The sequence below is a fragment of the Jatropha curcas genome, chromosome 8 (genome assembly GCF_041381405.1).
Source record: "Jatropha curcas cultivar XTBG-Jc1 chromosome 8, XTBG_Jcur_1.0, whole genome shotgun sequence".
Classification (NCBI taxonomy): Eukaryota; Viridiplantae; Streptophyta; class Magnoliopsida; order Malpighiales; family Euphorbiaceae; genus Jatropha; species Jatropha curcas.
This window is the reverse complement of record NC_143158.1, coordinates 6,850,055-6,909,573: the sequence shown is the minus strand read 5'-3', so window position 1 is coordinate 6,909,573 and position 59,519 is coordinate 6,850,055. Positions and strand designations below refer to the sequence as shown.

The window sequence follows — 59,519 nt, the reverse complement described above, 5'->3', positions numbered from 1 at the left end:
ATAACTTATACGCCCTTTATATTTTTCATTTTCAACTAACATGGAATAACGTTTAAAACTCTTGTATGTAACGAGTGCATCCTTATAGAACATACACTTGAAATAAAATCCAATAGCTTATTAATAAATTGAATTTCAAGTTTTTTTTTTTTTTTTTTTGCTTTCGATTTATAGTTTTTTAAAAGCTCTATTTTAGAATTTAAATACTTAAAAAAAAAAAAGAAGCAAAAGGATCAATTATAGACACTTGATTGACATATTAATTTTACTTATTTAGTTATAAATATATTCGGTAAAACATTGGAATAAAAGCATAAGAGACAACTACACAGCACAATAACTTCATATCATGCTTCGTTGAATATTAAAAATAAAACTTTTCAAACCATAGATGGTATCGAACTCACAACCTTTTAATCCCAGTGAATCAAACTAATCCACTGCACTATACAGTATTGAATGTGACGTTTACTTTTTTTTTATTAATTTTTGATAATGCAATCCACTTCATGTGCTATTTTGAAGTTGAAAAGGAGGGAAAAGAAGGGATACTATTATTTATATCATTATTATATTCACGTAGCTGTAGAAGGGATTTAAACAGTGTATTTTAACCTTTTTTTTTAACAAAATTTATATTATATTAACTAAAAATAGAATAGGCATGTAAAGTTAGGAAAAACCAAATCCCAATGCAAAAATATCTATGGCTCAATTCTTGTAAAATTAGGAAAAAATGTAATTTTTAAATGCCAATTAAATATAGTTTGATTGATCTTTTTACCTCTTATAGGGAGTGAAAAATAGCTCAAAATGTTATTTCCATTAATTTTGTCTCTGGTCTATCCAAAATATCAAAAATATAATTTCAGATATAAGTTTTTTTTTTTTTAATAGCACGTATTATAAAATTTTATGTAAGTAAAAGGTATTCACTGCGCGCATATGCGAACACAGGACTAAGGCCCATTATAATATATATTAATGAAAAACAATAAAAATGAGGCTAATTATTTGATTCATCAACACAAATATATCAAAGCTATCTGCAAAAGTAAAGAAAATTAATGGTAATCTCTTTTCTACGTAGAAGCCTATGATCAATTTTGAAAAATTGGCAAATTTATTAATAATAAATATAAATTGGATACATCATAATATTTTTGTAATAATAAAAAATATAAATATAGAAAATTGAAATTTTCTATTTAGAGATGATTTTGGCACAAAACATTAATTTTTTAAATAAAAATTGGTGAATTAAGAAAGAAACTTTCCGCAATATAATGCATCTACTTGTTTTGATAATATATATTGGATTTTAGTAATTTTATGAAATAGTGATTTCTTCAAAATAAATAAATAAATAAATAAATAAATATATATATATATATATATATATATATATATATATATATATATATATATATATATATATTCGCAAATACACTTAAATAAATTGACTAATTAACTAAAATATCATGAATATGTACATACAGGGATTTATTGTCTTTCCATTTTTTTAATTATGCAAAAATCTGAACTCTATAAAAATCTAAGCAAAACTCTTGAATAACCTTTTTTTTAAAGAAGAAAACTCTTAAATATTCTACTATTTTAAATAAGTAATTACTTATAAAATAAAAAAAAATCCATAAAATAAAAATTGATCTGTAAAGAATTCCATAAAATAAAATAAATATATATTGAATATTTTCCTAAAATTCCAAAACAACCCCTTAAAACTTCACTGAGTTATAGCCCTAGCCCCACTTTTATTCTTTCATTTTCCAATACGTCCTTGCATATATATACTCGTGTAATTCACTCCATTTCCGCAAATTCCACAAGGCCCCAAAATCTAGGGTTTCCATATCTCTGGTAAGCGCTTCGTCTCTTCTCCATCCCCTTTTATCAATTCCAGTTTCCCCTTCGAAAATTAATCAATATCATCTAGTCGATTAGCTTATTCTATTTTAAAAATTTGTTCTTGAATTGGTTTTTGGATTCGGGGATATCTGCATGGCTAGCTGTTTTCAGTTGACCAGCACTGAGAATCCTTTTCTGGTTGTATGGCTTCAATTCTGGTATGGCAACGGTGTGTAGTGATAGTGCATGTTATGTTTGTTGCTTAAAGTTGTAATTTTTGGGATTTTTTAGTTGTTTTGCTAGGAATTGGAAATGTAATGTTGTGATCCTCCGCCATTGGTAGCTCAATTTTATGTTCTGTTCTGTTTGATCATGTTTTTATAGTACCTTGTTGATTGTAGAAATGCTATGCAGTAAAATCTTGAACTGATGGACTACATTCTTCGTGCTGTATTATTTTTGTAGGTGTCAGCTGGTTGTAATTTTGAATATTATATTTATAGGAGTGCATAAGGCACTGTGACTTGATAATTAATATTCTACATTGCATTCCTTATTCTTTTAGTTGAGGTAGCTCATGTTTGGGTCTGCTCTGTCAAGATAGTTCTTGCCACTATATTCCGACATTGGTGGTGACTGCTTTGTGCTTGCAATATTTTGAAGCAAGAATGATTGCATTTCTAACCTTTTCTTTTCATGCCTGTACCTGAATTGATTGTCATTGTCATGGCAAATGGTGGAGCTAGGCATCTTTTTTTGTTGGTTGGTGGTGGATAACTAGTGTTTCCCAGAATCCGCATTCTGATTTCCCATAGCATAGTGAAAGTGCATTCAGTGATATGCTTATTAAAATCACAATTCGAGAGCTTTTACAGATGCTATTCACATCATAATACATTCCAAATATATTTATTTGTAAAGCTTCTTATGGTCCCATTAAAAAGAAGGAAAAAGAAGAAAATAGTTTCTAGTATATGAATTTGTAATAAATAAATATCTTCGACAGGGATGCTTTTGAAAATTGCTTTTCATTATCAGAGTCGAAGGTCTATTATTTTCTTAATCATGCGTAATTTTTCATCTGATTTGGCTTTTACTCTTGATCTTTGAAATAATTATAATGCATAAACTGACCTAAAACTTTATTAACCTGTTAACTTAAGTTGGAAATTTTATGTAGTCAATGTTCCTTATTCCTAAATTGTTATGCTTAATTATAGCCCAAATTTGTTGATGGCTTTCCTCTGTAATTGCTTTATCAAAACATGGGCTCTGACTGGAATTAGGTTTGCATACAGAAGTCTTACTTTGGAGCTTAAGGGTACCATATGACATATTTCTTTTGACTGGTCATGACACATCTTTTCATCATATATCTGAATTGCAGAAGTGATTCCAATGCCAAGGAGAAAGCTTATTCTGATTTGCCAGTCCGGTGGTGAATTTGTCACTGGTGATGATGGGTGTTTATCATATTCTGGCGGAGAGGCGCATGCTCTAGATATCAATCCTGAAACTATGTTTGATGATCTCAAGCTAAAATTGGCTGAAATGTGTAACATAGAATATAAATCATTGTCCGTCAAGTACTTTTTACCAGGAAATAGGAGAACTCTCATTACTTTAGCTAATGATAAAGATCTGAAAAGGATGTATGATTTTCATGGGGAGTCAATCACTGCAGATATTTTCATTGTCGGTAGAGCTGGTTTTAATCATGAAGACTTACATATGCATGCTAGCAGGTATAGTTTCCTTCCTTCAGGTGTATCATGTTTTTACGAGCGTAGTTAAAATAAAAAAAAAAAATGCATAATTTTCTTTTGTCTTCTTTTCTTTATTTAACTTGCATTGCCTTGTCTGAGTTATCCACAGACCATCCCATATAAAACTGGCTGAGACAGTGTCTGCAGCTGCAGCATCTCAAGATGATGCACATATCCCTTCAGCTGCTTCTGTTGGTGATGCAATTGCCCACAGCTCAGATATACTTGATATGAGTGCTACCCCTGCTGATACTGTTAAGAAGCGAAGGCGCACTGCATCCTGGAAAATTGGTGCCAATGGTCCTATCATCGTCTCTATTGCTGATAAAGTTGGGGAGACAAGAAAAAGTTCATCTCGAAAGAAGAGTTCTTGGAATCATGATAATGCTGGTCTCATAGATGTTGATATAGAAGAGGAACCAGGTATTGTACCTGGTGTTGTATCAGAGATAGATGTTTCTCATTATTCATCTCCTGGTGTCAACCATAAAGATGCATCACTGGAAAAAACGGTTGCCTCTTGGAAAGATGGAATTACTGGTATTGGCCAAGAATTCAAAAGTGTAGTTGAATTTCGTGATGTGCTGCAGAAGTACGCTATTGCAAATCGTTTTATGTACAGATTAAAAAAGAATGATACTAATCGAGCAAGTGGTGTATGTATTGCTGAAGGTTGTTCTTGGTTGATCCATGCCTCCTGGGTTCCATCTTCTCAAGTCTTTAGAATAAAAAAGATGAATAAAGCTCATACATGTGGAGGGGAATCATGGAAGGCTGCACATCCAGCAAAAAGTTGGCTGGTCAGCATTATAAAGGACAGGCTAAGAGATAGTCCACACCACAAACCTAAAGACATTGCTACTGGTATTTTTCAAGATTTTGGGCTTGAGCTGAACTACACACAAGTGTGGCGTGGGATTGAAGAAGCAAGGGAGCAACTTCAGGGTTCATATAAAGAGGCTTATACTCAGTTGCCTTGGTTCTGTGATAAGATGGCAGAGGCAAATCCTGGTAGTTTTGTGAAACTCTGCATTGGTGATGACAACAAATTTCAGCGACTTTTTGTATCATTTCACGCCTCAATACATGGTTTCAAGAATGGCTGTCGTCCACTTGTGTTTCTTGACTCTACAGCACTTAAATCAAAATTCCATGAGGTTTTGTTGATGGCTACTGCAATAGACGGGAATGATGGTGCTTTTCCAGTTTCATTTGCCATAGTAGATATTGAGAACGATGATAATTGGCATTGGTTTTTGGCACAGTTGAGATCAGCAATCTCAACTTCACAACCAATAACTTTTGTTTCTGATAAAGAGAAGGGGCTAATGAGATCTGTGCTTGAAGTATTTGAAAATGCGCACCATGGTTATTCTATTTATCACCTGCTAGAAAGCTTCAGGAAAAATTTGAGAGGCCCATTCCAAGGAGATGGGAGAGGGACATTGCCTGGAACTCTATTGGCTGCTGCGCGTGCAGTCCGACTTGATAGTTTCAGAATGTTGACTGAGCAAATTAAACAGGTGTCTTCAAATGCATATGATTGGGTTATGCAGGTTGAAACAGAATATTGGACAAATGCATTATTCAAGGGTGAGATTTATAATCAATATACCACAAATTTTGCCGAGTTATATTCTAACTGGATTGAAGAAGTGCGGGAATTACCCATCATACAGAAGGTAGAAGCACTCAGATGCAAAATGATGGAGTTGATACACGAACGCCAAATGGATTCAAAAGGGTGGACCACAAAACTTACTCCATCCAAAGAGCAAAAACTACAAGAGGATACTCTAAAAGCACGTAATTTCAAAGTACTATTCTCGTCTGATACCCTATTTGAGGTTCATGATGACTCTATTCACGTTGTGGATATTGTTAAAAGGGACTGCACTTGTCTAGAGTGGAAATTTACTGGGTTACCTTGCTGCCATGCAATTGCTGCCTTCAATCGCACAGGGAAGAGTGTATATGATTATTGTTCAAAATACTTCACAGTTGATAGCTTCTGCTTAACTTATTCCATGTCTATAAATCCGGTTTTAGACATTTATGAGCCTCCAAGGGAAGAAGATGGTTCAGACACAAGGGAAGTGATTCCTCCTACTACACCTCGACCACCGCCTCAGCCAAAGGAAAGACAAATTAGAAGAAAGGCTGAACTGAAAAGGATAATGACCTGCTCCAGGTGTAAGGGAGAAGGGCATAATAAGGCTACCTGCAAGGAACCCTTATAAGGAGTCATTTCTCAGTCTGAGCTCAGCTAATTTTCCAGATTTTTACTAATTGAGGGGAAAAATAGGAGTAAATTTAGGCCTGTACTATCCTTGTGTATGTCTGACAGTGTACAGTTTTCTTAGTTCTTTTATATGGAGCTTAACTAGTTCTTGCTAATATCAATTTTGATGCAGTGGTCTGCTTTGTGGATCATGACATTGATTGCATAGTAATGTGGATGAGTAAGAGCTCCTTCAGATACTGAAATTTACTCTTCTCAAGAACCAATTTTTTCTGTGTTTGGATGGTAGGATTGCTGAAATGTGGTCTAGCTATCTAATCTAATTACAAGAATCAAGGGATATGAAGGTTAATCCAATCCAATGTGAATAATAGGTTAATCGACGCTGCTGAAATTATGCTCAGGATACTGCAGGACAGCAAGTTGATACCTTGGGGATTTAAAGTATGGTTATTTGTGGGCACACTAATCATTGATTTCTCCGGGGTTTATAAGTATTATTTTCCTAGTTCTGGAAGGAAATGGCCTATATATAAGCTTCGTTTGCATTTAACCCCTTGATTGATATTTTAAATGAATTTAAAATGTTGAAGTCATTTGTCAATGATAGGATATGATTTAGTGATACATGACATTTCATATGAATTTAGGCCTAATGCATAAATTTGACCCTGAATTGTGATTAATTTTTATTGTGGCTCTTGAATTTTGTGATAGTTCACTCATGACTCCATACTTTTGTATGTCAATAATGACTATACTCCTTGCCAAAATCAAATATATTCACAAAAATTCAATCATAATTCTACATTTTTTTCATTTTATTTTAGTAAAGGACATAATTATTATTGAAATGTGAAATACATGATCATTATGGGTTCTATGTAAAACTCAGGAGGTCACAAGGATAATTGCCAAAAATATATGATTAAATTTATACATTAGGTCTTATATTATATTTCACAAGATTGAAAACATATGAATGATGAATATTTTCAAATTTCATACCAAACATGAGAATTTAAAATTCTAAACAAATTTTGTTAACCAAAACAAATTTATTTATAGCATGTCTTAAAATTAGCAGGTTGGATTCTTGTTGATCTTTGGTTGAATTTGTTTTGACATTTTCACCTGTGCGCAAGGGAGAAAGATATTGTGAAACGTGAACTCCACAACTAAAGATTGGATCATTACTAGTAATATTACAATAAAGGTGTTACGTAATTATTATAGCTATAGCATTCACTTGACAAAAACCATGATGCTTCCTACCAGAGCTAATACAGAAAGAAGCTACTAATGTAGAAAGAGCTCCTTTGATATTCTTGGCAGCAATTAGACTAGCAACATTATGCCACTCATGGTCTTCTCCGGCCGGTCTCCCTAGACTAAATCAACCACCTATGCTTCTGTCCAAGTTTACCATGTAATTATTTTTAGTTCTCCTGGATAGTCAGTATCATGTTAGTAAAGTCAATATGTATATTACTCCTGTCCTTTTGAAGCATCCTCCTGAGAGATCAAATCTGAGCACAATGGACAAGTCGGATCGCATCTATCTTCAAGGCTTGTTCTCTGCTCCAAACAGTCTGCATGATAAACATGACCACAGACTAGAACTGCCACAATGGAGCATTCGACAGAAGAGAGCGTGTCTCCAAGAAAATATGGCTTCCGCCTTAACAGCTTCTGACAGATCCCACATATCATCTTCACTGCATCAGATGTATCTGTTACCAAAGAACTAAGCTTAATTCTGTCTGGTCTGCCAAATGCTTTTTCCCTGTTCTCTAAGAAAGAGAGAAAGTTTTAAGTCAGTGTAAGCAAATGTAAAAAGCTAATACCATAAAAAGTTATTCAACCCATTGATGCACGATATGCATGATTAAGCATAATTAAATTAAAAATGTGACCAAAGGTAAACTTAATGGGAAAAAATGGCCTAGGTATGCAACATTGCCAAACATAGACATGTCACCTGTATGGTGTCCAAACTCTGAACCAGACTGGCTGGTCAACTTGAAAGGAATTCTCTCATCACGCAAGGGGGCAATCTTTCCATGAGAAGTTGATGTGTTGGCATGATTCCCTGAATTCCTCCGAGAGTAATGATGACCATAGTGATGGCGTGATCGTTTCAAGAATATCGAACGGCCAACATTGTAATGCTGATGTGCAAGAGAAGAGTGCACATTCAACAGCTTCACACTACTATCTGTGACATCCATCCCAGGTGAAAGAGGCTTTAATTCACTAGAGTTGAGTAAATGAGAAGATTTCTGCAATAAGAAAAAACACAAACGATTACATTCATTGATGAAGCACATGAAAGTGAGATTCCTATGTTAACAATTCGAATCCACATAGTTTTGAATTTTCAACTTTTCCTTCTCATTATCAACCAAAAGTTTTGTGTAGAGATCATTCTACACTACAAGAACTATGAAAAGATAACGAACAGTATATGCAAGAAATTCTCATTTTTTCAAATTTGATAAGCACAAAACTAACCTCACTGGATAATAATTCTGCTCTGGAAGAGCACGGCATATTATCTGCAGCATTCAAATATAAACACGGTGAGTATTTACATGCCAATTATTAATAAAGAATTGACATAACAAAGTTTATATTTTAATTCACAGTGACTTCAGATGCAAAATTGTAGAGTTCTTCTCAAGACCAGGAAAAACATCCAACCACATAGTAAGGAGCATAAACATCGGATTTACAAGCAGGCAAGACAAACTTAACCACTATAAAATTAAAGAAAGGAGGCAAATATCACTGAAGGATCAAACATTGCTCAAGCAGGTATGCAAAATTGAGGTTAGTGTACTTGATCAAAGAGGCCATAGAACCTGAAGGAGAGGAATGAAAAGCCTAGTCTATAAGAATGACCAAAAAGCATAATAACTTCAAAAGCTGTAAGCTTAATGATGAGTGCAAAAGATAATTCGCAATCCGTGATTCCTGGAAAACCTAAAAAAAAGGGTGAAATAGGGCAAAGATTCTTGTTAACTATTGCGAAATTCAGTTATGGTACACTATTAAATAGCTCACAGAAAGAATCCCTGTCCAAATCAATAAAGTAACACTAAGGTTGAAATCAAAAAAGCTTGCATAATCAAATTGCAACTCTGAGGAATTACATAATCCAAACTTCTATGGAAAAATTTTAGACCTACAAGGTGGTTCAACTAGACTAGAATGGGAATGGCAATAGTTTAGAGGATCCTTATATTATCAAGGAACATAGACAATGCAATCACTTTTAGAATGATATCAAAACATCTAAAACGCAAAATGATGATTGATGAACCACAAACAATATTAAAGCCAGGGCCAGACTCAACAAAGTGTTAAAAGTACAAACTCAAAGCATACATCACATTCATTATTTTATTACATTGCTTAAATAGTATTCATTTTCGTTGGCATTTCCCATTTCTTTCTTATTTTTTGGTACTTTTTCTTTCCCTTTTAACTTTGATCAATTCATTTGACCATTTTACTTCAATTCCACAATAAGCCACTTCAAGACCAAATTACTCGCATTACATCTCCAGAATTCAAATCAAAACTGAAATCATTATCTGCTACGATTTTCATATCATTATTTTTGCAAAAAACAAAAACAAGTTATCAAATCTTGTTAAAGAAAAAAGGGCTGAAGTAGCTATGATCATCAATCCGGGACAATTTAAACCAAAGCAAAAAACAAACTAAGCATTAAATATTGACCAGCTAACGATTAAGCAAAACCTAAAGCATCAAATCTTAATCAGCTAACAATTAAACAAAACCTAAAGCATCAAATCTTGATCAGCTGACAATTAAACGAGAAAAAAAAAAAAAAAAAAAAAAAAAAAAAAAAAAAAAGAAGCAAAACCTAACTCCTCATCTTGTCCGTCAAAAGAAGATTAAAGAGGTAAAAGAAAAACCAAGTCTTTCTGGCTCGTCTTATATTTTACCAAATTCCCACAAAATATAAAAGCTAACCCACCTCAACTAAAATCAAGAATCTTTCAAGAATTGCTTAACTTAAAGATTATTTAACTCTCCAATCAAATGCCACCATCAACGCAAAATCAAAAGCAAAAATTCACATTCCCTTTATTTCCATGCCACTTTCCACCATTATCTCAAAAACCAAACACATGAAAAGAGGATTGGTAATCAAGAAAATAAATAAATTAAAGAAACTGTACCCGAAGAAGAAGGGTTTTGGTTGGCGTTGTTGTCAGTAGAAGGAGAAGTTCGCTTTCTTTTCCCCATAATAAATAAGAACGTTGATATTTTTATGATGTTAAAAAAAGATTGGTGTAATGTTTAATGGCCAAGAATTGATTAAGAATCGTAGGGTTTTAGTTTCTTTATAGCTTTTTAGGTTTTGAGAGAGAGAGGAGCGAAGGTTAATAAGCTAGGAAGGAAAGGCTCTGTTGTGGATATGCTAGCGGTGTTTAAGCAGTTGAGGGAAACGGGCAAGGTGGTCTTTAGTGAACGTGTACGGTAATCACCCACACGCGCGCACGCACTCACAAACCGAAGAGTTTCGGTTTCTGGTGAAAAATGACAACATACGAAAAAGTCGGTCATAGACACAGAGATACAAACACTTTTGTTTTCTTTTGTTCTTTTTTTACTCGTAAATTTTTATTTGTACGTCGAATTAATTTAAAATTTATTTTAAAATTAATTTAAGAAATAAATTTAAAGTTATGATTACTTTATAATTGTTTTTATAAATTATTTTATATATTTAAATAACCATAATTATTAAAAAATTAAAAATATAATTATTTTATTCTATTTTACTTTTTTCTCATTTTTTTATAACAGGATTAAACATTATTTTATATTTTCATTTTATAAGTTTCAATTATTTAAAAAATAAAATTTAAAGTGAATTATTTCTGTCGAACATAAAAACTAAGCGTAAATCATTTATACTGCATTAAATGATAAACATAAACAAATTTGTAAATGAATTAAAACGTGAAATAATATTACATCATACGTATAAATTAACGACTCCAATAACTTATTATATTAGGAAAACTCAATAAATTTGGCAGTTATAATAAATATTATGCTAGCACGCTAAAGTGGTAATTGCATACATAGTCTGATAATAAATTTAGGTTTGAATCTCTCTTTTAATATTCAGTACTAAATTATGATTAGTGGTTTTGATTCCAAACTACAACCGAACCGTGCACTTATTGAAACTAAAACCGCAGTCTTAATTTAAAATTGGCGATTCCGATTTAAAACCAATGGTTCTAGTTTAAAACCGTAAAAAACATGTTCTTAAAAAAACTCTCAATTTTTTTATTTATTATAATTTACTAAAGTAACTTTTAAGAATTTTTATTAAATTTATTTAGTTTTTTCCATAGTAATATTTAATATTATTATTTATTAAAGCAACACATATAAAAACAGCATTGTAAAAAGTTTGAAATATATTATTTAATTTTAGTTCCAACCAGAATAAAATCAAACCGACGATTTCAAAATTGTCTAAAAACCGTTTAATTTTTTTTATAATTGGAATCGACGATTTTAAAATTGAAATCAACAATTCTTGAACTGTAGTTATGGAATAGCAAAATTCCCCTTCAATTCTTTTTTTTTTTTTTTTAATTTTGCCTTGTAAAAAGGTGAATTATTTTTATGATTTGGCTTCTCTAATTTTTGAAAAATCTTTTTACCCTTAATTTTAGAGTCTAGCCCCGAAATTATTTAATGTTAAATTATTTATCTCTATAATTAGAGTTTTTTTTATTTCATCTTTCATAAGGTTTTAATATTTGAATTTATTTGAGGTTTCACACTAGATAAGAGTTTAATATTTGAATTTATTTGGCTAGAAAATTCAAATCTTAATTTGTAAATATAAATTTTATATACAACAATGTGATTTATTTCTCTGTTAATGCTATTGACGTATAGTAAGTAACATTTATCTATATACATCATATACAATAAATTTTTAAAAATATAACATTTATCTATATACATCAGAAAAATTAATTTTATCATTCAAATTAAATATAGAATCAATATCACTACAAAGACTTTGTATCTTTTATTAATATAATCTTCAAACATAAAGATGTAATATCATATCTTTAATTTTGTTATTCGAAATAGTAAATTCTATGTTTGGTTTAATTATTTATAATATTTATAGATTTTAATGAAATTATATTTCTAAAACAAGATAAAGTTACTTTTACATATCTAATCATTGTATGATTTATTTCATTAAAATAAATTGATTTTCAATCACCTACTAATGCATCAAAATAAATCATTATTATTATTTTTTTTTTGAAAGGAATCATTAAATTCTATTCAACTGGCTACATTTTTGCAATTACTAACATTTTCCAATGATCAGTCGTATAATGACTAGTGATGATTTTTATTTTCTAAATATCACATAATAGACAAATTTAATTTTACATTAAAGCACATAACTTATTTCAAAAAAATTTTACAAATATCATATATACATCAAGCTAAATTTTATGGAATCGCCTTATCAAAAACATAAATACCAAATTATCTTATGTATATATGTGTACATTTTTAAGAAATCATGTAGTAATCTATTTGGTCTTTTTCACTTATGTGAGGAGTGAGATGTTTCAAGTTCGAGTTCACCACAGTTGTTTTTATCAATTTGGTGAGTCAAGGAGAGCACTACCCTTGTCGTGTAACCCGTAGTGTTATTTCAGTTCATAAAAACCTCCAATTGATTATATATATATATTATTGAATAAATACGGGCTAAATGCACAAATACATCTCTGTATTCTATAAAAAACATTTATTAGTAATATTAAAGTTTTAAACATGAAAAAACATCTAGAGATAGGATAGCTCAAAGGTAGAGGTAATATTTGATGTTGATTTATTTGGGTTTGGGTCGATCAATGCTAAAATGTTAATACTAACATGTTAGACAGCTAGCTTGCCACCCTTATATACTCTCTGTGGATTTAATTTTTAGTCGATACGGGATTATTACCAAAATCCATGGTATAACATTATAAAAAAAAATCACAGTAATTCAATTAAATTATTCAATTCATTTTTTTAGTAGGTTTTAACTCCATAGTGAAAGAAATACTTTTTATAATTTACATGGGCATGCCAAGCTAAATGGCATGAATCCAATTCAACATCTGTAATGCAATCTTATCCCAAAAAGCACCCCACTTTTATCACTTTAATTTGATACTTTTCACCTGCTTTGATTCTCATTCTTTTCTTCTTTTTTCACAAGAAAATGTTTGATTATCCAATTAAGTTACAACAAATTGGCTCCTAATTGCATTTAGGTACACCAAGTTCAATATGAGGAATCAAGTTACCCAATTTTGTATTCAACAATTAGTTGGTTTCAAAAAGATGTATTCTATGAGATGAAAAAAAGATCTATCATAGAAAATTAGGTAACTCATGTCCAATGAATGGAGGAGAGACATGGAATTAGGTAGTAGGAGGGTTCAATCAAAGAACCAGAATTTGCAATTCTAATAAGGGTATAATTGATATTTTGAATTGTTAAAAAATACAGCATACTAAGTACGAACTGTGGCTCAGTTGGCAACTCAGACTAGACATGTGGAAAGAGCTCTCGAGTTCACTAAACGCATCTGCAGAGAGAGATGAGGAGCATTAACTGCAACTAATTCTCGAACGCCGTCTTTGATAATGTGATAATAGATAATTTTTTTTTTTACCTTTATAATAAGTATATTGATAATGTTCATGAGTGAAAGCGAATAATACATTTGAATCAAAAGAAAACTATAATTGGTCATTGAATCTCTTATGTCTTTTATGTGTGTTGACCTTTAATTTCAAAAGCTCAATTTTAGATAAATTATACATTATTAATAAATTCATGATACAAATGAATTTTTTTTAAGAATTTTGTGAATATATTAATTACAATTAGTATTTTTATTTATTTTTTATTTATTTATAAAAAGTTAAATGACAGTGTTTTTTTAAAAAGAATTAATAGCCCTCCATATAAAAAAGAGACGAGCTCACATATTAATTTTACAATACTGCGAATGTGTAATACAAGAATAAAATTAATAATATTAGAAATCAACATTTTCTGCTAGACCATTTGATTTAATGTTGACTTTTTCTTTATTATTATTTTTATATATTTTTCTTAAATTGGCTGCTTTACAGTTAGAAAATTACTTAGTTTGATATTTAAATTCTGTTTATGAAAATCCAATTGTGGGTTATCACATATTATTGTCAACCTTTCACAAACATGTTCTACACAAATTGGAATTTATCGTGAAATCCATGCCACGTGATATTTTGTACAGATTAAATCTCAGTGGTTGAAACGATTTCAAATTAGATTGATACATATTCTCAATAAAATTCAATCATACTATTAATTTCAGAAATAATTACTATTTTACTCTTATATTTTATTATAATTTTATGAATAATTACTATTTTACTCTTATATTTTATTATAAGGAACTGTTTTATCATTGTATTTTCAAAAATAAATGATTTTGTCCATAATATTTGATTCTGTATAATAACTTTATCCTTTAATTTATTTTTGTACTTTTTCATTAAAATTTTAAAAATAATTATGATTTTTTCCTTATATTTTATTAAAGTTAACTAATTTGTCATTCTGATTTTAAAAATAAACTATTTTAGTCTGAAAAATACAAAAACAAAATAAATAATTTCAACAAAATAGTAATTACTCTAGAGTTATTTAAAGAAAAAGTGCAAAAAATAGATAGAAAGATATATAGTTAAACCGAATTAAATATTAAAATAAAGTAATTTATTTTTAAAAATACAGCAAAATAATAATTAACCTTTAACTTTAACCAAAGGTTTGGTCCCAGTTCCATTTTTATAACAACGGATATTGCAACCAATGGAACCCATTTGGACATGGAAGGAGTAAAATGTCGGTCTCCAAGAAAAACAACATTGTAGATTGGGTTGCAGGTCCATTATTATGGGAGCAACGCTCGTAGGCTGTTAGGCTATTGTCGATTTTGGGTGAATGGTCCAGATCTTCCCACTCGGATGATTTGTGGGTCCACCCTAACAACTCATGATTAGGTTCATCATGTGGCCAAAGAAAATGAAATTCCATCAATTAAATTAAATTTAAAAAAGAGTAAAAAATTAAAAGAGATAGAGAAGAAGAAATAAAGTAGTAAAAGAGAAAAAGTCAGATTCCGGCAACGAATGCGTCTAATTTACGCTCTCTACTTCCCTGTTTGAAAGTTATCCGAATATAATTGCCACCTCATCATCATCATCCTCAAAGTTCAATTCCCATTATATAATTTTACCCTATCCGAAAAAATAATTTCACAAAGTAAATGACGAAAATACCTTTCCATATCATAAAGAAAAAGCCAATATTACTATTATTATTATTAACTTGCATAAATTACGCGATTAAAATTAAAATAAAAGAATTTGAGGAAAATTCAAATTTATTTTTACTTTCCAAAACATAATAGATATTATCATCCGGCATCATAGTAATAGTGATGTTAATTCGGTAGTTAAATAGTGATGACGTCAGCTGCACGTGGCAAAATCCTAGAATATAATGGTGCCAACTCAGCAAACAATAGACATTTATTATTTGTAATTAATTCAAATTGGATGTTAATATTGTTAATTAATTTATAACATTAGAAAAAGGATGTAGATTTGGTTTTCACACCTTGTGTTGTATCCATAGCCCACGTGCTTTTTTTTTTTTTTATCATTCAATATATATTTTTTTAACCCTCCATCCTATTTTTTATTTAATATTGAAATATTCAAATAGGTGTAACCATACCATACCATATTATAAGACTCCCTGTGAATTTCCATTTTTTAATTAAACAATTTTAATTTTAATAAAACAATGTCACACTCATTAGTCATAGTTATGAATTTGAGTTCTCCCCCTAATTTTTTTATTTATATTAGTGATATTAGATATTATGCTTTACCTTTAAAATAAAGTATTTAAATTATAATTAAAAAATCATAATAAGAAACAATATCATGGTAATGGGTTAGGAGGACACACACAACCTTTATTAACCATTTTGAGGGCATGTCAATTTGTTGAGTTAGATTATTTCTTTAGCTTTATCTCATGAGGTGGTATACATATAAGGATAATAAAAATGTGGAGACACATGTTAGTACTTTAAAAATATTAATTATAAAGTATAATTTCACTCAACTAATTTAATTTGTCTTCATACCCATTATAGCTTAGATTTTCAATTTTTGAAAATAAAAATTCTATACAATATACATATATATATCCTTTTGACCACATCATAATATGATGGTAGGCAAATTGGGCTCGACTTGATCTCAATATGAGTTTGAAAAAGCAAACTCAGCCGCTTGAATTTAAATTATATGCTCAATTTATTAAAATTATATTCATGTGTTGACTCGTTTTTTTTTTATCTTAACTTGTTTAGACACTTTTTTTTTTTTTTTTTAATTTACTCACGTTAGTGACTCGTTTACACTTTTTTTTTTTTGGAAATTAAGAGTAATAGTAGAATATTAATTACTAAAATTAAACCTCATGGGTTGTTTTCTTAAGATTAGATGATTTTCGAAGGATAAGAAAATGAAATTACGGATATTAGACATTTTTCTACAAAAAAACAAAACACAACCATTTTAGATCTGGCACCATAAGATTGCTTTTCTTCTGTTTCTCTTTCTCTCACCTCACGCACGTTAAACAAACCACACCTTAAGCCCCACATACATACACATACATATACTGTTCTCTCTCTATATATTTAACCGTTCCTTCCGCTCTACCCAACCAACAATCCCTCACTCTTCGTTTCATTTCTTTTCAGAGCCCACGCTCTCTCTTTTCTGCTTCACTCTGTTTTGCTCTGTTTTTTTTTTTTTTTTTTTTTTTTTTTAAATCTTTTATTTTTGGGTTCTTGTTTCTCCATCAAGTTGTTTGATAGATAATTATGGGTGGGACAATTTTGCCAGATCTTGGAACGGAGATTCTGATTCCGATATGTGCAATTATCGGGATTGGGTTCTCACTGATTCAGTGGTTGCTAGTATCTAAAGTGAAGCTGGTTCCCGGTGGCGGCAGTGGCGGCAGAGATGCGGCTGCGGGGAATAAAAAGAATGGGTATTCTGATTATCTTATTGAAGAAGAAGAGGGTCTTAATGACCATAACACTGTTCTTAAATGCGCCGAAATTCAAAGCGCTATCTCTGAAGGTAAATGATACATTTCAATGCATCTATAGTTCTCTATGTTTGAATTTTCATTTTTTTTCTTCTAATAATTATATTGATATGCATGCACGCATTTATCAACGCATGGTTATGTTTACTTGCATACAAGTATATATATGGGTGTGCTTTTCTTTTTTTAAAGACTAGATCTTTGCTTGATGTGGGGTTTTGCTGCTTTGGTTTGGATGTTTAGTGTGTTCTATTGATAAAGGTTTGCGTGTTCTTTTTTTCTTTTTTGGTTGTGGGGTTGACGGGAAACCCATAAAGGCAACTGTAGCTCGTTTGTCTTTTTTTTTTTTTTTTTTTTTTTTGAAATCATGGAAATAGCGATGGCGTCTCCGTTTATATATGTTTTTCTTAGCTTGTGTCTATAAATAAGTGAATTTGTTGTCAAATTGGTTTTCAATTATGTGTATCTGTTGTTGTTGTCGTTCCGAGCTCTTCTTGTTAAAGTTACTACTACAATTGGAGTGTGTGCTTAAACAATTTCAGAAAGTAATTTTGGATCCTGCGTGTCCTGATTATTTTATTTTGTAATTTATTTATTTATTTATTTATTTTTTGAGATTTGTAATATAATTGAAATATGAGAAGTTCTTTTGTTGTTTTATGCTTATGTTTATTTTAGTGAAAGCACATGGATATGAGTAGTGAAGTAAAAAGCTTTGGACGTTTTGTCATAATTGGAATCGTTATTGTGATGTTCCCTGCCCTGGTAATCTATGCTCCAAGTTTTCATGTGCTGTCAACACTATATATCTACTAGCTGTTAAAGTTTATGTCTTTATAGCTTTGTTAAAATCGTGCTAGATCTGGTCACTGCTTCCCTCTCCTGGGATCTGATGAGTTCCCAAACAATATTACAGATGTCAGATTTCAGCTTTTGAAGCCAATTCTTTTGACCTTAAACAATCTAGAATAGGGATTGTTGATTGACTCAAATTCTGGCTGATAGAATCTACCTGAAAATGTTTTTGGTGGCTAAATTTCCTCTTTATGATGTTTGTAGTTTGCACTTTACAGTGTGAAGATTTATCACATATACCATTTTTTTTTCAGGTGAAAGAAAAAAAAGAAAGAGGAACTTTCAGTTTATAATTAAGATATGATATGAAATAAGATATTTAGATAATCCGTTTTCTTAATTTGTATTTAATAAATATCTTTTCTGGACCATACATGATTAGTTAAGGGTCCTTTTAATTTGCCTTCATATTTGTGTTTCAATGATAACTCATGTACAAATATATAATGAACAAAGATAATATTTTATAATTAGGAATATTTAGTTTAAAAGTTCACATTAGTAATTTTTTTGTTAAATATAAATTTTACAAATAAATTTTTTGCTCCATATAATACATAACGGGAATGTAATTTACATACTACCTTGTTTCTGAAAAGTGGAATGTAATTTGTATTGAATAATTGACTTGTTATTCTTTCCTTGTTGATACCTTTTTCCAATTAGATGGTATATATCATTTCATATGCTCATCTTGTGTTGTGTCAATAATGTTCAATAAATATTATTGATGAGGCACCTTTGTTATTTGGTAATATAGTTTTTTGATTTCACAGGAGCAACCTCCTTCCTTTTTACTGAATATCAGTATGTTGGAATTTTCATGGTTGCTTTTGCAATCCTTATTTTCCTATTTCTTGGCTCTGTTGAGGGATTCAGCACCAAGAGTCAGCCTTGCACCTATAACCCATTGAAGCTGTGCAAGCCTGCTCTTGCCACTGCTGCCTTTAGCACTGTATCCTTCTTGCTTGGTGCTGTCACTTCTGTGGTTTCTGGTTTCCTTGGGATGAAAATTGCTACTTATGCAAATGCTAGAACCACCCTTGAGGCAAGGAAAGGAGTTGGGAAGGCTTTTATCACTGCATTTCGATCTGGTGCTGTCATGGGCTTTCTCCTTGCTGCAAATGGTCTTTTGGTGCTTTTCATTGCCATCAACCTCTTTAAGCTGTACTATGGCGACGACTGGGCTGGCCTTTTCGAGGCTATAACTGGTTATGGTCTTGGAGGATCTTCCATGGCCCTCTTTGGCAGAGTTGGGGGAGGCATCTACACCAAAGCTGCTGATGTTGGTGCTGATCTTGTTGGCAAGGTGGAAAGGAACATCCCTGAGGATGACCCTCGGAATCCAGCTGTAAGGAACTTCCCCTGTTTGGAAATGATTTTGTATCTTGAGAAATGAATTTATTTCTGGTTGGAGGCTGTCTGTAATTGTTCTTTGTTTTCAGGTGATTGCTGACAATGTTGGTGATAATGTTGGGGATATAGCTGGTATGGGATCTGACCTTTTTGGCTCGTATGCAGAGTCTTCTTGTGCTGCCCTAGTTGTTGCTTCCATTTCCTCTTTTGGAATTAATCACGAGTTGACTCCAATGCTATATCCTCTTATCATCAGTTCTGTGGGTATCCTTGTCTGCTTGCTGACTACTTTATTTGCAACTGATTTCTTTGAGATCAAGGCTGTAAAGGAAATTGAGCCAGCTTTGAAGAAGCAGCTCATTATTTCGACTGTTCTAATGACTCTTGGAATTGCCGCTGTTAGTTGGATTGCTCTTCCATCTTCTTTCACCATCTTCAATTTTGGGACCCAGAAAGATGTAAAGAACTGGTAAGGTCTTTCATATTTTTTCTGTTTAATTAGGTTGCACTTTCTAGCATAATTTGCTAATATTGTCATTGAATTCTATTTGCAGGCAACTTTTCTTGTGTGTTGCTGTTGGTCTCTGGGCTGGGCTTATTATTGGTTTTGTAACTGAGTATTACACCAGCAATGCATACAGGTTAGCTTCGGAACTAATATTTCTTTTTATTTTTTTCTTCATTATATTTTTTTTGAAATATTGATATAAATTAATTTAACTATTAATTTAATTATCTCTTTTTGCAATATATTTGCAGTCCTGTGCAAGATGTTGCTGATTCCTGTCGAACTGGAGCTGCCACTAATGTTATTTTTGGCCTTGCATTGGGATATAAATCTGTCATCATTCCTATTTTTGCCATTGCAGTTAGCATTTTTGTCAGTTTCACCTTTGCTGCTATGTATGGTATTGCAGTAGCTGCCCTTGGAATGCTGAGCACCATTGCCACTGGATTGGCAATTGATGCTTATGGTCCCATTAGTGATAATGCTGGAGGGATTGCTGAGATGGCTGGAATGAGCCACAGAATCCGAGAGAGGACTGATGCCCTCGATGCTGCAGGAAACACCACTGCTGCTATTGGGAAGGTTTGCTAATTTCTTTGACTTGAGCCTTAGCTACTTCCTTTGCACTTGTTAATATCTGCATCTTTGCAATATCTTTGCTACTTTTACTTATGATGTCAAAATGCAAATCTTGTGCTATATCTGTATTGATGTCTTAGTGAGTAGGTTCTCCAAACTTTCAATTGAACCATGATTCAATGGACACACGACTAAGAAAATGGATTTTCTTTATGGGAAAATGAATGATAATGGGTTTTCGTTATATTTTCAGTTTATTATTGCACCAGTTAGAAATTGATTTCCTTTTTCCAAATGAATCATTCAGAATGAGAATAATTAATAACATTCTATGTATAACTTTGCTTTTCACACATATATCGCTTATCTAGAGGTCGATCCTTTTGGTAGTTTGGTAATCTGGTTGAGAAGTTGCGTAGTTTCTAATATTTTTGCACTGATGCATGAAACGTTTTACCTAAAGCTTTCTTAACTGTAATATATCTTTTCTGCTACCCTTTCCAGGGTTTTGCCATTGGTTCTGCAGCTCTCGTGTCTCTTGCTCTTTTTGGTGCCTTTGTTAGTCGTGCAGCAATTTCAACAGTAGATGTGTTGACACCAAAAGTATTTATTGGATTGATCGTGGGTGCTATGCTTCCTTACTGGTTTTCTGCCATGACGATGAAGAGTGTGGGAAGTGCAGCTCTAAAGATGGTTGAGGAAGTTCGCAGGCAATTCAACACCATCCCTGGTCTGATGGAGGGCACTGCCAAGCCTGATTATGCTACCTGTGTTAAGATTTCCACTGATGCTTCCATCAAAGAAATGATCCCACCTGGTGCACTCGTTATGCTCACCCCCCTTATTGTTGGAATACTTTTCGGTGTCGAAACTCTGTCTGGTGTTCTAGCAGGATCACTTGTATCTGGTGTACAGGTATGTCAGGGCAGTTGCCTGACATTAATTGGCATGTAATAGCAGTATAGTGGCCATCGCAACAGCATCTTCTATATTAACTTCTGGACTTTAGGGTGTTGCTATATCCTGACCATCTATATCCTGACCATTTTTTTCTGTTCTCTGTATACTACAGATTGCCATCTCTGCATCTAACACTGGTGGCGCCTGGGACAATGCCAAGAAGTACATTGAGGTGGATATCTGATGGATTTTTTTTCTTCTTCATTTTGAATATGTTTCTTAAATTCATAGTTTATGATATGGAATTCATCGAGTTTTCTTGTCGGGTGATAGGCTGGTGCCTCTGAGCATGCAAGAACTCTTGGTCCTAAAGGCTCAGATCCACACAAAGCAGCTGTTATTGGGGATACCATTGGAGACCCATTGAAGGATACATCTGGACCATCACTAAACATCCTTATCAAACTTATGGCAGTTGAATCGCTTGTTTTCGCTCCATTCTTTGCTACACATGGAGGCCTGCTTTTCAAGATATTATAAAGATATGGACTATGAGACAAGCAAGACAAAAAGGGTCCGCCATTTCTGATAGTTTCTGGTTCGTTATATATCCTTGTTATAATTTGGCAATCAAAGAATATGTAGTTCATAGTTCATGTTGACTCTTGAATTTTGTCTGTCATGTTGTTGAATGGTGGGGAAAATTTTCCCCTTTTAGAGGATTTTGATGTCAATGAGGATCCATCGTAATGGTGATAAATGGTGAAGAAGTGCAGTATTGCTTTTTCTAGAAAGTACCAGTTAATCTTTTCCATTTTGTTATACAATTCTTTTGAACTTGGCTTAGGCTAAAACTGGGTTGAGTGTGCCATATCAATAGGCTCGGCTCCCTGTTGATAATTAGCAGAATTTAGAAGTGTGCCATTCAGAATACGACAAGTGCTTTGAAGAGGTTGATAATTAGAAGCAGAAAGTAAAACATATGAACAGTAAAGGACAACATGCGAAAATGAGATCAAACATTTCACGTTTCTGGCTAACTGTCAGGTAGCTGAGAGTGCGACTGGCATCCTGTTCCAGAAATATCAGCATGTGGAAAATGATTAATTAATAAACCATTTCCATTTTCCTCGTTCATAATTGATCATTCACATGCAAACAGTACACTAATTTCTGGTTAAATGTCCAACTCCTCATCAACTATCATAATCAAACTCAACATTCGTTACCAACCACGTGACGCAATCTTTCATGTTCATGAACGGCAACTGCTCTTCCGTCACATTGTAGAAAGATTCAAGGAAAAATTTGTCAGACCAAGTTCTGACCTTTTCGTCGTCATTTCAAGACCAAAGTCGTCGTTTTGTATTTCGTCCCTCCCTCTCTCTCTTGAGACGATCATGCTCTCTCTTTCCTTTCTCCATCGTCTACCTCCAAAACCCTCTTTCCCTTCTCTATCTGCATTCTATCCTCGCAAGCCGTCACCACCGCAATCTCTGCTTCTCACATCCACCCATTCATTTCTTTCTCTCCGCATCCGATCCATCTCCCCCACCGCCACTGCTACAGCTACGGCAACACCCAAACCGAACTCATTATGCCCGACCCAAATGCTATCCTCCAATTCCCACCTCCTCAAAATAGCCATAATTGGATTTGGCAACTACGGTCAATTCCTTGCCAAGACTCTCGTCTCTCAAGGACACACAGTCCTTGCTCACTCAAGAACAGACCACTCCCTTGAAGCTCATTCTCTTGGCGTTTCATTCTTCCTTGACCCACATGACTTTTGTGAGCAACACCCTGATGTTATCTTATTATGTACATCCATAATTTCTACAGAAGAAGTCCTCAAGTCTTTACCTCTACATAGATTTAAACGAAATACATTATTTGTTGATGTTTTATCGGTTAAAGAATTTGCTAAAAATCTATTGCTTGATGTTTTACCTAGTGATTTTGATATTATTTGTACTCATCCCATGTTTGGTCCTCAAAGTGCCAATCTTGGATGGGATGATCTCCAATTTGTGTATGAGAATGTTAGAATTGGCAAAGAGAAATCAAGAATTGATAGGTGTAAAAGATTTCTTGATATTTTTTCTAGAGAGGGATGTAAAATGTTGGAAATGAGCTGTCAAGACCAAGATAAGCATGCAGCAGGATCACAGTGTTAGATTTCTGGCATTTCAGTTCCAGCATACTGTTAATATTTTTCTGTTATTTCTTTTTTTTTACAGCATCAAATGGTGGAGTTAGTGGCTTAAGTTAGTAGCTGTTTTTTAGCTCTTAGTTGCAGATTTTTTATTCAGTTTTTATCCACCTTATGAGTGGCTTCTAAATAGGAAGTTTGTTATTTCCATTCTTGTATAAATTCTGCAGTATTCTTCAATGAAATATATGCTGGAATTCTCTATCAATCTCATAAGATTTAATCTGTAAATTCTCCACTGTAGTTTGTTTTAACAGTGGTATCAGAGCAGTTTATCTTACGGGACCAAACTACAACCAAAGTTTTTTTAATCCAAAACTCCAAATGGCATCCAGCAGCCAATCTTTAAACCCGCCTATCATCTTAACTGGTCAAAATTATCACATTTGGTCAGTGAAGATGCAAGCTTTCTTGGAAGCCTTTGATCTCTGGGAATCTGTAACAGAGGATAAACCAATTCCTTCTCTACCAGCAAACCCCACCTTAGCACAAATCAAATCCAACAGTGAAGAAAAAGCAAAGAAATCTAGAGCCAAGTCAGTTATTCAAAATTCAGTAGCAGATTCTGTGTTCTACCGAATTATGGCTTGCAAAACTGCAAAGGAGGCTTGGGACAGGTTGAAGGAAGAATACCAAGGCAGTGATAGAACACGTCAAATGCAAGTTTTGAACTTGAAAAGGGAATTTGAGTCGTTGAACATGTTGGAGGATGAAACAATCAGTAAGTATGCCGATCGAATTTCTTTGATTGTTAATAACATAAGATTGCTTGGTGAAGATTTCTCAGATACAAGAATTGTGGAGAAAGTTCTTGTGACTCTTCCAGAGAGGTTTGAATCCAAGATTTCTTCTCTTGAAGAGTCCAAGGACCTAAGTACGATTTCATTAGGTGAACTAATGAGTGCACTTCAAGCGCAAGAGCAAAGAAGGAATATGAGGCAGGAGAGATTCACTGAAGGAGCTTTCTCTATGCAAAAGCAAAACTCTTATAAGGGGAAACATCATCCCAACCAGAAAAATAAGGGCAAGCACGATGGTGGAAATTGCAGTGAAGGGTCAAAGAAACTGTTTCCTTCTTGCAAACACTGCAAAAAAACAACACATCTTGAGAAATATTGCTGGTGGAGACCTGATGCTGTATGTGGCAGTTGTAAGCAGATTGGGCATGTTTCCAAAGTCTGCAAATCCAAAAACAAAGGCTCAAAACCTTCTCAAGCTCAAATGGCAGACGAAAATAATGCACATGAGGAGCAACTTTTTGCAGTTTCTTGCTTCTCAATGAATGACTTCTCTGATGCATGGCTTATCGACAGTGGCTGCACTCATCACTTGTGCAATGATGCAGAGATGTTCAGGACTCTTGATGATACCTACAAATCCAAAGTAAAGGTGGGAAATGGAGAATTCCTAGAAGTCAAAGGAAGAGGATTAGTGGCTGTCTTAACAAAATCAGGTATCAAAACCATTCCAGATGTTTTGTACATACCTGAAATTAGCCAAAATTTGCTAAGTGTTGGGCAAATGCTTGAAAAAAATTATTCACTTCTTTTTAAGGATGACAAATGCATTGTTTTTGATCCTTCTGGAGTTGAATTATTTAGTGTGAACATGAAAAATAGAAGTTTTGTGGTAAATTGGGAGAAAGCATCTGAGAAAGCTTACACAAGTGCTTCACATTCAATTACAAACTTATGGCATAAAAGGCTAGGACATTTCAATCAAAGAACAATTGCTGAAATGAACAAGAAGGGTCTGGTGGAAGATATGCCTGAAATTTCCTATGATACTCAAGTTTGTGAGATCTGTCAGCAAGGGAAGCAATCGAAGCTACCATTTCAAACAAATCAGGCATGGAGAGCAAATCAAAAACTTCAACTCGTCCACACTGATGTGTGTGGTCCGATGACAACCAAGTCCTTGAGTGGTAACAATTATTTTCTCCTATTTATTGACGACTGCAGCAGGATGTGTTGGGTTTATTTCATTAAACTCAAAAGTGAAGTCTTTGATGTGTTTAAACAATTTAAAGCTTTAGTAGAGAATCAATGTAATCTTAAAATTAAAGCTTTAAGGTCTGACAATGGTGGAGAATATACTTCTCGCCAGTTTGCTGAATTTTGTAAAAGTGCAGGCATTGAACATCAATTGACTGTACCTTACACTCCGCAACAAAATGGGGTGTCTGAAAGGAAGAATAGGACAGTAATGGAGATGGCCAGGTGTCTTTTAATTGAGAAACACATGCCAAACCAATTCTGGGCAGAGGCAGTCAATACATCTGTCTATTTATTAAATAGACTTCCCACAAAAGCTTTGCAAGACAAGACTCCTTATGAAGCTTGGTATGACCACAAGCCAACAGTACATCATATCAGAATCTTTGGGTGTATATGTTATTATCAAGTCTCTGAATCAAAAAGAAGCAAGCTAGACAACAGGGCTGAAAAAGGCATTTTCATGGGCTATGGTTCATCGTGTAAAGGGTACAGAATTTTCTGCTTGAAAACTGAAAAAATAATTTTGAGCAGAGATGTAAAGTTTGATGAGGCTGCTGTTTGGTGTTGGGAGAATCAAAAGGATACTCAAGCTAATCTCTTTCCAAAAGAGCAACCTCAACTTGTAGCAGATGATTTGGTGGATGACTTACCGGTGAGAGGTACAAAGTCCTTAGAGGACGTTTATGAAAGGTGTAGCTTAGTTGTCAATGAACCAACAAGCTACGATGAAGCACAAGAATTTCAAGCATGGAGGAGAGCTATGCAAGCTGAATTAGAAATGATCAACAAGAATGAGACATGGCAGCTAGTTGATAGGCCAGCAAATCGCAAGGTGATTGGTGTAAAGTGGGTCTTTAAGACCAAATTTAATTCTGATGGTTCAGTTTGTAAGCGTAAAGCCAGATTGGTGGTGAAGGGATATGCACAGCAATATGGGGTGGATTACCAAGAAACTTTTGCTCCAGTAGCAAGGTATGACACAATCAAACTCCTTCTTGCTTTTGCTGCTCACAATTCATGGCAAATTCACCAACTTGATGTCAAATCAGCATTTCTGAATGGGTTTCTCAATGAAGAGATTTTTGTAGAGCAACCTGATGGTTTTTTAATTCCTGGTAAAGAGGATCAAGTTTATCTTCTAAAGAAAGCTTTGTATGGCTTAAAACAAGCTCCAAGAGCTTGGTATGAAAGGATGGACAATCATCTCATGCAACTTGGCTTTAGCAGAAGTCAAAGTGAAGCTACCTTGTATGTAAGAAATACAGATGATGAGTGTTTAGTTGTTTCAATTTATGTTGATGACATGCTTGTGACAGGTAGCAAACTTGAACTCATTCAAAAGTTCAAGAATGAAATGGAGAAAGTCTTTGAGATGACTGATCTTGGAATCATGAAATACTTTCTTGGGATGGAGGTGCTGCAAACTAATGATGGTTTTTTTATAAGTCAGCAGAAATACATTTCTGATATTTTATACAGGTTTAAAATGCAAGATTGCAAACCTGTAAGCACTCCAATTTCTACTGGTTTAAAGCTAAGCAAGGATGAAAATGCTGAAAAAGTAGATGCAAGCCTCTATAGAAGTTTAATTGGTAGTCTTCTGTACCTTACAGCTAGCAGACCTGACATTCTATTTGCTATAAGTTTGCTCTCTAGGTTCATGCATTCACCTAGGGAAACCCACTTTACAGCTGCCAAAAGGGTGTTAAGGTATATAAAAGGAACCAGCACATTTGGGATGTTCTTTGCAGCAGTTGCAGGGGAGAATTTGAAGTTGGTTGGTTACTGTGACAGCGATTGGGGTGGCTGTATTGAAGACTCAAGAAGCACTTCTGGATACTTATTTTCATTGGGCACAAGTTTTTTCAGTTGGAGCTCAAAAAAACAAGAAACTACAGCTCAATCAACAGCAGAAGCAGAGTACATTGCTGCTGCCTCTGCTGTAAACCAGGCTATTTGGCTAAGGAAGATGCTAAAAGATTTGCAGTGTGAGCAGACAGAAGCTACAAAGATCATGTGTGATAATATTTCAGCAGTTTCAATCTCCAAAAACCCAGTGTTTCATGGTCGAACGAAGCATATCAAAATTAAGTTTCATTTTATCAGAGAAGTTCAACAATCTAACGAAGTGCTACTTGTACATTGCTCATCTGAAAATCAGCTTGCAGACATTTTTACCAAGGCCATTCCTAAGGAGAGATTTGAAGACTTGAGACAAAGAATTGGTGTTTGTCACCGAAATGCCATGGAGGAGTGTTAGATTTCTGGCATTTCAGTTCCAGCATACTGTTAATATTTTTCTGTTATTTCTTTTTTTTTACAGCATCAAATGGTGGAGTTAGTGGCTTAAGTTAGTGGCTGTTTTTTAGCTCTTAGTTGCAGATTTTTTATTCAGTTTTTATCCACCTTATGAGTGGCTTCTAAATAGGAAGTTTGTTATTTCCATTCTTGTATAAATTCTGCAGTATTCTTCAATGAAATATATGCTGGAATTCTCTATCAATCTCATAAGATTTAATCTGTAAATTCTCCACTGTAGTTTGTTTTAACACACAGTTTATTACACATACTGTTGGGAGAGTGTTGAAGATGTTGAAATTGGAGTCTACGCCAATCAATACAAAAGGGTATGAGAGTTTGTTGGATTTGGTTGAGAATACAGCAGGGGATAGTTTTGATCTTTACTACGGGTTGTTTATGTATAATAAGAATGCTCTTGAGATGTTGGAGAGATTGGATTTGGCTTTTGAGTCTTTGAAAAAACAGCTTTTTGGAAGGTTGCATGAGGCTGTTAGGAAACAGTTGTTTGGGAATGGAGAGAGAGGGCACGTTGTGCAACTGAATTATGTGAATGGGCGTGGAAATGGTACTGCATTGACGTCTGCTGCAAAAGCTGAAAGGTAAGTATTAAAGCAATTTGATTGATATTTTAATGAGTAATGTGGGCGGTATCTTACCTACTTTATTGTTTTTATTTGGTGAATCTTTGTTTAAGTTATAGTTTCCTATTTTATCTTTTAAGAGAAGTTCCCATATCTAGTTCAAGTAAAAGAAAAGAAACTACAATGAGACTGTGAATTATTATTATTGCCTGTTTCACAAACTAAATTAGTTTTTGATTAAAAATGTAAAAGATAGGATTTAGCTTGGATGATCAAGATTATTGAATTGGGAAAATGGCTTGAAATGGTAGGGAACGAGTATGTCCTCAGAAAATACTCACTAGTATAATGGAGTAAAATGACATTAGTAAAAAAAGGGTTGAGGAAAGATTTGTTTGTGTCTTTTACCTCACTAATTTGCATCTTGAGTCTATGATTCTACTGAGATTTAATCTTAATGTTGCACTACCTTGGATAAAAATGTTACCATTTTTTTTTTTTTTTTTTTTTTTTTTTTTTTTTTTTTAGGGGGGGAAGGGGATTGAAAAACATGCTTAGGTTACTGCTGTAGGCAGAGAAAATTGTAGATCGCATTGGTCCATAATTTTATTGCTGTTTGGACGCTGGAATTTTGGATCAATACTTGTGCATACTACATAATGCGTGTTTTTGGGGATTGAGAATACAATATGCTGTGTGATCCTAATTAATTATTTATTTGCCAAATTACTTGGAACCTCAGATCTGAAGGTGCTGCTCAACCATAAGTGTACAAGGGACAGATCACCAATTGCATTGATGACAACTCGAAGCTCAAGATTGGAATTGTTGGTTTTGGCAATTTTGGTCAGTTCCTTCCAAAAACATTTGTTCGGCAAGGCCACACAGTTCTAGCCTATTCTCGTTCTGACTATTCTGATGTGGCTCAGAAACTTGGGGTTTCTTACTTCTCTGATGCAGATGACCTCTGTGAAGAGCATCCAGAAATAATTCTTCTTTTTACTTCTATTCTTTCAACTGAAAATGTTCTCAAGTCTTTGCCAGTTTGGAGATTGAAGAGGAGCACCATCTTTGTTGATGTACTCCCAGTGAAGGAGTTTCCGAGGAATTTGTTTCTTCAACATTTGCCATCAGATTTTGATATTCTTTGTACACATCCTATGTTTGGTCCAGAGAGTGGTAAAAATGGTTGGAAAAATCTTGCCTTTGTTTTTGATAGCGTCAGGTTAGGAAGTGATGTGACAAGAGTAGCACGATGTAATCAGTTTCTTGACATTTTTGGTCGTGAAGGATGCAGAATGGTGGAGATGTCCTGTGCAGAACATGATTGGCATGCAGCTGGGTCACAGTTCATTACACATACTATGGGAAGGGTTCTGGAAAGGTTGGAGCTGGGCTCAACTCCAATTAACACAAAAGGCTATGAAACTTTGTTAAATTTGGTGGAGAATGCTGTGGGGGATAGCTTTGATCTGTACTATGGATTGTTCATGTATAATGCAAATGCAATGGAGCAGCTAGAGAGATTGGATTTGGCTTTTGAATCTTTGAAGAAGCAGCTCTTTGGGCAGTTGCATGGTGTTCTTCGGAAGCAACTGTTTGAGAATTCGGAGAAGTCTCAAGTATTGACGGTCGAAGCGCTGGCGTCAGAATTACCTCAAAATGATGCTGCACCAGCATCCTCTTTGGAAATTCTTAATATTTAAATAATTTAAGATTTATGCCTCACAGAATTGGTAAATTGTCCACCTATGCCTTTTGCTACCATCTAGAAAATCAGTCTCACAGTTGTCAATGATATAGCAATAAAGAAGTTATTTTGGTGAAAGAGAGTGTCTATGGTAATTGCAGCTGATGTAGATTTACTTAATGTTTTCTGTTTATTATACTGAGGACGGTTTCACAATCTTTCATTTTGGTGGGATTCCCTCCTTCTCTTTTTCCTAAACTTAGTCTGGATCTTTTCTTCATCGTTACCACATTAAAAACCTCAAAATCTTAGAGGGCCTGTTTGGTATAATTTCTGTTTCAGGTTTTCCATTTCTATTTTTCTGAGCTGAAAGTTTATACCGTGGAAAATGGGTGATAAAACAAAGGAAAACCACTATTTATGGTTTTCTTTTGTTGTGGCAACTTGTTTTGCTGTTTTAGGAAACTAAATAACAAAAATGAGTATGCTTTAAAAATATATTTTTCTTTTACATTAGAGAAACAAAAACCAAACTAACCGACATGTCATTTTCCTAGCCTTTTCTCTTTTAATTAAGGGAAAATAATTATTAATTCTCTTATATTTATCATAATTATCTAAATAGTCTCTAATATTTAATATAATATTTTACTTATTCTGAGGTTAACTTCCATCCTGTTTTGGGTTATTTTGCCGTTAAAGTGAGGAAAAATAAAGAGAGAGGCGAGATAATATTTTTTAAATGACAATTCTTACCCTTCTCTTACAGAACTACGTGTTTATTAAAGAAGAAAGAAAATCTAAATAGGCAAAGATCTTCTTATCACCCAAAACACGCTGTGGAGAGGAGGCAACCAGCAAAATCATTGCATTGTCATTGATCAAATATTTTATAGGGACAAAAAACAATATTCAACAGTTGTTTAATGTTTTGGCATTACAAAAAGAACTCAAGATTGCTTTGGTCTACTTATTCTTGAGTGTTTCCTGTAACACATTTACTGCCAACAAGAAGACAGACACAACTTGAAAAAGATTACCTATGCATGTGCTTTACAGAAAATCAAAAAATACCCTATTCCCTACTTCACTATATCTTCATATCTTCAGCCATCTGCATGTCTTCAAGTGAACAAAAAAAGGCAAAGGCCACACAAGTCCACAGCATCTTCAAAAAACAGAAGAGTTTGCCGATTCACAAAACAACCTACTGTATCTTCGAAAACAACAAAATCTGCAGATTCACAAAAAACCATCTGCACAACTAAATCAATAACAGCCTCTCCCAACAGCAGCATCTAGAGTGCCAAGCCTAGAAACATCTATAGATCCAATCCCAATAGCAGCAGAACTTGCAAATCTTCTAACAGGAGCAGCGACAACTCTTCAAGCTGCAGAAGCAGCAGGTCCTCTAGGTGTGGATCCACCAAATCCAGCTCCTCTCCCAGCAGCAACAGTTGTTCTTTTACCTCCTCTATTGACAAATTGCTTGGTTCTCTGATAATGAAAGTGTAATATTCATCAAATATCACAAATCAACATGCATCATCGCTCAAGCACAGCATCAGTTGTTCTTTTACCTCTTCTAGCGACGCGTCGATTCCTATCTTCCCCACTCCAAATGCTCAACCAGTTCAAGAAAGCACTTCGAAGTAGCGAAATCACAAAGATTAATCCATCAACTATGCATTATAGTTTCCAGAAAGTGAGAGCGATTCTCACTATTGTTTTTTGTTTGGAGAATGAGACTGACTTTCGTTTTCCCTCCTTAGCATTCTAGAAGATGTGCACGTCACTGTTAGGGTTGGTTTCGTTTTTTTTCCCTCACCTTAACGGCAAAATGACCCAAAACAGGACAGAAGGACGTTTCGATTAGAGGGTTAACTTCAGGATGAGTAAAATATTATATTAAATATTAAGGACTATTTAGATAATTGTGGTAAAACTGAGAGACTTAATAATTATTTTTCTTTTAATTAATCACCCAGATGATACTCAGTTTCCTCATAAACTTGCCTCCATATGGATACGTTTGTATTTTGTAAAGGCTGTTTGGTGGCTTGTAATAGATTACTGTGTTACAAGTGCAATTACAATGTTTTTTTTTTTTTTTTTTCTTGTATTATTTATCATATAGGTGTTGTCAAATACTAATTATTAAAGTGATATATTGACAAGATGTTCTGAAAGATACACCTTGGAATTTGTTGTCGTTTTTTGGAAACAAAGTGAATCTAGCTAAATAGAATCAGCAGGGAAGAAAAGAAAAGACAACATTGGCAGTGCTCAAAACATTGTGCACGTGCCTGTAGCCATGTGTAAAAAATTCTCAAACTTGTTGAAGGCACCTATTGCTGATGAAAAGACATGGACCTGGATTAATGCTCTTGAAAGACTTGACGAAGTTGAAGCAATTATTTCTAATTCAGGGTCAAGCGAGGAACATTCAATTCTAGCCATTGATTTACATAATGTTAATTTCACTCACCAGTTTTGATCATTGCTTCTTGTTCAGTTTTCAGAGTTGTTCAAGGGTGATCATATTTCTTCTTGTAGTTGGTCCTTATATCATTTATTTGGTTAGCTTTTCTGAACTCCATTTTGTGGATGAAAGGAGCTCCATTTTTGTCTGGAGTACATCTCGCTTCCAACTTTTAGTGTTCAAATTTGTAACATTCACCACCAATAGAAATTTTTCGTTGTGCCTTTGTTGATTTGTAAGGTTCTTAAGCAGAATGGTCCCATGATTGATCGGCTATTGAAGTGAAGATTCTTTTTCGACTACCTTTTTGACAATAGCTATGATAAGCCATAGCAACGCTTCATCTCTCTCTCTCTCTCTCTCTCATGCACACGTGTGTGTGGCTTGTTTGACAGATACAGAGGCGGGTGATTAAGTTGGTCTTGAAGAGGGAATATGCTTTTTTGTAGAACTGCAGAGAAGGTATGATGAAACACTTTCCCATGGTTACCTTTACTTTTGCCAGGTTGTTGGATCAACTTTTCCAGGACTATCAGGATTAATGAGGTTTCATTTTGTTACATCCTCGACCGTCTTTAGGTGCAGAGATTTGGAACTGATATTTGCATAAAAGTATGCTGATTTTTTGAGTATGAATGTATGCATAAATATAATAGAACCCAAGATAGCTGTTTGTTCCTTATTGACATAATTGATGTTGAAATATTTTAATCCTGGAATTTATCCATGTTCTCTGGCTTAGTAAATTAAATTTTCAGTGCTTCAATTGATCTTTTCCCTTGCTGATAGGTTGATAGTAATCACCAACATGTTTTTTCACTTTCTTGAATGGTCTTGACCTTGTCTGTATTGATAATACCAGCTACTGGTTTGGTGTTGTTACCTGGATCTGGGGAACAGAACACTGCCAGAGAAAACCTCTCCTTTCCGAGTGTATAACCGCTCTCTGTATTGGACTCTTGAACAATCCATTGCTCATTATCTTTGATATCATATACAGTAATGGTTAGGTTTAGGGTGTGAACCACTTTATAGAAACTGTAAACTATTTTCCAATGCAAATTGAAATGCATAGAAAGAAATTAAGTTGTATGATACTATACATGTTTTATTGAGTATTAACTGCCATTTCTTTTTGTTTTGAATTTTCATACGCTAACGGTGTCTCCAGTGCAGGAGGCTCCCTGTTCCGCGATGTTAATGGGAATTGCTTCAGGAATGACAGGAACTCTGCACCCATGGATCATCATTCTGGAATTTGAAGACCTTCCGCATTTTTTTCTTGAAGTGCTTGCATTTCCATCAGAATGTGGTTTGAGGCCAAGAACTAGACTGTGAACATGAACAGAAGTTGAATCTTTGCCCATATTGGTGCTTTTGCTCCATCTTTATTCAAAAAGCAGTTTTCTTCAAGGTTAATGACCTTGCCTTGGCCTTGAAGACTACTTCAGTTATCAGCTGTAACTCTGTGGTATATTATATATCAGAAATTCTTTTTATGGTTTGAATATTTAGCCTGCAGTACTGCAAGATAAATACTTGATCATTGAGTTACTAATTTAATGATAAATTCTATATATTTTAACCTTTCCTTTATTGCTTGAACGAAATAATCTTTTTCTATCATTTTTTATTTTCGTAATAATTTTTTCTTAGATTTAGCTTAATTCTTTACTTGAAATGATGTTCTGCTTTGTTCAGGTTCTTGCTAGTGTTCAGACAAATACTTGAGAAATCATTTTCTGTTGTCTTTCACTTACAGAAACCACTAGAAATTTTAAGTACAAGAAACCAGAAGTATGCATAAAGGAAATTAGATTAATGCTGCTTCAATTGGTCGCTTCCCTTGCTGATAGTATTCAGTATAAAAACTAGCATAGCCTTTCACTGTCTTGTATAATCTTGGCCTTGTTTCATCGATTAGCCCATCAGCTGGTTTGATCTCTTTGTCTGAATCTGGAATGCAGAATACAGCTATACTAATCCTCTCCCTTTCTCTGCTGGTCACCACCCTGTGTACAGGGCTCTTGAATATTCCATTGCTCATTATCTACGCAAATAATCCAATATTACTATTCTTGGAATATCCAAGACTTGAAACGCAAAATCTGCATAACTTGATCTTGAAAACTCTGGACTCCAATATACGTACATATATATAATCAATTCAATAAAAATATTAATGACGTCTAGTTATATTTTAACAGGGTTTTCATCAACTGCAATTCAAGTAACAATAGCAAATAGATGATATTTCTCAGCAACAGCTCAAACAAAAATACCAAAAAAAATTTTAGTATTTACCTCAGCTTGATCGCCAACATTAACAAGAAGAGCTTCTGGAATGATAGGAACCCTAAACCATTGATTGTCTTTCAAGAACTGAAGACCTTCCACCTCTTTGTCTTGCAAGAGAATGGTGAGAACTGATCCATCAGTATGTGGTCTTAGCCCAAGGGTTTTACCAGGCATTGGACATGGAGGATAATAGTTAAATTGTGCAGTAACGATTGGTCGTTCTCCATGTTGATCCAAAAAGCAATTGTCATCCAATCCTAATGACCTTGCCATTTCTTTAAGCAAAATTTCTTGTATTCGCTGCGACTTCTTGGCAAATTCATCTAGCATTTCCCTGCAGATTGTTCTTTTACATTTAGCCATGGCTGTCAAATTTTGCAGAGTTAATGATTAACTAAAAGTTTGAAGGGATAGGGTGACTCAGTGCATAAAGCATCTCAAACTTGAGGAAGATTGGTAGAATAGGGTGATCCAGTACACAAAACATTCCATATTTCTCATGGCTGCAATCCATGACCTCCAGGTCTGAAATGGAGCAACTTTTAAAGCTACCCGTTACAGTTTGAAAAGATAATTACCTAAAAGTTTGAGGATTTTCAGGCCAAAACCTGAGCTGTCGCCGGTCTTCTGGGTTTACCGTAAGATATAAACGATCAATCCAATCGAGTATTCGATGTTCTAAATGAACAGTATCATTTCCATACCCTTCACCGCTGCTAGTTTCTCTGGAGTATTTCTGCTTATCTTCCATTGGTAGTGAGAAAAACTGCTTGGCAACTTGACGCATTTCTGCCAAGAATGAATTTGTCATTCCATGATTTATTACCTGCAACGTTTCAGGTAATTGTATTTATTTATTCATATATACAATACAATCTATTTGCAGTGAAACCTGGGGCGGAGCTAGAATTTAGAAGTAAAAGAAAGATCGTCCAAATACGAATGGAGCAAGATGATTGAAAGGTTATTAAAAAATACTTATGCAAGGTTCGAACTTTAGCATGTTATAGGAAACAAATTAATCCATATGCAGCTGTCTACTAATAAAATCACAATCAACACTTAATAATAGTAGAAGACCTGAAAACAACCCCAGGAGCTAAGAGCTGATCTGAGTTTGTGAAGCTCCTCTGTTTTGGTTAATGGAGATTGGAGAAGACCAACATCAATAATAGGAACCTCTATCAACGGAACGGAAGTACTTAAATTTCCACTGTCACTTCCTTTTTGGATGTACTTTTCCAGCGGCTCTTTGCCGTCGATGGCCAGTTCTTGGACGGACTTTGACATGGAATCGATGTTGTCAGCTGCCATGATCCCGATCAAGAAATTCAAGATACTTTTGTTTGTCTTTTCTTTTTATTTGTGCGGTCTGTGGAAAATGGGAACATTGAAAAGCAGGAAACTTACCTTATCTGAATCTTGATACCTTAATTAATTGTTTATACCAGAAGCTTTCGTGTAAATAACTGTTTAATTAATTGTTTAATGATTATAAAAAGTAATAATAATTAAAGACTAGAGATAAAGTTTTGGACAAAACTGGTTTAAAGTTGTCAAATAAGACGTTAAATATTAATTGTTGTCCGTCAAATTATGAATACAACGGGAAGACTGTATCATAAAACCTTAATCCGCTACTTAAAAACTTTACTTTTTGAAATATTCTCAATATAAAATATAAAAATTATTTATTTAGAGCTAAATGAAATCTATTAAATTTTGCATCTAACTTTTTCTTATAATCCAAATTAATTTTTATTCTTTCTTTTCCGGCTAAAAAGCTCAGGAAATTGAAATCAATCTGATTCTTCTAATTTAATTTCTGATTCAAAATCAAAACATTTAGGTAGTTCTGATTCCATTAAAAATCAAACCCATTCCAATCCGATTTCAATTCACATCTGGTTTACTAATTGTGGATTAATAAGAGGTTAAATAAGCCAAAAAAAAAAAAAAAAAAAAAATATTGTGGCTTACACAGTAAAAGAACTACATGCATTTACTATTACGAGGTTAACTTTTTCTATGCGACGTCGTTACATTTCACATGCTTGAGAAACTAGACAAACCAGAGACATTTTTTATTTCTCAAAACAGACAAATACTTTATTTCTCAAACCAGACAAACCAGAGAAATATGTACAAGAAACCAAAAGTACATATAAAGGAAATTAGATTAATGCTCCTTCAATTGTTCTCTTCCCTTGCAGGTAGTATTCAGAGAAAAGACCAACATACCCTTTCACTGTTTTATATAATCTTGGCCTGGTTTCATCGATTAGCCCATCAGCTGGTTTGATCTCTTTCTCTGAATCTGGAATGCAGAATATAGCTATACTAATCCTCTCCCTTTCTGTGTTCGTCACCACCCTGTGTACTCCGCTCTTGAAAATTCCATTGCTCATTATCTACACATATAATATATATTATATATAAAATTTTAGTAATTTCTAATTAATATTTTAAACAGAATGTATTTTTCAACTGATATTCAAGGAACAATATCAAATAGATCTATAGCATATTTCTCAGCAGTAGCTTGAACAAAAATAACAAATATATTTTAGCATTTACCTCAGCTTGATCGCCAGCATTAACAAAAAGAGCATCAGGAATGATAGGAACCCTAAACCATTGATTGTCTTTCAAGAACTGAAGACCTTCCACTTCTTTGTCTTGCAAGAGAATGGTGAGTACTGATCCATCAGCGTGTGGTCTTACCCCAAGAATTTTATCAGGCATTGGACATGGAGGATAATAGTTAAATTTTCCAGTGACGAGTGGTCGTTCTCCATATTGATCCAAAAAGCAATTCTCATCCAACCCTAATGACCTTGCCATTTCTTTAAGCAGAATTTCATTTAGCTGCTGTGAATTCCTGGCAAATTCATCTAGCATTTCCCTGCAGAATTTTTGTTTTTGAATTTAGCCATGACAGTCAATTTTTGCAGAGTTAAAAGTTTGAAAACATAGGGTGACCCGATGCACGAAGCGTCCTACATTTGTGGGTTGTGGAAAGGGTTGATGCATGCAGCCTTCTTCTACTTTTGTTGAAAGGCTGTTTTCATGGCTTATATTAAAGCTATCCTCTCAAAGTTTTGAAAGATAATTACCTAAAAGCTGGAGGATTTTCCGGCCAAAATCTGAGCTGTCGCTGGTCTTCTGGGCTTAGTGTAAGATATAAACGATCAGTCCAATCAAGTGTTTTCTGTTCTGAAGGAGCCATATCATTTCCATATCCTTCATGGCTGCCAGTTTCTCTGTAGTATTTCTGCTTCTCTTCCACCGGTAGCGAGAAAAATTGCTTGGCAACTTGACTCATTTTCTCCAAGAATGAACTTGTCATTCCATGATTTATTACCTGCAAAAGTACAAGTAATTATATATTTATTCATGCATGGATGAAATACAATCTAATATATAGTGAATCTGCTCAAATTAAGATAATCCATATTTAATAACACGAAAAATAATAATAACAGAAAACCTGAAGGAAACCCCAAGAGCTAAGAGCTGATCTGAGTTTGTGAAGCTCCTCTGTTCTGGTTAATGGAGATTGGAGAAGACCAATATCAATAATAGGAACCTCTATCATCGGAACAGAAGCATTTAAGTTTCCATTATCACTTCCTTTTTGGATGTATTTTTCCAGTGGCATTTTACCGCTGATGGCCAATTCTTGGGTGGATTTAAACATTGACTCAATCTCTGCTGCCATGTCGACCTGTTAGCACTTAGCAGCGTAATGGGGTTGTTACACGAACAGAATTTAAGTTGATCTGATCAAGATATTCAGTACCAATTCAAAGAAGGAAGAAGGCAAGTGTTTTGTGAAAGGCGCAAGAAGCCCTCTCGTTTGGTGTAGTTTATATAGTAGTAGGAGTATTGCAATTATTGGAAGTAATGGAAAATGAACAAAGAAATCAAATATGCGTGACTACTTTGTTGTTAGCTATGTTTGCTAGGTGGAGAGTTTGTATCACAGTAACAAAGTTGCAGTAATGAATTAAGTCAAATATGTACAACTATGTTGTCTGCTAGCTAAATATGTTTGCTAGTTGGAGACTGAATATTTCCAATATTATAGAATTTATTATTATTATTATTCATTTTGTTGATATGGATATGGGTTATGTCGATTATGAAGGCTACGTAGCGGTGGTTTCAATCATGATAATGCTAAGGTTTTAAAATTTTGATGATTTGTAATTTTTAGATTGTCCTCTAAGAGAATAAATGATTCTTCTAACTAATTAATAAAATTGAAAAAGACTTACGTGCATCAAGTATATGAATTCACCCAGATTGATCGATGGAGGATTTTTTTTTTTTTAAAATATTATTGTTTTATTACTGTTTTTTTTATGAGATAAATCACTCTTATTTGAATCAAAAATCTATTTTTAATTGATTTAGTATATAGTTGAATCCATACACCTAACGTAGGTAAATCCTTTCCTTTAAAATTATTATGCAAAAAATAATTGATATTACACGTGGAGTGGCCTACCTAGGATATGATATTAAATTTTGATTTAAATTTAGAATATATAAATATTTTTGAGTAATATTGTTGGAGATAGCATTGTGGTGACTGCGGTTACCATATAAACGCATCGGTTCGTACTAAAACCAATTCGGTTAAACCGAATGCTTACCCCTAACCAGGAGAACCCAACAATAGCTATATGTGCCGCTATCCGCCATTCTTCTAATTCCAGCGTTTGATCAAAGCCTTAATCACCTCTTCTTATGACGTTGAACTGATTTTTCTGTGGGTTTAACTTTTATGAGGTTAGTTTCTCACTAATTATGCTTTGATTGAATTTTGTTCATAAGTGAATTAGGAAACCTAGCTATATGATGATTTACAGAACAAGCAGTTCAATATTGATTACAATTTCTATTGTTACAAAGAACTTGGAAAATAATTTAATAAGAAGAAAAACATTCAGTATGATTTCAAGCATATAATTATGAAATCAATCTAATTTGATTCATAAATTGGACCTTAACTCTGAATTGTGTTTTTGGGTCGGAGATTGTCACGAACCCTTACTTAAAAGAAGTTAGCTGTAGATAAAAATGGCGTTTCATAATTCCTTCTTGTTCAGTTTTCAAAGTTGTCCCAGGGTCATCACTTTTCATTTTTGTAGGTGCCATTTATTTGATTAGCTTTTCTGGAACTCCATTTTGTTGAAGAGAGGAGCTCCATTTTTGTCTGGAGTACAGGTTCTTGTTCATTTTTTTATTTCTAACACAATTCTTTACTCAAGGATCTGTAATCATGTTCTGTTTTGTTTCGGTTCTTGTTAGTGTTCTGACAAATACTAGAGAAATCAGTTTCTGTTGTCTTTGACTCATAGAAACCCGAAGAAATTGAGAGTACCAGAAACCAAAAGTAAATATATAAAGAAAATTAGATTATTGCTGCTTCAATTGTTCTCTTCCCTTGCTGGTAGTATTCAAAGTAAAAACTAACATAATCCTTCACTGTCTTGTATAATCTTGGTCTTGTTTCATCGATTAGCCCATCGGCTGGTTTAATCTCTTTTTCTGAATCAGGGGTGCAGAATACAGCTACACTCATCCTCTCTCTTTCTGTGTTGGTCACCACCCTGTGTACAGGGCTCTTGAATATTCCATTGCTCATTATCTACACAAATATTCCAATATTACTATTATTGGAATTTTCAAGACTTGAAAGAACTCAAAATCTGCATAACTTGATCTTGAAAATTCTAAACTCCAAGATACATACATACATATGTATAAAATCGATTCGAGAACAAATCTTAATGACTTCTGATTAATATTTCTAACAGAATGTTTTTGTCAATGGCAAATCAAGCAACATTATCAAATAGATTCATAGAATATTTTTCAGCAGTAGGTCAAACAAAAATATCAAATAAATTTTAGTATTTACCTCAGCTTGATCGCCAACATTAACAAGAAGAGCTTCTGGAATGATGGGAACTCTGAACCATTGATTGTCTTTCAAGAACTGAAGACCTTCCACTTCTTTATCTTGCAAGAGAATGGTGAGTGCTGATCCATCAGCATGTGGTTTTAGCCCAAGAATTTTATCAGGCATTGGACATGGAGGATAGTAATTAAATCTTGCAGTAACGAGTGGTCGTTCTCCGTATTGATCCAAAAAGCAATTCTCATCCAACCCTAATGACCCTGCCATTTCTTTAATCAGAATTTCATTTATCTGCTGTGATTTCTTGGCAAATTCATCAAGCATTTCCCTGCACATCTCAATTTTTGCAGAGTTAATAATTAATTAAAGTTTGAAAGCTTCCCTGCACATGCTCTAAAAGATTGAAAAGATAATTACCTAAAAGTTTGAGGATTTTCAGGCCAAAATCTGAGCTGTCGCTGGTCTTCTGGGTTTAGTGTAAGATATAAACGATCAGTCCAATCAAGTATTTGATGTTCTAAAAGAACCATATCATTTCCATACCCTTCCATGCTGCCAGTTTTTTGGGAGTATTTCTGCTTCTCTTCCATTGGTAGTGAGAAATACTGCTTGGCAACTTGACGCATTTCTTCCAAGAATGAACTTGTCATTCCATGATTTATTACCTGCACACATACAGGTAATTATATTTATGAAATACAATCTACTTATATAGTTTACTAACAAAAAAAATCTACTGATAAAATCACAATCTACACTTAAGAATTTAATCTATTTGCAGTGATTATACTCAAATTAAGATAAATGATACTTAAGAATAATAAAGGACCTGAAAGCAACCCCAAGAGGTAAGAGCTGATCTGAGTTTGTGAAGCTCCTCTGTTCTGGCTAATGGAGAATTCAGAAGACCAATATCAACAATAGGAACCTCTATCAACGGAACAGAAGTATTCAACTTTCCACTGTCAGTTCCTTTTTGGATGTACTTTTCCAGCGATTCTTTGCCGTCGATGGCCAATTTTTGGACGGATTTTGACATTGATTCAATCTCGGCTGCCATGGCGACCTGTTACCACTTAGCAGTCTGATGGGTTTTTACTTTTTAGAAAGATTGAATTCCAGTTAGCTGATCCAGATTTTCTATTTTTTTAATATTTAATATTCAATTCAAAGTTGCAGAAAAACGGAGTTCATTATTATATGTTTTTGTGCTCTGCTCAAGGATAGCAATGTACTGTGCCCTGCATAGGCTTTAGCGCCATCGGCCGTGGGATCCATAGGCCAAGTAGGAGAGCACACCCTTGGAGATAGTAACAAATTGTGGCTAACAACAGGAATGACCACAGTTGGATTTTAATCAGAACCGATATTAAATTATAGTCTACGGTTTACTTTGAAATCGTAACTGAAATAATGTATTTAAAGTTCAGCTTCGGTTTTTTTATTTTTTAAAGTCAAAATCAACAGTTGTAATTTAAAATCAAATATTTCGATTTTAAATCATAAAAAATTTGTTCTTAAAAAAACTCAAAAAAACTCGCAATATATTTTTTTGTCTTATTATAACTTTTAAAGTAATTTTTAAGAATTTTTATTAAATTGAGTTAGTATTTTTCAATAATAATATTTATTATCATTATTTATTCAACATGTAAATCTAAAAAAGCATTTTAAAAATTTGAAAATATATTATTTAATTTCGGGTTGAAATTGACATAAAATCGAAAGCAATAGTTTCAAAACCGTGTAAAAATAGTTCAATTTTAATTTCACTTTTTTTATAATCGAAACCAGCAATTTTAAAATTCAAACGGCAGTTTTGAAACGTGGTTATGCTTAGCTAAAAAGTTCTATTAGTGGCGTTGATCTTACAATTACATGTCCTAATGAAGAAGCATAAATACAAATTAGTATAATTATTCCAAATTCAGTCTAAATGCGTCCCCTAACCCATAACGCCGACCGCCATGTCAGAGATCCGCCTAAGGTGGTTGGACTTCAGGTGGCAAGTGGCAAATATTGGGCAGTGGAAATTTTAGGATAGGGCTCCAATTCTGGGCCTATCTATATATAATGAAATTAATCTTTATGGGCCTTATTATGGTTCTCTTATTTTATTGGGCTCTTAAGCAACTATTTTGTCTTGTTTTTTTTAGAAAATTCTCATATTAGGTATTCGTTGTCAGAAATTTTTGAACATGATTACTGTATCGTATTTGAATTAAAATTCAAAACTTAATATTTTGTAGGTTTGTGCTCTTGAAAAGGAAATATTTACATAAGCTATTAAAAAGTATTTTGATCATTATTTTTATTGAGTTTGAAATTGATTTGGCATTAGAAATTAATATTAATGAATTAGTTAAAAGAAAAGAATTACCTAAAAAAAAAAAAGCACTCTCAACTTTAGATATTGTTTTTAGTGTTTAATTAACAAAAGGGAATGAATACTAATTATTTTAGTAGCTGTTAAGTGAAATACATGAGTGATTAGTAGTTTGTTGTTTATATAGAACTTGTTTGATAGTTATCTTAGAATCTGTTTGACAAAATTAACTGTTTTTTAAAAGCTGTAGATTGTCCTAATAGCTATTAGATATCCTAGTGGTTTTCAATTGTTTTATTAGCATTTCATCAAACATTAAAAGGAATAACGTTTTATAATTTTCTCCTTCAAACTCTAAGTATTAATAGAAATGATATGTCACTAAACACTATAAATAATAGAAATAGTATTTTAACCTTAAACAAAATGTTAAAGATTACATAAGAAGTTGTTGCTGAACACGGTCTTTGATAGCTAGTACCATCTTAGTAGGTATGAGATATTTTTCTGGCGTTTCATCAAATATTAAATGGAATAATATTTCATAATATGCTTCCTCAAACTCTAAACAATAGTGCACACGTTATGCTATCAAACATTATACATAATAGAGATAATATTTTGAAATACTAAAAACTGTTGCCTATGCTATCAAACATTATACATAATAGAGATAATATTTTGAAATACTAAAAATTGTCGCCTAATAGGACCATAGTGGTTTAAAGCATAAGTATTCAGTAAAAATAATTGTTTGATTAGCCATTAAATTTAAATATAATTAAAAAAGTTCAATTAATTATTGTTTAACACTAAATATTTGGGGAATAGCATCTCTTGAAATACTCCCTCAATCTCTAAACCTTATTATAATATAATTAATAAAGGTAATGTTTTAGACCGTATTCAGCAATAACTTTCTAAGTAACTTTTAGCGTTTTGACTAAACGCTACTTAAAAAATTATTCGGTAACATAGCGTTTGGACTAGCCTTTTGAAATTATGGTAAAATTTTGTGAAAAGTTAAACTATGTAACGTTTAGTTTTTAGCATTTCATGAAAATCTATTAAAACAGCTAACAACTAAACGTTATTAAAACAACTAACAACTATTAAAACAATTATTTTTACTAACATACCCTTAGCCTTATTAAAATGCTCTACCCTCAAAAGCAGTTGCCCAATAAGGTAAAAGTTTTATACTTTCTTTTAGTTGTACTTTAGTCTGTTTTTTGAATAAAATTTATGAAATTATAAAGGACCAATCAGATAACAAGTAGTTGCTTAGTTAATTTTTTTAAAAAATAATATATTATTGAAAATTTAAAAATAACATAATTGAAAAATAATATATTATAGTTGAGAAAACTTTATATGATAAATTATATTTAAAATAAAGAGAACATATGGAGATGACTAACTAACATATTTTTTTATATAGGTAATATTGTATATATATAATTTAGCAGATGTAAATGAAAACAATTAATTTTTAATAAAATATTATCATATAGAGAGTGAAAAAAATTATAAAAGAATATGAGATTTGATTTAGATAATATGGGCAGTGATTTGAAATAAATATAAATCTGAATTTGAGTGTTAAAAAATAAAAATCTACAAAAATTAAACATTCAATCATCTTCAAATTATGATATCGAAATATTATTCTATAAAGTTCATTTATATTATTTCCTCTAACGGTAATTTTATACTACCTCTATTTCATAATACTTGTCACATTTGAAATTTTACGTTCTTTAGGAATACCATTAAATTTGTCTAAGTTATAATAAATTATTGAGTAAATCGACTACATTACCCTTAGTTTAATACCAATTCTTTAAAAAATTATTAAATTGAAGTACTAATTATTGGTTCTATACAAATGGTAAATACGGAAAAAATTGAAATTATTACTCTTTAAATAAGTATTTTAAAACAAACTATTTTCTCAAATGTACAAATATCATAGAACATGAGGGATATTAATTATGGTGAGCCACACTCAAAACAAATTTTGCGTGACGACATTTTTCCACAATTATGGTGGAAGGAAGACTAGAAAGACTTCCTTGGCATAGAAAATTGTACTTTGATTATGACTATAACGTGTATTAATAGAACAACCAAATAAAACGGTAACTCCATGTCACGACCCATTTCCGTGGGCCGGACCGGCACTAGGACCTGGGTGGGCTTAAAGCTCCCGAAGCCCGTAGTAAGCCTAACTTTTTCCAATTCGACATTCTACTCATAATTATGGATTCAGGCCTATTAACTTATTATATATGCATCCAAAATACAGTTCAAAGATTTAAAATGGACTTTCATTATTTATTTACAACCCAACTGGAATACAACTGCGGAACTCTACCTTTACATTTACATCATTATTTCAATTATTAATAGCTTCTATAATTAGTGTTTCAACTCCACAGGGCATTTCTTTCTTCTATTACCTAAAAAAAAAAAAAAAGGTAGGCAGGGGTGAGCGCCAAACTCAATGAGTAGGGTTAGATAACCCTCTCACCCCACACAATCACATATATGCTAAAATATTTTTATCTGATCGCCGATTATATATATGATCATGCAGTGTGTCACACAAATGGCATTACCACAACACTCACAGTTATTATCACCTTCATATAATCATATCACGTGGAAATTAGTCAGTGGAGTCACCTAAACCCGATGAGCCGTCCTCCCACATGGCTCATCCACTCACATGTGCACCAGGGAGCCAATCCCCCATTCTGGCTAACCGGTATAAGCCTCGCACTGCCGGTCCACTAATTATTTTTTCGATCTCTTTATATATATATATATATATATATATATATATATATATATATATATATATATATATATATAAAATGCCAACAGGAGGCAACCCGGTGATCTCCATCCAATCTGGATCATCAAGTGCTCACAACAGGAGGCCACCCTACGGGCTTCAATCAAATCTAGATTATCAGGTGCCAACAACAAGAAGCCATTCTGTGGTTTTCGGTAACGGTAACGGTAACGGTAGGTGCACACGGGGGCGCCGATCTCCCATTTACCCGGCTAACAGTAATCATATCAGGATCCATATAACAGTAACGGTATATAACGGTAACGGTAATCATAATCAGGATCCATATAACGGTAATGGTCTCACAAACCCATGGTGACCCACGTCATCCCAATTCCATACAAACAAGGCACAACAATATCATATTCACGGATAATCAAGCAATATTTAATATCAACAAATAGTGCATCACAATATGACAATAATGCATGATAACATTTATCCATGAATGCAGGCGGATAATACTAGTTATCTAACAACTACTCACAGTTTTTATTGTCCTTTATAGGACTCTCTCTACTACTGCACGCTTCCAGCTTTTGTCTTTATATTCTAGAACCTTATACGCATCTAAAATAATAAGAAAGTTCTAAATAAGAATTCTAATTCGAAACAAAATATTTTCACATTCATTTATTAGTTTTGGTTACTAGTTACTTAACTGACTTGTCAAACTACACTGTACATATATATATATATATATATATATATATATATATATATATATATATATATATATATATATATATATATATATATATATATATATCTGAGGTCTATCCAGATATGACTGTCTCATTAAATGATTTAAATATTTTAGAAAGTATAGTTTTAGAAATTAAAACTCATAATTATAAAATGAAACAAGGATCTATTCCTATAGCTTTAATTTATAAAATCCACTATAAAGCAATGAATTCAGCTTTTGGTACTAAGTATAAACTACAACCTAAAATTGGAGAGACACGCTTTCTTCAAACAGATTTAACTAAAACCAATACTGTGATACCTAAAACCATTCAATGGAAAGACATCACACTTCCTGATGAATGGATTTTGGAAGGGGTTGTACCTCCTCCAGTATTAGAACCGTTAAAACCAAACGTAAACTTACAAAAAATTGAACAATTTGAAGATGGTAAAGTCACATTAAAATTCAATCGCAGTCAAAGTATGAGATATACAGGGTCATCTTCCTCTGTTACTACGGATGAAAATGATAAGCCTAGTTCCTCCATACCTTCTGTGATTTATGCTAAATATAAAGAACCTGAGCATAAACCTATAATTCAAACTCTGGTAAAACCTAGGTACTCTACCTCGGATATCCCTAGTAAAATGAAGGGTGTTGATTATAGTAATTCTATTCCACAGGCAGTTTATAACCCTGTAGATAATTATGTAAATCAACAATCTAATTTGGTAACCTCATCACCAGAATCACCAACAGCTTCAGCTATAACTGAAAATGTTAGTGATATAAATAGAGAATTAAAAGTTCTTACTAAAGATGGTATTGAAAAAGGTTTAATAAAAGAAATATCTAAAATTAAAAATTTACTTAACATGAAAAAGATATTAAAACATTATACTTTTGAAGAATTAAAATCTGAATATTTAGATTATAAATTAAGTAACCAAACTGAAATAAAATTTTTTGATTGGTATAACTTAATTAAAGAAAACAAATCAAATAAAAGTTTGAACCCAATAACGGTTAGAGATAAAAGACCAGAATGGATAGTAAATAGTCAAATAGTTAAAAGTGATTTTCCTCCCAAAACAATTAGTAAATTAAAACACCAAGATAATGAAATTATTTGTGCACCATATAAAGTGGCTCGAGAAAATGAAGTAAATAGTAAAATAATTGAACAAAATAATTTTGGTAATGCAAGTCTAATTTGTATAAATACTCAATTAAAGAAAATTGAAAATATCATAAATGAAAAACCAATAGTCAAAGATAAAGAAAAGGTTAAAACTCACATGTTTAAACCTTACCAAATTTCTCAGTCAAGTAAAAATGAATTTGTAAACAAATTAAAAGACCAATTAAGTAAACTTGAGGTCCGTTCCGAGACTACCCAACAAGTAGCTCCTGACACTCCTCAGACTTCTAGGAATATAAACACTATAGAAGAAAATAGTAATTCTAATAACTCTGATAACAGTGAACCTGATTCAGAAAATATAAAAAATTTTCAATTCAACCCTATAACACATAATGCAATAGTCAACAGGGCACCAGACCTAGGAATAATTGATAAACCAAACACTATATCTCAATTTAAATATAATGCTTCAACAATCTATGAATGGAACATAGATGGTTTAAGTGAATATAACATATTAAGTATTTTGCAACAAATGACAATGGCTGGAAATGCTTATAAAACACAGTCAATTATTTCTGATAAAGCTATAGCAGAAATCTTAATTGCTGGATTTACCGGCCAACTTAAAGGATGGTGGGATTATCATCTCACTGAACAACAACATTTAGAAATTTTAAATTCAATTAAAATTGATGAAGAGGAACAACCTATATATGATGAAAATGGTGATGTAATTCAAGATGCAGTGTCATCTTTAATTCTCACTATTTCATTACATTTTATAGGAGATCCATCTCATATAAAAGATAAAAATGCGGAGTTATTAAGTAACTTAAAATGTAGAACATTAAGTAATTTTCAAAATTATAAAATTACTTTTATCACTAGATTAATGCTAAGGGAAGATTCCAATCAAGACTTTTGGAAAGAGAAGTTCTTGGCTGGATTACCTTACTTTCTGGGTGAAAAAGTTAGAAATTCCATTAAACAACAACATGGTCAACCTATACCTTATAGTAAATTAACTTATGGACAGTTAATTAGTATAATTCATAAAGAAGGTTTGCAAATATGTCACGATTTAAAACTTCAGAGAACATTAAAAAATGAAATGCAGAAAACTAAAAGAGAACTCGGATCTTTTTGTAAACAGTTTGATTATGGCATAACAACTTCTCACAGATGTGATGGCCAGTGTTCTAAAGCACCTAAACCTAAAAAACATTATACAAATAAACATTATAAGAAGCAATATAAAGCTACACCTAGTCAAGAAAAATTTTATCACAAAAGGTCAAAACCTCATAAAACGTCTCACAGGAAGCAACCGTATAAACCCTCCAATAAAACTTCTTTTAAAGATTTAACTTGTTATAAGTGTGGTAAAAAAGGACATACTTCTAAATTTTGTAAATTTAACAAAAAATTAAATGAATTACATTTAGAAGAACAAGTTTTAAACAAAATTTATGAACTGTATCTGGATTCTGATGCTTCCGAGCCTGAAATTAGTGAAAGTACTCATCAAATAGATGAATTAGGAACAACAACTAGTTCATCAGAATATTCTATAAACGTGTTAACTAGAGATCAAAGTACGCTTTTAGAATTAGTAAATACTATAGATGATCAGGAAACTAAAGCGGAACTTCTCAGGAAATTAATTAAAAGTTTTGATGATGACAAAGCGGTAAAAGAAGATATAACTCCTAAAATTCAAAATAACACTTATGATCTCACAACTATATTAAATAAAAATAAACATAAAATTACAAGTGCAGACATAGAAGTTTCTACTCAAGATTTAAAAAAGGAAGTTAAAAATTTAAAAAAAGAAGTAAATCAACTAAAGAAACAATTTCAGTTACATGATAGACTAATAAAATCATTAGAATCTCAACCAATTCCTAGCTCCTCTTCTGATGAAGAAGAACCAGACAAAGATGAACTAAATCAATTAGATAAAGATGTAGATTCTAATTTTCTGAATTTACTACAAGAAATAACTTCAAGAAAATATTTAGTACACATAAACATCAAAATCAATGATTTTGAGATTAATACAATTGCACTATTTGACACAGGTGCAGATTTAAATTGTATAAAATCAGATTTAATACCTAAAAGATATTGGTCTAAAACTAATGAAAGGTTAAGTACAGCAAATAAATCTAAACTAGAAATAATCGGTAAAACAGATGCACAGATTGTAAATCAAAGTCTCGAAATAAACACAGTCTTTTTAATATCACCTCAGATAAATTATATGGTAATATTAGGAACTCCTTTTATAAACCTAATAACACCATATTCAGTTAAAGAAGATTGTATTAAATTTAAAGTAAGAAATACTAAAATTTGGTTACAATTCACCGAAAAACCTAAGAAAAAGCAATTAAATCTCTTAAAAGCTCATTCTATTAAAAAATTAGAAATTAATGCTTTAATCAAATCCAGACAACAAGACCTACACGATGTAAAAAATAATGTTTGTTTAGATAGAATTAAAAGCCAATTAGAAACTAAGGAAATACAAGATAACATCATAGCACTAAAAGAATTAATGGAAAAAGAATTATGTGCTGATCATCCACACGCTTTTTGGAATCGTAAACAACACATGGTGGATTTACCATATGAAAAAGATTTTGATGAAAAAACTATTAAAACTAAAGCTAGACCTATCCAAATGAATCCTGAATTAATAAATCATTGTAAAAATGAAATTCAAGATTTACTTAATAAAAAATTAATTTTTAAATCCAGAAGCCCATGGTCTTGTGCGGCTTTTTATGTGAATAAAAATGCTGAGATAGAACGTGGTGTTCCCAGATTAGTAATAAATTATAAACCATTAAATACAGCTTTAAAATGGATCAGGTATCCAATTCCTAATAAAAAAGATCTTTTAAAGCAATTATATAATGCAAATATTTTTAGTAAATTTGATATGAAATCTGGTTATTGGCAAATCCAAATTGATCCTAAAGATAGATATAAAACAGCATTCACAGTTCCCTTTGGCCAATACGAATGGAATGTGATGCCTTTTGGATTAAAAAATGCTCCTTCTGAATTTCAGAGGATCATGAATAATATTTTTAACTCGTATTCTAAATTTTGTATTGTATATATAGATGATGTACTTATTTTTAGTAACACTCTTGAAGAACATTTTAAACATTTAAAAACATTCTGCATGATCATAAGGAAAAATGGTTTAGCATTAAGTAAAACTAAAATGGATTTATTTAAAACTAAAATTAGATTTTTAGGTCATTATATAGAACAAGGTAAAATTCAACCTATCGAAAGAACTTTAATATTTGGAGAAAAATTTCCCAATGAAATAACTAATAAACTCCAACTACAACGATTTCTTGGTTGTTTAAATTATGTCATTGACTTCTATCCTAATTTAAATTGTATGCTTAAACCTTTACATGATCGATTGCGTAAAAATGCTAGTCCTTGGACAGATAAACATACCCAATTAGTTCAACAGATAAAATCTTTAGTAAAAGAAATTCCTTATTTATATATTCCTAATCCAACTGCTTTTAAAATTGTTGAGACTGATGCTTCTAATATTGGTTATGGGGGCATTTTAAAACAAACAATTGATAATAAGGAACGGATTATCCAATACACTTCAAGACATTGGACTCCGACACAATTAAACTATTCTACTATTAAAAAAGAAATTTTAAGTATTGTTATTTGTATAAATAAATTTCAATCTGATTTATTAAATCAAAAATTTTTACTCAGAATTGATTGTAAATCTGCAAAAGATGTTTTGCAAAAAGATGTTCAAAATCTTGCCTCTAAACAAATTTTTGCTCGGTGGCAAGCACTTTTAAGTATATTTGAATTTGATATTGAATTTATTAAAGGTACTTCCAATAATATTCCAGACTTTCTAACCAGAGAATTCTTACAGCACAATGGGTCGCAAGAAAGATAAAGAGAAGGGCAAAGAACCTAAAGAGAACTCTTCTTCCCCTAGTAAAGCTCTTTCTGAGCACTCTGAAGACTTAAGTAAAACCTTAAACACTAAAACCTCTAAAGATCTCCAAAAATGGATTGAACAACTCAGTCAATCCCCTGAAGTAATAAAAGCCTTGCAAAGTACAGCGTCCTCTTCAGCGGAGGAGCCAAGTACGTCTTCTAAATCTCAAGCGATCGTATCCGCTCATGATACGGCTATTCCGTCTCCAACGGTAGGCGGTAAAGAATTATCAAATCCGTTGATGGCTGTGGATTTGCCAAAAATCCAGTATACTCCTCACAGTATACATAAATGGTTTGTTAAAAATGTTTTTGATTATGAGATTGAAATCGAGGATGGCTATAACAATATTAATCCTTGGTCGATTTTAAAATCTTATTACCCTGAGGATTGGTATTTCATTCCAACTGATCTTTCAAAACCTCAGGAATATTATCACAATATTTTGATTGATACTAAATCTGTAACTATCAAACATAATTTTGATCCTAAAAATAAATCTATTATTTTATACTCTTCCATTAAAATCCATAGGGTCATTCATCCCAAAGATTGGCCTGCACCATCTCTGTATACTCCAGTAAAATTCAAAGTTTTATATAAGCATGTACATTGTACTGTTTATAATTATTTTGATTATAAAGAAGCATGGGAAAAAGTGTTTTATATTCAAAATCCCACTGCTACCCATTCATGGTTAATTTATTTTGATCAGTCTTTTCGCACTGATTTAAAGGTTCCAAACTGGTTTAAAAAATGGTGGCAAACCAGGGGTTTATCTCATGATATTATTCCTGCTCCTATCATGACTTTATACCAATATTTTAAAACCCATTATAAACCTCGTCCGGAAGAAGCCCATATTCCATCCTTAATGTACTATTGTATGGTCTTCTTTATGCCCTGGGTATATCAATGGTATTTGGACACTCAGTATGCAATAGGAACCCAAATTCCTATGTTGGTAAAACGACACAAGATTAAATGGTGGGGATCTTTCAAGAACTCTACTACTGAAATTAAGATTAATCAATGGATTCGAAATAAACTCTCTCAAACACCTGCATTAACCTATGCCAATACACTTGCTTTAATGGACCAACCTACATTTGGCATTCAAAAAGTACAGTGTCAATCCAGGTTAGCAGCAGCTACAACTCCTGAAGAATATAAACAGATTTGCCAGGAAATGTTCCAGCAACTTTCCACAGATCCTCCAGTAAAAACCTCAGTCAGTAAACAGCCAGCAAGTTGTTCAGATAAATCGTCATCAAAACCCAGTCTAAAAGGCAAAGCTAAATGGGCAGACATGGCATCCTCTTCCTCTTCTTCATCATCGTCATCTTCCCCAGCATCTGGTAAAGATAGCAATGATGATATTCTTCAAGCAATAATAGTCAAAAGTAAAGTTGACAAGAAAGAAAAAGAAAAGGCAAAGTTAAAACAAAAAAGTAAAGAAAAAAGAAAAGAAAAGAAAAAGAAAAAGGACACCTCGTCCTCATCTGATTAAAAAGGTAGAAGGACTATTATTTTCACATGTTTCACAGTAAAAGATAAGCTTCAATGGCCGACCAAGCACTATTCCTCTACAGTAAAATCCCGTGACGGACAGAGTAATGTGCATCAACAGTAAAAAGTAAACAGGAAAGATTCTTTGCTTTTTTATATAAAGGGAGCCTCTCCCCTTGTGAAGGCATAAGTTTTTTAGTAGCATAAGTTTAGATCTAGTTATTACCCATAATCCCTCTCTCCTTCTTTGCTCCTAGTTCGAGTTGTAAGAGTTCAAGTTGGAGAAAGTTTAAAGTAAACTTGTTGTAAGTTTTAAATTTTGTATTTACATTTTGTAATTAAATAAAGTTTTATATTTTCAATATAAACTGCTACTTCGGTAAGCCCGTGTTTACGACACCTTTCTTTCTCTCCCTCCACAGTCTGACTTGATTCTGGGGATCCCAGGTCAAGGTTGCAGGAACCCTAAACCAAAAACTTAAACTTGTTTGTGTTTAATTGTTGTATAAGTATGCTCTGTGGATGCGGCTTGGTCTGATCTTCCACATCAGAAATATTGTTTTTGTATGTTGATTCTGAAGTAAATTATTAAATCTAAACAGTATTTATTCATAAATAGTATTGATATATAGGCTGGAAACCCAGAAGTGCGGACTACTGGTCCAAAGGACTATTTTAATAGTCGTCTTCTTGGTATAACAACGCCACGTATCATACTAAATGATATATATAATTATAAATCCAATTGATAATAGTATTTTATTTGATATATATATTAATGATATTTTGATAAACATGTATATTGATGAAGATCGTTGTTTAGTTCATGTTTATATTGGTAATGAGATGTATGATATGTTTTTAAATCTATAAATTAAACAATTAATTAAGTTATTAAATGCTTTTGTTGAATTAAGTTATTAAATAAGTTGCAAATTATTAAAATTATCTTGTAAAAGAAATTGTAAAAGGTACATTAATTATATTGCTTTAGCTTTCTTTCTTGTTTTAACTTTGTTGGTATCAGAGCCAAAAAGAAACATTAATTATTTTGGCTTTTGAAAAAGAAACATTAATTATTATTTGTCTCATAGCCCTTTAGTCAAAAGTCTTTAGCCATTAATACTGTTGTTGTAAAGTCTTTTTCACCTTTAGAATTTAGAATACTTAAAGTCTTTAGCCTTTAGATTTAAGTCTACGTGGTAGATATACATATAAAGACTTCATTTTATGATATTTAATAAAAGGTTTTGGCTTTGCCTACTGAACCCACGCCTACTGAACCCATGAGTAAGTCCCATGTGAGTGGCATCTGTAGGGTGTAACCAGGAAGGGTATAACCAGGTAGTCAAAAAATTTTATCATATATTATAAAATGGATCATTTATTATGTAGATCGGCTAGTAGTACTAAATCTGAAGACTCAGATAACTCAGAAATTAAAAGGGTTATAAATCGAAATGAATTAATTTTACAAGATTTTAGTAAAGCAATCGATGAATGGGAAATTCCTAAAGTTGATAAAGAACAAATTTATAAAGTTTCTAAATTTAATTTATTTAAAACCGATTATGTTATTAAAACAGAAGAAAGAGATTTTCAATTAAGTAAACCTTTTGAAAGAATAACTCTTTTGTCTTCTAAAACATTACAACATCATAAAAGTAAAAAATATAAATATATTCATATAGGATTAATTCAAGTAGGAATAAAACCTTTAACAAGGGAAGGATTAAACACTAGTATTCTTGCAGTAGTCAGAGATGCTAGATTTTTAAATTTTCAAGATTCATTATTAGGATCTGTTGAGACTAGTTTAAGTGAAGGACCGATTTCTTTTGAGGTCTATCCAGATATGACTGTCTCATTAAATGATTTAAATATTTTAGAAAGTATAGTTTTAGAAATTAAAACTCATAATTATAAAATAAAACAAGGATCTATTCCTATAGCTTTAATTTATAAAATCCACTATAAAGCAATGAATTCAGCTTTTGGTACTAAGTATAAACTACAACCTAAAATTGGAGAGACACGCTTTCTTCAAACAGATTTAACTAAAACCAATACTGTGATACCTAAAACCATTCAATGGAAAGACATCACACTTCCTGATGAATGGATTTTGGAAGGGGTTGTACCTCCTCCAGTATTAGAACCGTTAAAACCAAACGTAAACTTACAAAAAATTGAACAATTTGAAGATGGTAAAGTCACATTAAAATTCAATCGCAGTCAAAGTATGAGATATACAGGGTCATCTTCCTCTGTTACTACGGATGAAAATGATAAGCCTAGTTCCTCCATACCTTCTGTGATTTATGCTAAATATAAAGAACCTGAGCATAAACCTATAATTCAAACTCTGGTAAAACCTAGGTACTCTACCTCGGATATCCCTAGTAAAATGAAGGGTGTTGATTATAGTAATTCTATTCCACAGGCAGTTTATAACCCTGTAGATAATTATGTAAATCAACAATCTAATTTGGTAACCTCATCACCAGAATCACCAACAGCTTCAGCTATAACTGAAAATGTTAGTGATATAAATAGAGAATTAAATGTTCTTACTAAAGATGGTATTGAAAAAGGTTTAATAAAAGAAATATCTAAAATTAAAAATTTACTTAACATGAAAAAGATATTAAAACATTATACTTTTGAAGAATTAAAATCTGAATATTTAGATTATAAATTAAGTAACCAAACTGAAATAAAATTTTTTGATTGGTATAACTTAATTAAAGAAAACAAATCAAATAAAAGTTTGAACCCAATAACGGTTAGAGATAAAAGACCAGAATGGATAGTAAATAGTCAAATAGTTAAAAGTGATTTTCCTCCGAAAACAATTAGTAAATTAAAACACCAAGATAATGAAATTATTTGTGCACCATATAAAGTGGCTCGAGAAAATGACGTAAATAGTAAAATAATTGAACAAAATAATTTCGGTAATGCAAGTCTAATTTGTATAAATACTCAATTAAAGAAAATTGAAAATATGATAAATGAAAAACCAATAGTCAAAGATAAAGAAAAGGTTAAAACTCACATGTTTAAACCTTACCAAATTTCTCAGTCAAGTAAAAATGAATTTGTAAACAAATTAAAAGACCAATTAAGTAAACTTGAGGTCCGTTCCGAGACTACCCAACAAGTAGCTCCTGACACTCCTCAGACTTCTAGGAATATAAACACTATAGAAGAAAATAGTAATTCTAATAACTCTGATAACAGTGAACCTGATTCAGAAAATATAAAAAATTTTCAATTCAACCCTATAACACATAATGCAATAGTCAACAGGGCACCAGACCTAGGAATAATTGATAAACCAAACACTATATCTCAATTTAAATATAATGCTTCAACAATCTATGAATGGAACATAGATGGTTTAAGTGAATATAACATATTAAGTATTTTGCAACAAATGACAATGGCTGGAAATGCTTATAAAACACAGTCAATTATTTCTGATAAAGCTATAGCAGAAATCTTAATTGCTGGATTTACCGGCCAACTTAAAGGATGGTGGGATTATCATCTCACTGAACAACAACATTTAGAAATTTTAAATTCAATTAAAATTGATGAAGAGGAACAACCTATATATGATGAAAATGGTGATGTAATTCAAGATGCAGTGTCATCTTTAATTCTCACTATTTCATTACATTTTATAGGAGATCCATCTCATATAAAAGATAAAAATGCGGAGTTATTAAGTAACTTAAAATGTAGAACATTAAGTAATTTTCAAAATTATAAAACTACTTTTATCACTAGATTAATGCTAAGGGAAGATTCCAATCAAGACTTTTGGAAAGAGAAGTTCTTGGCTGGATTACCTTACTTTCTGGGTGAAAAAGTTAGAAATTCCATTAAACAACAACATGGTCAACCTATACCTTATAGTAAATTAACTTATGGACAGTTAATTAGTATAATTCATAAAGAAGGTTTGCAAATATGTCATGATTTAAAACTTCAGAGAACATTAAAAAATGAAATGCAGAAAACTAAAAGAGAACTCGGATCTTTTTGTAAACAGTTTGATTATGGCATAACAACTTCTCACAGATGTGATGGCCAGTGTTCTAAAGCACCTAAACCTAAAAAACATTATACAAATAAACATTATAAGAAGCAATATAAAGCTACACCTAGTCAAGAAAAATTTTATCACAAAAGGTCAAAACCTCATAAAACGTCTCACAGGAAGCAACCGTATAAACCCTCCAATAAAACTTCTTTTAAAGATTTAACTTGTTATAAGTGTGGTAAAAAAGGACATACTTCTAAATTTTGTAAATTTAACAAAAAATTAAATGAATTACATTTAGAAGAACAAGTTTTAAACAAAATTTATGAACTGTATCTGGATTCTGATACTTCCGAGCCTGAAATTAGTGAAAGTACTCATCAAATAGATGAATTAGGAACAACAACTAATTCATCAGAATATTCTATAAACGTGTTAACTAGAGATCAAAGTACGCTTTTAGAATTAGTAAATACTATAGATGATCAGGAAACTAAAGCGAAACTTCTCAGGAAATTAATTAAAAGTTTTGATGATGACAATGCGGTAAAAGAAGATATAACTCCTAAAATTCAAAATAACACTTATGATCTCACAACTATATTAAATAAAAATAAACATAAAATTACAAGTGCAGACATAGAAGTTTCTACTCAAGATTTAAAAAAGGAAGTTAAAAATTTAAAACAAATAAGTGTTATATATATATATATATATATATATATATATATATATATATATATATATATTGTGTTTTCTTATTTATTTATTTATTCCAATTTATAACCTTTAGATAAAATTTCTAGTTATTCGGTGAGGAATATTTTATAATAATAATAATAATGATATTATAATATTTTATAATACCTAAAGTTTTTAGTCGTCACTACTTATTAAGAATACAACTAATTTAATTCTTCATTAAGTGCTTTACTGAAAATTCGGCAGTATTTCCTCTATAAACTGGACTATCCAAATTTTTGCATAATCCACATGTCAACACATAGCCCATCCATCGAGCAATTCATATTAACTGATCCCGTCCGCCATAACCATCATTCATCCGTCTATTCACTTCACACAGTCCATTATAATTAATTGTTCTATAACTATTTATTTGTTAATAAAATTCCTAAAATTTATTATTAGCTAGGAATTCATATTTCAGTGCCAACCTTATAGGTATAATTAATATTCATGAAATATATCTAATAATATCTAATTTAATTTATTTACTTAATTAAATTCATTAATTAATTAATTTGGGATTTATTCAAAAATTACGAATTAAGCTTTAGAGTGTACCGATTGAAAATCAGACGACAGATCCACAACCTACACGAGAAGAGGAAGATTCTGCCTTTTGTTGCCTCGCTGTAGTGTCGCCGGCCGGTCACCGGACCGCCGCCGCCGCCGCCGTGCACGGTGGCCGAAAAAGTCAAATCTTCACCAAAATTAACAAACAATATATCATTTTATTCGTTTCGATGAGAGGATCACTAATCTGTATTCAAATCAAGGTGGGTATGAACTATTTGGCTGGAAATTGACCGGAAAGGTTCAATGATACCCATTTTGGGTTTTCCGATTTCGGCTATTACAGTCGACGAGGAGGCCATCAAATGAAAGAGGAAGAAGAGAGGAGTCATTTGGTACTCACCTTGCACTCTAGACTTGCCTGAAATGGCGTGAATTGCCGGAGAAAGGTGTCACCACGGTGGCCGAAACTTCAAGCTCTTCCCTTTCAAAATAGACACAATTTCAGTTCAAATCTAAGCTATAATCTTCTTCCTTGTGTTGAGTAGATGTTTTTTGAGTATTCATTTGTCGGATTTGGTGGCCGGAGGACGGAGATCGAAGGAGATGGAGGAGGAGGAGGAGGAGGAGGTCGTGCCACTGGAGAAGGAGAAGGAAGAAAAGAAAAGAAAAAGAAAGAAAAAGGAAAGAAAAGAAGTGGGCCGGTCCGGTTCGATTCGAACCGGTTCGGTCCGATTCAGTGATTTGGTCTCATTTTGTTTGGTTTTCGAGTTTTCCAATTGATTTTCGGATCATTCGTGTGGTTCTCGACAAATTA

The 59,519-nt window shown here is 32.6% G+C and overlaps 6 protein-coding genes, 1 long non-coding RNA gene and 2 pseudogenes across 9 annotated transcripts; 5 read left to right on the top strand and 4 right to left on the bottom strand.

Moving 5' to 3' along the window:
* Positions 1 to 1,800: 1,800 nt before the first annotated feature.
* LOC149494103 (uncharacterized) lies at positions 1,801 to 6,122 on the top strand. 2 transcript variants are annotated; one of them, XM_089725298.1, is made up of 3 exons: positions 1,801 to 1,881; positions 3,257 to 3,614; positions 3,745 to 6,122. In XM_089725298.1, exons 2-3 carry the CDS (start codon positions 3,268 to 3,270, stop codon positions 5,873 to 5,875), a joined length of 2,478 nt encoding a protein of 825 aa, XP_089581424.1. In that variant the 5' UTR covers positions 1,801 to 1,881; positions 3,257 to 3,267; the 3' UTR covers positions 5,876 to 6,122. The 2 variants fall into 2 exon arrangements, with proteins under 2 accessions (XP_089581424.1, XP_089581425.1); XM_089725299.1 differs by lacking the exon at positions 1,801 to 1,881 and adding an exon at positions 1,905 to 2,087.
* A 911-nt stretch (positions 6,123 to 7,033) lies between these two features.
* LOC149494102 (uncharacterized) lies at positions 7,034 to 10,352 on the bottom strand. The gene is made up of 4 exons (XM_089724573.1): positions 10,092 to 10,352; positions 8,392 to 8,435; positions 7,859 to 8,159; positions 7,034 to 7,670 (listed from the first exon to the last, which is right to left on the bottom strand). The coding sequence occupies exons 1-4, from the start codon at positions 10,156 to 10,158 to the stop codon at positions 7,366 to 7,368; spliced, it is 717 nt and encodes a 238-aa protein (XP_089580699.1). The 5' UTR covers positions 10,159 to 10,352; the 3' UTR covers positions 7,034 to 7,365.
* Positions 10,353 to 16,683: 6,331 nt separating this feature from the next.
* Positions 16,684 to 22,150, top strand: LOC105641261 (pyrophosphate-energized vacuolar membrane proton pump). Its single transcript, XM_089724634.1, has 8 exons — positions 16,684 to 17,190; positions 18,790 to 19,364; positions 19,459 to 19,838; positions 19,924 to 20,010; positions 20,129 to 20,459; positions 20,961 to 21,371; positions 21,529 to 21,588; positions 21,690 to 22,150. Exons 1-8 carry the CDS (start codon positions 16,929 to 16,931, stop codon positions 21,894 to 21,896), a joined length of 2,313 nt encoding a protein of 770 aa, XP_089580760.1. The 5' UTR covers positions 16,684 to 16,928; the 3' UTR covers positions 21,897 to 22,150.
* Positions 17,197 to 18,483, top strand: LOC149494101 (uncharacterized). Its single transcript, XR_016321990.1, has 2 exons — positions 17,197 to 17,703; positions 17,837 to 18,483. It is a non-coding gene; the product is annotated as an uncharacterized LOC149494101 (long non-coding RNA).
* A 425-nt stretch (positions 22,151 to 22,575) lies between the features above and the next one.
* Positions 22,576 to 23,643, top strand: LOC149494100 (arogenate dehydrogenase 1, chloroplastic pseudogene; annotated as a pseudogene).
* A 5,964-nt stretch (positions 23,644 to 29,607) lies between these two features.
* On the top strand, positions 29,608 to 30,275 carry LOC149494099 (arogenate dehydrogenase 1, chloroplastic pseudogene; annotated as a pseudogene).
* A 4,056-nt stretch (positions 30,276 to 34,331) lies between these two features.
* Positions 34,332 to 36,326, bottom strand: LOC149494098 (protein LATERAL BRANCHING OXIDOREDUCTASE 1-like). 2 transcript variants are annotated; one of them, XM_089724680.1, is made up of 4 exons: positions 35,998 to 36,326; positions 35,496 to 35,743; positions 34,924 to 35,251; positions 34,332 to 34,669 (listed from the first exon to the last, which is right to left on the bottom strand). In XM_089724680.1, exons 1-4 carry the CDS (start codon positions 36,229 to 36,231, stop codon positions 34,433 to 34,435), a joined length of 1,047 nt encoding a protein of 348 aa, XP_089580806.1. In that variant the 5' UTR covers positions 36,232 to 36,326; the 3' UTR covers positions 34,332 to 34,432. The 2 variants fall into 2 exon arrangements, with proteins under 2 accessions (XP_089580806.1, XP_089580807.1); XM_089724681.1 differs by having other exon boundaries at positions 35,496 to 35,706; positions 35,998 to 36,120.
* A 654-nt stretch (positions 36,327 to 36,980) lies between these two features.
* LOC105641259 (protein LATERAL BRANCHING OXIDOREDUCTASE 1) lies at positions 36,981 to 38,745 on the bottom strand. The gene is made up of 4 exons (XM_089725136.1): positions 38,408 to 38,745; positions 38,034 to 38,281; positions 37,495 to 37,822; positions 36,981 to 37,328 (listed from the first exon to the last, which is right to left on the bottom strand). Exons 1-4 carry the CDS (start codon positions 38,636 to 38,638, stop codon positions 37,092 to 37,094), a joined length of 1,044 nt encoding a protein of 347 aa, XP_089581262.1. The 5' UTR covers positions 38,639 to 38,745; the 3' UTR covers positions 36,981 to 37,091.
* A 1,563-nt stretch (positions 38,746 to 40,308) lies between these two features.
* Positions 40,309 to 42,035, bottom strand: LOC149494097 (protein LATERAL BRANCHING OXIDOREDUCTASE 1-like). Its single transcript, XM_089724784.1, has 4 exons — positions 41,679 to 42,035; positions 41,267 to 41,514; positions 40,850 to 41,177; positions 40,309 to 40,576 (listed from the first exon to the last, which is right to left on the bottom strand). The coding sequence occupies exons 1-4, from the start codon at positions 41,907 to 41,909 to the stop codon at positions 40,340 to 40,342; spliced, it is 1,044 nt and encodes a 347-aa protein (XP_089580910.1). The 5' UTR covers positions 41,910 to 42,035; the 3' UTR covers positions 40,309 to 40,339.
* Positions 42,036 to 59,519: the final 17,484 nt, after the last annotated feature.

Bases quoted from the DNA above. Each gene is read 5' to 3' on its own strand.
- LOC149494103 (XM_089725298.1), top strand. From the start codon at position 3,268: ATGCCAAGGAGAAAGCTTATTCTGATTTGCCAGTCCGGTGGTGAATTT. The intron at 3,615-3,744 runs GTATAGTTTCCT...AGTTATCCACAG, and splicing joins TTACATATGCATGCTAGCAG to ACCATCCCATATAAAACTGG.
- LOC149494102 (XM_089724573.1), bottom strand. From the start codon at position 10,158: ATGGGGAAAAGAAAGCGAACTTCTCCTTCTACTGACAACAACGCCAAC. The intron at 8,436-10,091 runs GTACAGTTTCTT...TGAATGCTGCAG, and splicing joins CCAAAACCCTTCTTCTTCGG to ATAATATGCCGTGCTCTTCC. The intron at 7,671-7,858 runs GTGACATGTCTA...TCTCTTTCTTAG, and splicing joins AGAGTTTGGACACCATACAG to AGAACAGGGAAAAAGCATTT.
- LOC105641261 (XM_089724634.1), top strand. From the start codon at position 16,929: ATGGGTGGGACAATTTTGCCAGATCTTGGAACGGAGATTCTGATTCCG. The intron at 17,191-18,789 runs GTAAATGATACA...TTGATTTCACAG, and splicing joins TCAAAGCGCTATCTCTGAAG to GAGCAACCTCCTTCCTTTTT. The intron at 20,460-20,960 runs GTTTGCTAATTT...TACCCTTTCCAG, and splicing joins CCACTGCTGCTATTGGGAAG to GGTTTTGCCATTGGTTCTGC.
- LOC149494098 (XM_089724680.1), bottom strand. From the start codon at position 36,231: ATGGCAGCTGACAACATCGATTCCATGTCAAAGTCCGTCCAAGAACTG. The intron at 35,744-35,997 runs GTCTTCTACTAT...GAAACGTTGCAG, and splicing joins GCTCCTGGGGTTGTTTTCAG to GTAATAAATCATGGAATGAC. The intron at 34,670-34,923 runs GTAAATACTAAA...TTATTTGCGTAG, and splicing joins ATGTTGGCGATCAAGCTGAG to ATAATGAGCAATGGAATATT.
- LOC105641259 (XM_089725136.1), bottom strand. From the start codon at position 38,638: ATGGCAGCAGAGATTGAGTCAATGTTTAAATCCACCCAAGAATTGGCC. The intron at 38,282-38,407 runs GTTTTCTGTTAT...GTACTTTTGCAG, and splicing joins GCTCTTGGGGTTTCCTTCAG to GTAATAAATCATGGAATGAC. The intron at 37,823-38,033 runs GTAATTATCTTT...AAAATTCTGCAG, and splicing joins GAAAATCCTCCAGCTTTTAG to GGAAATGCTAGATGAATTTG.
- LOC149494097 (XM_089724784.1), bottom strand. From the start codon at position 41,909: ATGGCAGCCGAGATTGAATCAATGTCAAAATCCGTCCAAAAATTGGCC. The intron at 41,515-41,678 runs GTCCTTTATTAT...GTATGTGTGCAG, and splicing joins CCTCTTGGGGTTGCTTTCAG to GTAATAAATCATGGAATGAC. The intron at 40,577-40,849 runs GTAAATACTAAA...ATATTTGTGTAG, and splicing joins ATGTTGGCGATCAAGCTGAG to ATAATGAGCAATGGAATATT.